The sequence below is a fragment of the Gymnoscopelus microlampas genome (assembly GCF_963454915.1).
Source record: "Gymnoscopelus microlampas genome assembly, chromosome: 14".
In the NCBI taxonomy this organism is placed as follows: Eukaryota; Metazoa; Chordata; class Actinopteri; order Myctophiformes; family Myctophidae; genus Gymnoscopelus; species Gymnoscopelus microlampas.
The window spans coordinates 2,918,201-2,969,960 of NC_139951.1; the positions used below are offsets into that span (position 1 = coordinate 2,918,201).

Sequence of the window (51,760 nt, forward strand, 5' to 3'; positions counted from 1 at the left end):
TCCACCACTGACACACACACACACACACACACACACACACACACACACACACACACACACACACACACACACACACACACACTGTAGCCTAAAGGACACGTGCGCGTGTACAAGTGTGAAGATTCCAGCGGTCCGGACTCGACGGCACCTGCCGTACTAAGGCCACACAGCTTATCGGCTTAAACGACACAACAGCCAACATGATTACTATGTCCTTATCACATCATATCAACACCAGATTAAATGATTAATATGTTCTTATCACAGCGTATTAACACCAGATTATACTCTTAAGCCAGCGTTCTCAAAGTGGATTCCAGGGACTCTCAGGGTTCCTTTAGCGGCATCTATAAATGGACCAGTGGTGTACATTTACTCAAGTAATGTACTTAAGTACAATATTGAGGTGCTTTTACTTTACTTTTACTTTACTGGAGTATTTCCAATTGTCTATACTTTTACTTCTACTCCACTACATCTCAGAGGAAAATATTGTACTTTTACTCCACTACAATTATTTGAAAACTTTAGTTACTAGTTACTTTGCAGATATACATTATTACATTGTAAAACATACATGAACCACTTTAGCCCTATTTTATACCTATCTATCTACAATATATTTTTTGAAAGCGAACATTTTTAAATCAAATTGAACCGCTGATATAGAAACATACGTTTTTTCAAAAAAAAAAATAGGATTTAGAAGATATTTATAAAATCCCCCAGAAGCAAATATTTGAGTTAAAATGTTCAAGATTTTTCAAAAACAGCAGATCTACGAGTGCTGCGCTATGAGCTTTATATATCTGCAATTTTTTGATTAGCCTAAGAAATCTGAAATGACAGAGATGCTTTCCTGGTCTTAATGGGTTAATACAATGTGCCCTGGTGGCAGCCCAAGGCCCTCGGAAAGCTCTTCAAACTCCTATATCGTCGCTGTCGAGTGGAAACCTGTCCAAAACTGTTAATTTTCAGGAAAAAAAAAAGAACACTGTATTCCAATGGATTCAATGTACAGTTAAGATTTAGTCACAGGCTCTTGTAAATACTGTACTTTTCATTGGTTCAATATTTATAAAAAACACTTTCACTTTCAAAACAAAAATAGAAAAAAAAACAGATCTCCAAGCTCTCAACATGTTGTGATTCTGTAGATTGGCTTTGTTTTTGCAACTTTTGCATGACGCATACGGTTTTTTTTTTTTTAAATAAAAATGTCAACTTCATGCTGATTTTACTATTTGAAGATCCGGATCTGCGGATCCAGTCCGGAGTTTCTTCTTAATACAAATAGCATAATCAAGGGTAATTTAACTGTGGAGATACAAGGTGTCTGCCAGATAGCGAACTTATGCTGTGTGAGTCAAGCCATGACGCATGGCTCATATATCATCTCCAGCAGTATCTAGTACACAGTAGCCACTTCAGCCCTATCTACAAGCTCACAACGCATCACTTTGGGACACGTTCTGAGCTTGTAGAGCTGCTGTTTTTCAAAGCATTTTTATACATTTGGATACTTGTGAAATGGGACATTCTGCACAATGAGTACTTTTACTTTCAGTACTTAATTTTACGTGAATGCTTGTGTACTTTTGCCCAAGTACATTTTTAAGGCCAGACTTTTCTACATTATTTCACAATGTATTTCTACATTGTGGTATTGGTGCTTTTACTTAAAGGTAGGGTAAGTGATTTACTTTGGTTAAAAATAAGTGTTAAATAGTTCTATATTCAGATAGTACTCATTGCTATAGAGTGTTTGTTCAGTAAAAGGAGTCTCCATGTCTCTCCAGCTCTTTATTAAACAGAAAATGCATTTTCAGTACTCTCTCCTGATTGGCTTAAATGTTGTCAACTACCAGAGAAATGTACTATCTGTTTACTAAAGAGCTGGAGAGACCCCTGTGACCGAACAAACGCTCTGTATCAGAATATAGTACTTTAACCTTTTTAACAAAAAAAACCCCCAAAATATCACGTACCCTACCTTTAAGTATACAAAATGTGAGTACTTCTTCCACCACTGGCTCACACAGTAACTGAGGCTTAACCTTTACCCGAGAAAACAGGGCGTGGCATTCCAACCCGACAGGGGCTCCCATGAAGGGCCTGTTCTTGTCCGACTGAGGGTCAAAGGTCAGAAAAAGGATTGTTTTGTTTACTCTGTTAACCACTTCGTGAAGTGGACCCTATACACTGCGTTGTACGTCACAGACAAAAACACGCTTGACGATTTATGCTGGGGTTCACATGTTAAACCAATCGTTTTTTGTTAAAAGGATAAAGGACGATTTCCCACATTTTCAACCTATCTACTTATATAATCGAGGATTGACTTCCGCCCCGCCGCTGACGCCATACCCACAGCTCTGTTGTCGAGTAAACACAACACCGACACACCACATCTCGCCACCACAGTAGCCACGGCGTGCGCGCTGAATTTACGGGTGGCGTAGGCCACCTATCATTGCTCACTACATATTTTCCACCTCGCAACATAATTAATTCTACTCACCACATTACGACCCCAACGGAAGGGGAAACAGTTCCGCACCGTTTACCGTGCGCACCACCGACACCGAACGCCGACGGGTTTAGCCGAAACAACACGAAGCGGCCGCCATTGAAACTCCGCATCTCTGCATCGCCAGCAGAACAACACAAGCGCGTCCTTCGCTTCATCCCCCCCCCCTCTAGCTTACCTTTTTGATGACCCAGGCCGTTGCTTTCACTTCAGTCATGTCTGTATCACAATATGTCCGTCATTCACGTGCCATGTACATCCCAAACACAAAACAAAACATGCAGCCGACTTTCTCATGTCCCCACAACAACGACACAGTCAACACACGCTGGCTATCTGCGTTGCCACGTTGCCCGAAGACAAGCACAAAACACAAGAAAATATCAGTGTTGCCACATTTGCGCCAGAAACAAGCAACCACCTTCATGAAAAAAAAATAACAGGCGAAGGGGTCCGCCATGTTCCACGGGGGTCCGTGGGGGAACCAACACTCCCAGGGGGTCCGCGGACCCCCAGAAAAAAAAATTATATATATATATATATATATTAGGGTTGTCCGATATTGGCTTTTTTACCGATAACCGATATACCGATATTGTCCAACTCTTAATTACCGATACCGATATCAACCGATACCGATATATGCGGGGATTATTGTGATTAGGGTAAGCTCAAATTTCATATCACACACGCCATATACAGTAAGAACTCCTGTAACTTATTTATAAAGCAAAAAAATATATATATATTATTATTATTTATTTATTTTTCAAAAACCGATACCGATATTTTCCCGATATCAATTTTTATGCTAATATCGGCCGATAATATCGGACATCCCTAATATATATATATATATTTATATATATATATATATATATATATATTTCTTTTTTACTTTTCTTTTGGACATTTTTATCCCACGATTTTGGTACCCCGTGCGCGGCTAGTTGGGCGGCCGCCCATAGGGCGGCCGGACCTCTAGTCTTCATATAATTGGTCCTCACTAATGCTCATGATAAAAGGGTACCATTTCTATCTACTCACTCTGTGTCTCAGAGGAGGGCTGTGGACAGTTCAGAAACCCGTCTACCAGTGACATCATCGATGGGGAATCCAAGCTAATGGAAACGGCAGGCTTTCTAATCCATTGTTCTCGCGTTAATACGAATCTAAATAATAAAATTGAAATCTTGTTGGAAGAAAAACTATCCTGGCTAACGATGATGTCATGGGTGAAGTCGTCCTTTAAAGCACTATATTCTGATAGTAATCATTGTTATAGTGTTTGTTCAGTAACAGGCCTTCCCATCTCTCCAGCTCTTTAATAAACAGAAAATACATTTTCAGGTGTGTGGAACTCTCTCCTGATTTTCAGCCAATCAGGAGAGAGTACCTACAGTATTTATCAGCTTCAATTGTATAGTGTCGCAACAGTTCCAATTGTATCTGCTCATTTCTTAGTGCCGTCACTTCCAATTTAACTTGTTTAAATCTGCAAGTTCTCTCTCCTTATTGGATAAAATGGGTATCCCTGCCTGAAAATGCGTTTTAAGTTTATTAAAGAGCTGGAGAGACATGGAGACTGAGTCCTCTTACTGAACGAACACGCTAGCAATGAGTACTATCAGAATACAGAGCTATTCAACACTTATTTTAATGAAAAGAAAATCACTTAACCTACTTTTAAACCAAACTTTATGAATTTTCTTTCTTTTTTTTGCCACGTGCCCAAAATAGTGAAAGTGAAAAGGGTGCCATTTCTTCTTAGGCCTTTCACGGCAATCGGACACTGCGTTCATGATTTGAGGCATTTTGTTCAAAACGAACCAATCCTGCAAATTTTGGAATCCAACCCTAGCCAATGAGGATGGAATATAGAAAATCGGACATATCCGTGTTGATCACATGACTATAGAGATACTGTGTACCGATTTGCATGACGTTTGGATAAAATCTGTAGGAGTGATCGGCCTCCTGGTGGCGCTATAACAGGCCCATGTGAGAAATTTAGGGCAGAGGTTCTGAATTGGCATTGTATCGAGGGAGTGTGTGTGCACAGTTTCGCAGCGACCGGGCCAACGGTGCCGGAGATAAGCTGTTCTAGCTGACGGACGGACGGACGGACGGACGGACGGACGGACGGACGGACAGACAGACAGGGTGCAAAACATAAGGAGATAAGAGTATTCTGCCCGACAGCAACAATATGTTTTTGTTGTCTTCTAATGTGAAGCGTCTTCTTCTAGTTTACTCTCTATAGATATATCTTGGTCACTTCTTCTCATGTTGTTTGCTACTTGTGTTATTCTCTTGACCACAAACGTCAGAATGTTTAGATAGCAAAATGTTTTGACAGAAGCTAGATTCATTGTTTACCTTGTATCCTCGTTTCTTTGATGCTCTCCATTTTTCTCTCTGCACTCTATTTATGTCAGTAGTTCTCAAAGTTTTTCATGTCAAGGACCCCCGAATTGATATGTATCTGGCTGCGGACCCTCATCTGAATATGATTTGTGTTTAAAAAAAAAAGAAATTCCAAATTTTCCACTTTCAACATTTTTCAAAAATGCTCAAAAATAGCTGGTGTTCAAGCTCGAGCTTGTGGATCTGCTATTTTTGAATAGCCAATGTATAAATGGATAAAGTGGTTCAAATGATTGTGATGCTGTATGTACGTGCTGTATGTACGTCTGCTAAATGGCTAAGATCGAATGGCCAACATCGAGTTGGCCTCGTATGAAAATATGCTGTTCGAATCACACTGACTTGACTGCCTGTGGGTACGTGAAAATGTAATGTATGGATGGAATGTCTCTTGTTCAGAGGGACTTCCCGTGCCAACCGATTGAGCCTTACGGTAAGTTGAAGAATGAAATACCTTCGCCACCTCAATCAGATGTTTACTAATTCCCGCAACACCTCTTGTGTTCTTTCCAACATCAGAATTCCCCTGGCTCCTGTGGGCTGGCAAAATATTCTCCTCAAACCTCAAACCCTAAAGTGGTGAATAATTAAATATACTGCAGTAAATATTAAACTGGAAAACGAATTAATGTAAGGTTGGGCGAATGATATATAGAAAAAGAAAAAAAAACGTCTTCATGATACAAACTAATGCTTATTTTACCTGACCTTGACATTTTTAGACAGTTGCGCAAACCTATTTTTTTGTCTGCTGTTATATAAACTAGCATAGATATTTCTTCAAAGGAAATCTGTTGTTGGTGAAAATATTATTATAAGGGGGAAAAAAGTATACTTGTAGACTAGTTTGTGTTGTATATTTATACTAGTCCATACCCAGCAATGCGCACACTCAAAATATTTGCAGACTTTGGGTTATGCGCTGTGTGTACATGCATTGCATTTGTATTGCTGAACATCCCTAAACAAAGTAGTAGTAGTAGCAACTATTAGCACCATTCAGGACAGGTGAATTAATTTTATTTTTTGTGAGACAGGTCGACCCTCAGCGAATGCTTCGCGGACCCCTTGGGGGTACGCTCTGCTGCACTGCCCGGGGATATGCGCAGTCAAAGTATTTGCAGACTTTTAGTTATGTATGGGCATAACTAAAAGTAAAAAATCAGATGTAAAAAATCTTTATTTATTTCTATAAATGTTTTCCTTGATCACAGATGTTAAGAATGTAGTTTAGATGCCACGTTATTTTTAGAGAGGCCAGGATCATGGCTTACCTGGTAACCTATACTGTAGTTTGAATGCACTGATTGTTATTTAGATAGCATTTTGTTTAGACAGAGGCTATATTATGTTCATGGTTTACCTGCTATCCTAGTTTCTTGGATAAGATGCCTATTATATTATAGACCCCTGGGGGACTCAGCGGTAAACCGGAGCAGTGTGAGCTTGTAGATCTGCTATTTCCTTTTACCAATATTTATCCCAGAATAGGGACACGAGGGTGCATAAGAGGGTTCTTAAGTGTGCTGTTGTTGTCTTTTTTTCTATGCACGTTAATGTGCCTGATTGTCTGTGTGTGTATGTGCATTGTGTAGTGCATGCACGTCTAGCCTTTTTTTTCTATTTCCCGCTATTGCTTTGCATGTTTTCCCTTGTCCTCTTGTGAATGCACATTGAGCTCTATTTGGACAACAAAGGTTGCCGTGTCCATGTTGTTTACAGCATTGGTTCTCAAAGTGGGGTCCGGGGACCCCCAGGGGTTCTTGAGGGAGTTCCAGGGGGTCCCCAGCTAAATGATTGATTAGGCACCAAATAGACCCTTATGGGTCTGTAACTCTGAGAGTGTACAAATGGAACCAAATGGACCCGTTAGGGTCCATTTGGTTCTCAGAGTTAAATTGACATAGATTTTACAATATAAATTACGGTCCAAGTGATAGAAATGCCATTCAATGGGGGTCCGTAGCCTAATGCATGTCAAACTGGGGGGGTCCTTAAATTACAATGATTGAGAATCACTGCTAGAGCCGTAAAAAATCTTCTCTTATGGGGGTGCCTGGCTTATCTTTTCAAATGGGGGTCCGCGGGCTAATAAGTGTCAATTTGGGGGTCCTTGACATGAAACAGTTTGAGAACCACTGGTTTACAGTACATGCATGTCTAGCCTTTTTTTTCTTTTAATCTATTTCGCACTACTGTTTTGCATGTTGTCCCTTGTGCTCCTGTGAATGCACATTGAGCTCTATTTGGACAACAAAGGTTTCCGTGTCCATGTTGTTTACAGTACATGCATGATGATCTCATTCTGATTGAAGTTTGGCTCTGCCTCCTGCAAGCCCATACTGTAAATGACGGTAAATGACAGCACCGGGCAGGTTGCAGAGCGAGTTGGACTCATCGCAAACCCGCACGGTTTGCAATGAACCGTCAGCCTCCACATTCCTGGGATCTTCCCTGATGTCATCCAAAAAGTGGAAACTTTTGAAACCCCGGTAAAAGGAAGGAATGTCCTGCCAGGAATCCTGTACTGTATCTGGCCCACGGATCAACCACCACCGACTGTAAAAAAAAAGTGCCAAATGAGAACCAGAAACTCTTGCTTTGTGGAAAGACGACCTCTGTAGCAACACCGTCACAGTAGTCACAGTGTCGTCTGACGAGCCAAGAGTTGACACAGGAGTGTTGACACGCGCAGGATCTGAGCACAGGCGCAAACAACAGGTAAGCGTGCTTCTTTCTCTTGCAAGTATAGAGATACTCTCATGTGTATCGTCGCTGCCCGTCAGAAACCTATTATCTCCATGTTTAAACTTTTTTTGTTTTTTCCGCATCAAAAGTAGCAGATGCACAATTTTGAAACTTGTAGATCTGCGACTTTTGCTGGTTTTGACGATATGTGCTGTGTATTAGGATTATTTGCATCCTTTTCAAGCTTGTGTTTACGCTGTAAATCTTTGCCGTGGCTGACCTTCATCTGTTTCTCGATTGTTTTGATGTTGATTGGCGTTTTGATTGGCAAGAATGCATATTATGACATATTTGACGATATCTGTGAAAGGATAAAAACACAAAAAAAGCTTGAGAGCTTATTTGCATTGCAGTCCTGACCGCTTAAGCTCAATTTCAGACTTTCGTACAATGGTGTCACATAGCCTATATTCACAATGTGTCGCGGTGTAAGCTTTAGAAAGCTTCTAGAAACTTTTTTGACAATGACATGCCCAGTGACGCCAGGTTGCAAGTAGTTAAAAGTGCCTCACTGATCGACCCTGAATCATGCCTGAACATGTCTTTCAGTCATAGAGTGAGTGCACGAAATAGATAAAAAAACATACTCAGAATGTGCTAAACGGTAACCCAGTTCACAACAAAGTGTGACAAAGGGGTTTGCAAAAGAGCAAACCTGGCTTTTGTGACAACACTCGCTTGCACAGATTGCCTGCCATGAATAACATGCGCTACAAGTAACGCAGGAGCAGCAAGATTTAGTGCAAAACATGGTTGCGCTTAGTGGGTCAGTTTGTCAAGAAAATATCATGGCAATACTCATTAGTCCATTAAGACCGGGAACGCATCTGTGTCATTTTACGATTTCTTTAGGCTATTCAAAAATAATAGATATACAAGCTCATGTGCTTGTAGATCTGAAGAAAAAAAAAGAGTGGAAAATGTGTGCAAATCCTTGAATATATATATATATGTTTTAAAGTGAACATTTTTTACTCCGATCTGTGCTTCTGGGGGTCCCTGGAACAACATATTTTGAGATGGGGGTCCGTGGCCAAATGCATATATCGTTTTGGGGGTCCTTGACATGGAAAAGTTGGAGCACCACTGATAGCAGGATTTAGAAAACATCCCCATCTCAAAATATGTTGTTCCAGGGACCCCCCCAGAAGCAAAGATTTGAGTTACAAATGTTCGCTTTAAAAATATATATATTCAAAGATTTGCACACATTTTCACGATTTTTCAAAAATAGCAGATCTACAAGCTCATAGTGCGGCACCGAGTGCCGCGCTATGAGCTTGTATATCTGCTATTTTTTTATAGCCCAAAGACATGACAGAGCTGCGTTCCCGGTTTGAATGGGTTAATTTAAGAACACAAAGGTAATCTACAGACAGCGGAGCTCCGGCCATGTTTATGATTGTGGAACTCACTCAGTGTTTATTTTGCTCGGTGTTACTCAAATGAACCCTAGCCCTAACTGAAGTCATGTACATTAAATACAGAGCAATTCAAACAACATAAACTCTGGAACTTTTAAATGAGGTAAACGCTGAGGCAGCATTTCACTGATTCTCACAGGAGATGTTTGTGAAGAATGTAAACAACGCAAGTTCGGCATTTACAGATTTATGGCTTGTCAAAATGTCTGGAGTGAAGAGTGACCAGGACGAGTGTGTGTATGGCACATTGCAACAACAAGGCAATTTGACATGAAACAGCTTTACATAAAATATTAAGCATTAAGACACGTGTGCAAAATCAACACATTATAAAAGGGCATTTCAATACAACATGAAAATAACATTATATATTGTCTATTCTACATTAGAATTGTATTATTTAAAACATTTAGTGAAAATAGCCGAGCTATAAGCTCAGTTGCGAGCTTGTAGATCTGGTATTTTCATTACTTTTGCGCGACACTTTTGTATGATGGAGAAGGGCGTTAATTTATGGAAAAACATAAACATGTGTAACTTGGAGGAACAAGGTTTCTGTCAGAACGCAACAATATTACTTATTTATTTGTTCTGCTTTATTTTTGACAGTGAGAAACGGTGAAGGGAGGGGGAGGGTGCCATGCAACGAATAGCCTCAGGTCAGCTGTGGAAGGAGTATAGCCTTATTTATGTGCTATGTGCTCTAACCCAGTGGTTCTCAAACTTTTTCATGTCAAGGACCCCCAAAATGATATGAATTTGGCCGCGGACCCCCATCTCAAATATTTTTGTTCCAGGGACCCCCAGAGGCAAATATTTGAGTTAAAAATGTTGTCTTAAAAAATATATATATCCCAAGGTTTGCACAAAATGTTCAGGATATGAGCTTGTAGATCTGCTATTTTTGAATAGCCAAAGTATATAAGGTTAAAATGATTGTGACGCTATATTAACACATTTTGCTGGGGACCCCCTGGAACCCCCCCCCAAGTACCCCTGGGGGTCCCCGGACCCCACTTTGAGAACCAATGCTTTAACTAGGGGAATTTTTGCCAAATTTAAGGAGTCACCGACCAAACGATATTAACCCGTTGCACTGCGAAACAAAACAACTCAGCTGTTGTTGACGATTCAGCAGGTTATTGATGGCCTCACAATATTTTAACACAAATCTTCGCTTCTGGGGGTCCCTGGCACAAAACATTTTCAGATGGGGGTCCGCAGCCAAATGCATATCATTTTGAGGGTCCTTGGCAGAAAAAAAGTTTGAGAAATACTGATTTAGAAGGCATTTGTTACACCGTCCTCAGATCTTAATGGGTTAAATGCCGTATGCAAAATAAGACAATTAGATAATAGATGAAGAAGGTGACAAGGCAGGCTCCAACATTCTCTAGCAGGGTCTCTGTCTTGAGTATTCTGACTGGTCCTTCAGGTAATTCATGTGAATAGCTCTTTCAGGATGCTGAAGAGGCAAACAAACAAACAAACAAACCAAAAATACATAATTACATGCAATAGGCTCTATTCACAGCAGCCATATTATGAAGACATTCACAGATGTTACCAATGATACTAATGAAGGCTCTGTTCCATTCTGGTCAAACAGAGTCAGGGTGCTGATATTGTGCATGTTGGCTCACTGGAAACACTCTGTTACACCAGTGGGTCTACAGTTGGGGTCCAGGGACCCTCATGGGCTTCCAAATGGCCCCTTACAGGTGTGTAACGGGTGCATTTGGTTCCATTTGTACACTCTCAGGGTTATGGGGGTCGTGGAAACCACTGTGCTAGACTAAATGGAACAGAGTCTTCATTAGTATCATTGGCAACACCTGTGAATGTCTTCCTAATATGGCTGCTGTGAATAGAGCCTATTACAGAAGTTCCAATTCTCACATAATATAGAAAGAGATTGTGTTAAGAGTTAGTTAAAGCATGTAACTCTTCTCTTCTAACCCGGATTTGAACTTGGTTTGCTTAAGTGCTGACATTTTTACCATTGACTAATAGAGCCCGCCTGCTTGCTCAGGGGATACATTGAATCTTGACCATCAGGTCCCATTTTCTGATTCTGTCAGATCCTGTGTCTGGGTGAGACATGACCTTTGGCACGATCTATATGTCTCAATAGAAGGGAGACAAAATACAACCTCCCCAGTTATTTAAGTTATATTGTATTAACATACTCTACCATACAGATTGTATAAGTTATATTGTATTAACATACTCTACCATACAGATTGTATAAGTTATGTTGTATTAACATACTCTACCATACAGATTGGACAAAATTATTTTTTATTCATTAAAAATAATACCGTAGTGAGGCTTTAAGACAAAAGGTTTTGCTCGCAGAGAAACTCATTCTTGCTGCGTGAAACAAGGCCTTTTCCTAACTCTAGTTAAGTAGATAGAGAATAACCTCCTAATGCGTAAATGGTGCATTTTCATAACATGTCTAACATACATAACAAACATATATGTCCAAAGCACTTTACAATGTGCATTACATTTACAGTCACACACCGATGGCAGAGCCCTGCAACCATAAAGGCACTAACCTGCACTGATTAGCAGCAGTTGGGGCTTGTGTCTTGTGGTTAGAGTGTCCGCCCTGAGACTGTGAGGTCAGGGTTCGATTCCCCGGCCAGGTCACACGAAAGACTATACAAATGGGACTAGTGGTGGGAAGTAACTAAGTACATTTACTTAAGTACAATTTTGAGGTATTTGTACTTTACTTGAGTATATCCAGTTTCCGATACTTTTACTTCTACTCCACGTCATCTCGTGTCCAAATATTGTACTTTTACTCCACTACAATTATTTGAAAACTTTAGTTACTAGTTACTTTGCAGATACAAATGATCACATTATAAAATATACATGAACCACTTTAGCCCGCCCCTATTTTATACCTAGGCTATTTGAAAATAGTTTGCTGTTTGAAAATAGCCGATCTACAAGCTCACAAGCTTGTAGAGCTTGTAGATCTGCTATTTTCAAACATTTCAGTACTTTTACTTTTGGTACTTTAAGTACATTTTGATACCAATACTTTTGTACTTTTACTCGAGTACATTTTTACTTGTAACGGAGTACTCCTACATTGCAGTATTGATGCTTTTACTTGAGTAAAACATTTGAGTACTTTTTTCCACCACTGAATGGGACCCAGTGCCCCCCTGGTTGGTAATCCGTGTCAAGGCTTGGATTGGGGGTCCCTGCAACATACTAGCGTCATGTCCAGGGGGTGTACTTGTATATCATGGCTGGGGGGGATGTACTCACACGTCATGGCGGCCTCACAATACAGAAATAGGAGACCCGGGGATAATTAAGAACCAAATGCAGTTAATGCACCCTTACAGATCTCTAACCCGGAGAGTGTACAAAATGTATGGACTTGTAATGTTCCATTTGGTTCCATTTGTACACTCTCAGAGTTATGGGGGTCTGTGAGGCCTAATGCATCCCAAACTGGGGGGTCCTTGAAATGAAAGAATCGTCTGTCGTTGCTGGAGCCACGTCCGTTGTAACTCCACTCAGCTGATTCCAGAACAGTTTCATGTCACTGATCACAGCGAATACAGCTTCACATAATGATTCCCTTATCGAGGCGACCTTTAGACCAGTGGTTCTCGGGGGGGGTTCCAAGGGGTCTCGAGTAAAAGTAGCTAACATAGCATCAGGATCATTTAAACCACTCTATCCATGTATATGTTGGCTATTCAAAAACAGCAAATCTACAAGCTGCGAAAATGTATGGACATTTTTGAATAATCTTTTTTTTTTTACATTAATCCCCTCTTCTGGAGGTCCTCGGCTCAAAATATGTTCAGATGGGGGTCCGCAGCCAAGTATGTATCAACTTGGGGGGGGGTCCTTGACATGAAAAGGTTTGAGAACCCCCAAAATGATGATGATTTGGCCGCTGACCCCCATCTCATAAAAAAAAATAGGAAATTGTGTATTTTTTTGGAAATCTTTTGCAATCTAACCCTAACCCTAACTAATTTAGCTGGGGACCCCCTGGTATCCCCCCCCAAGGACCCCTGGGGATCCCCAGACCACCCTTTGAGACTTTAGACCACAGGTTCTCAAAGTGGGACCATTTGTTTCCATTTCTTTCTTCGTTCTGCATCTTCCTCAGTCACTAACCTGCATGTCTTCTCTCACGGTATCCATACACCTCCTCTCTGGCACCTCCTCTTCTCCTCTTGCCTGCAGACAGCTTCATCTTCAGCATCCTTCTCTCCGTGTACCCCTCATCCCTCCCCCTGCACATCCTTAACCCATTAAAGGTAGGGTAAATGATATTTTGGGGTATTTATTTATTTTGTGTTAAAAAGGTTAAAGTAGGGGGCACGGTGGTGCAGTCGGTAGCGCTGTCGCCTCACAGCTAGAAGGTCCTGGGTTTGATTCCCGCAGGGGACGCTGTGGGCACTGGGGGGCGTGTTCTCTCCTCCGCGTCATCAGCGCCCATACCCGGTGGGGTTGGCGAAAGGGCCTTTCTGTGTGGAGTTTGCATGTTCTCCCCGTGTCTCCTACGGTAGGTACCCTCACAAAAACATGCAGTAATCCTGGTCACTATACTGCCTCCCCCTGGCCAGCCTGGGCGCCTGATGGAGGGAAAGGGAACTGGTTGGAATAACGTGTTCCTTCCACGCGCTACATCCAACCAGGGAAACTCCCCCCTGTCAGGTGACAAGAAGGTCAGTTGGCTCTCATGCATTGAAGGAGGCATACGCTCGGCCCTGGCCTCCCTAGGTTGGCAGAGGGAAGGTAGTGCCCAGGATTACATAGACAATTGGCACTGGGTGTTAAAAATAGGGTTACAAAATCGTGGGATAAAAATGTTGTTAAAAAAAAAGCTTAAAGTACTATATTGTGATAGTAATCATTGCTACAGAGCGTTTGTTCGGTCACAGGGGTCTCTCCAGCTCTTTAGTAAACAGAATATAGGTGACAAAATGTAAGCCAATCAGAAGAGAGCACTGGAAATGCATTTTCTGTTTAATAAAGAGCTGGAGAGACATGGGAGACTCCTTTTACTGAACAAACACTCTATAGCAATGAGTATAGAGCTATTTAACACGTATTTTAACCAAAGTAAATAACTTACCCTATACCTTTAAGACCGGGAAAACATCTGTGTCATTTTAGATTTCTTTAGCTATTCAAAATATAGCAGATCTACAAGCTCAAAGCTCAGAGTGCCGCGCCACAAGCTTGTAGATCTGCAATGTTTTTAAAAATCGTGAAAAATCTTTGAATTTATATATTTTTAAAGCGAACATTTTTAACTTAAATCTTTGCTTCTGGGGATTCTACCAATGTCTTCTAAATCCTAACAGTTTTTTGAAAAAACATATGTTGTTTTTTTCATGTCAAGGACCCCCAAAAATTATATGTATTTGGCCGCGGACCCCCGTCTCAAAATATGTTGTTCCAGGGAGAGACCCCCAGAAGCACAGATTGGAGTGAAAAATGTTCGCTTTAAAACAAATACAATGATTTGTCCACGATTTTTCAAAAATAGTAGATCTACAAGCTCATAGCACGGCACACAGTGCCGTGCTATGAGCTTGTAGATCTGCTATTTTTGAATAGCCAAAGAAATCTTAAAATGACACAGATGCGTTCCCGGTCTTAATGGGTTAACCATCTCAACATTGCCTCTGCTGTTTTATCCCCAAACCTGATACTCTAGGCCTGTCCGATCAGGGACCCCCCGATCAGGGACCCCCCAGAAGAGAAGATTTATGTTAAAAAATACAAAATGATTATATTTATATTCTATTATATTTTTCAAAAAAATTCAAATATTTTCAAGATGTTTTTTTTTTTTTAATTTTACCGTCGCTATTTAAAAATTGCAGATGTACCATCTCGCAGCACGGCATGAAGTGACGTGCTGTGAGCTTGTATATCTGCTATTTTTTAATAGCCACAGTAACAAATTATGCTGGGGACCCCCTAGGACCCCTCCATGTTCATAAATGTATGTGAGTGTTCAGCCACACCATACAGCAGAATGCATTTATAAGTTAAACGACCGTAAACGCACCAAACGAGGAATTAGTATATATCCGCTTCAGCTTTGCCAAAACAAGCACTATAAAAGAAAGAACAAGCGCAAATTAAAAAAAAAAAACATGCTCGATGTCGCGGTGCAGAAATGTGTTTCAAGTACGGGACTTCATCTTTAGGCGGCGTGTTCGCTCCTAAAACAAATAAATAAATAGACTCGGGGACAAAGGGAAGAATGTGCCACGTCAAAAAATCCCTCCTGTTTGCTTTTCAAACGGTTTGCCACGCGAGGCATCAAACCAGTTCTCCAGCACGTTTGACCCTTAAATAAGACTCCGTCCCCCACTGTCTGAGGAGAGACTTTGAAAAGAAGAGCAGAGATAAAGATCTGTCTTTTCCTAAGTTAGAAAAAGATCAAATTTAAATTATAACGTAAAGCGGTGCTTCTCAAACTTTCTCAAGTCAAGGACCCCCAAATTGATATATATTGGGCCACGGACCCCCATCTGAAAATGTTTTGTGCCAGGGACCCCAAGAAGAGAAGATGTATGTACGTAAAAAATATATAAAATAATAACCAACATATAAGTGTTAAAAGTGATCGTGATGCTATGTTAACTACTTTTTCTGGGGACCCCCTGGAACCCCCCCCAAGGACCCCTGGGGGTCCCCGGACCCCACTTTGAGAACCAATGACGTACAGGGCAGCTCTGCTCAAATGTTCCTTACATGGAACCCTTTCATTACTTCTATTTCCTTCAACCCACACCCTCCCTCACCTCTTCTTTCTACTGTTTCTTTTTTCTCTTTCTTAACTAGATCTTAGTTATCTTTATTCATTCACTTTTGTGTTAGTTAATTGCTTTCCTAATGGGGTTTATTTAAATCTTTTATACGATGCATATTTGGGAAAACCATTTCCATGTTTAATACACTTGAAATAACACACATAGCCTACGATAACTGCCAATTATATGGTATTTTCTTCTTTGTTTTAGTTTTTTTTACATACAGAGATAAATAGGAAACTGTAAAAATCTTTTTTTTTTAAATGATACAATTGTACACTTGTGCCTCTGTACTGTAATTTCCCCCCAAGCTAAATGTTAATAAAAAACAAATGACTGTAGAAGCTAATAGAATAAATGTTTGCTATCTTTTCTTGTAGGGGTGTCAACAATCAACATGCTCAGGGGCAGCCATAGCCAAAAGATTCCAGGTAAATATGCCGCCAGACTCCGTCAGATGTCAACTCCGTCAGATATGCCATCTTGACATCTAACAACAAAAACTGTGGGAGGTTGGCCCATTACATAGTTTAATAGTTTAATATAGTAGTTATAATAGTTTAATCACCACGTTGATCTTTTAAAATATATTTTCCCGGCATAATTGAAGAATATATACAAAAATAGAAATAAATAAAGGATTTGTCCCGATTCTCAAGAATGGGTGATATATTCAATGATTTGCACAAATTGTCCACGATTTTTCAAAAATAGAAGATCTACAAGCTCATGAGCTTGTAGAGCTTGTTGTTACTTTTCAGGATTCAAATTCAAAAACGGCAAAAGTAGCAGATCGACAAGCTCAAAAGTGCCGCATTTTGAGCTTGTAGATCTGCTACTTGTGATGCTTTTGTGTGACGCTGTAGTATGATCAAGTAGGGTGTTAATTTACGAATAAACACAAAAAGTCACTCTGACACTGCTGCCTGATTTATCGTACGACACAGCCAATCTACAAGCTCACAACACGTGGCAAGCTTGTAGATTGGCTGTTCTCGGCAATGTCTGAATACACAAACCCAATATGATCACGGATCTCACTGCCATATGAACTAAGATAATGTACGATTAACATAAACAGTCAGCATTGAACTTTTGCTGCACTGTATGAACTGGTTCTTTGTTTTAAAGGGATAGTTCACCCAATTCTATCGATTAGTCACCCCATGGAGACTTGAATTCATGGATATTTTTTCTGTTTTTGTCGCATTCCTAAGCCAATAATTTGATGACCAGCGGTCACAAAGGAGACTCTTTGTGTCTCCTACCGGAACCGCTGCCGCACAAAAACTAAAAAATATCCATGAATTCAAGTATCGACTTGAATCAGGCCCTCATTGGAAACAAGACCGCAAGGACTTTCATGAACGGACCTGTTAAAAGGAATTATCCTTATCCTTAATCGAATGGATTAAACTAAAGAAATAATGGAAGGTCACACCATGAGAGTGTATAGTATTAATAATGATGTATTATGTGTGTTCTGTTTCTTGTTAAAGGTGAAAAAACGTTGTTCTACCCAGTGGAGGCGCTAACAGAGGTGAAGGCTGGCTACCTGTACAAGTCTCCGCCCGCCAAATGGCCCAACACAGAGGTGGGTTCCAGTGGTGTAAAGTAACTAAGTACATTTACTCAAGTACTGTGCATTGTGAGCTTGCAGATATGCTATTTTCAAACATTGTAATACTTTTACTTTTGGTACTTGAACTATATTTTGATGTCAATTCTTTTGTACTTTTACTCAAGTAACATTTTGACCACAGGCCTTTTACTTGTAACGGAGTATTTTTATATTGTGGTAATACTTATAAGGGCAAGACCACTTTGGTAGAGGTTTGGGTTGTGTAGTGGGGTTTCCTTGACATGAAAATATTTGAAAACAACTTAGGAAGCAAGCCCAAATAAGCAACTACAAGCCCTAAAGAACGCAACCCGCAACTACCAATATGTACAAGCAACTTTATAGAAAAACAAGCCCAAAGTCGCTTATAATAAGCAGACGTGGCAATACTGGTCGAGGAGAACACCAGGGCGTCCAAACAGATCCTTATTTGTCTGTAACTCCAAGAGCATTATACACTTAACACATTGAGGGCCAGGTACTATGCTTCCAAAGTTCCAAAGTGCCAGCGTTTTTCATGTTACCTTGCCATGATGTATCTCCAAAGGTGGACAAGAAATCAAAAATAACTGCTCCATTGATTAGAAATTGATAATTCACTAAACAACCCAAACCTCTACTAAAGTGGTCTTGCCCTTTAAGTAAAATATCTGAGTACTTCTACATTATATAGAATAATGGTTGTCATCATAGCATGACAACAAACTATGGCGCTTTGTAGATTTTGGAAAACGTTAAGACGTTTTTCCATTTCAAGGACCCCCAGTATGACATGCATTTAGGCCATGGACCCCCCATCTGATAAACGATTTTCATCTCTTGGACCCCAACTGGAAAAACATAACTATCAATTATTTAGCCTCAAGGACTGAAAGCCAGTGTTTTAAGAATAACACACTCAATGTCACTGTTGTTGTCGGGCAGAAAAACCTTGTATGTTTCTTTTTCGTAAATGAATGCCTTCAGCATACTACAGTGTCTCACACAAAATAGTGAAAATAGCTGATCTACAAGCCCACAACGATTCGAGGCACTGTGGGCTTGTTGATCGTCTACACTTTCACTATTTTAATTTCAAAACCGAACGGTTTCGGAGTTATGAGGTTTCCCTCTCCCCAACAGCGACAATAATGAAGTACATGTCGGTGTTAGTGCTTTGTTCCGTCTCTCCTCCGGCAGAAATCGTGGAAGCGGCGTTTCTTTGTGCTGTACAAGATCAGCGAACAGGAACACCAGCTCAAGTACTTCAAGAACGCAGAGGACCGGGACAGACATCTGGGAGAGATCGACCTATCACAGTATGTCAATCAACTTTATTGTCACTACAGTGGTGTAAAGTAACTAAGTACATTTACTCAAGTGCTGTACTTAAGTAAAAATGTTTAGGTACTTTTTACTTTACTGGAGTATTTCCAATTGTCTGTACTTTTACTTCTACTCCACTACATCTCAGAGGCAAATATTGTACTTTTACTCCACTACAATTATTTGAAAACTTTAGTCACTTGTTACTTTGCAGATATAAATATATTACATTATAAAACATACATTAAACACTTTAGCCCTATTTTATACCTAGGCTATTTTCAAACATTTTAATACTTTTACTTTTGGTACTTTTAAGTACATTTTGATACCAATACTTTTGTACTTTTAGTAAAGTAAGTTTTGAATTCCGGACTTTTACTTTCAACGGAGTATTTCTACATTGCAGTATCGATACTTTTACTTAAGTAAAACATTTGAGTACTTTTTTCACCACTGTTGTCACATTTACAGGTTCGCAGGCGTGAAGTGGATGATTTTTTTTTGCGCAAGCTCCAACAGTCATAGTTTTCAGGAAGGGGAGGGGGGAGAGCAAGGAGAAAACATAGGGAAGAAACACACCAAAAGTCGAAGATATTTACATGTAATTAAAAAAAACTAAAAGTATAAAAAAGTCGCAGCTGTGTACGTGAGGTCAGACACAAAGGTGCAAAAAGCATCAACTCGTCGGTCCGCGTATAGACCCCTTATAGACCTCCAAACATCACACTGGCTCCAAGTGAAACCCATTCTGTCAGTTCTCGCTAGGACGCGCCTCACTAGCCAACACACACGAGGGGGTCACCCCAAAACAACAGGTTGTGAATTGATTGCATGAAACAATCACCTGTGCGTCCAGTCTCAATGTTGGTAAACAAATAATTGGTCATAGGAAGGTAGTCTGCATAAGGTTCAATCTACAGGTAAAATCCACATGGTACTGTAGGTCCACGTATAGGAAAGTAGTCTGCATAGGAGAACACATCCACACAAGGAAAAACAGTCCACTGCCAGAATGACACAGACAGTCTGTAATTACACCGCCTGATGTGCCCGAGTTGTCATCTGTTTGTTGTTTCTGTTCACAAAAATATATATTTTAAAGTATCTTCAAATTATGATTTTTGCTGTTAATCTGCAAGCTATACAGTAGATATGCTTCTAATTATTTGGTTTTCGAGTAGGAGTTATTTGCGTTGCATGCGAAGGTGAAACGGCACTATAGGGGGAGGCGGGACATCATTTAGCTTAAGCACTTGCGATGTAAAGGTAGGCCTACATACTGTACATACTGTTAGGCAGAAGCATGTTTTGTGAGCAAACAAGGCTGCTGTAAATGTTGTCATGTAAATGCTACTTTAAATGCTACCAATAAGTGGGCCATAGTTGACTGCAGTGTTTACAAGCAGTATTGCCAGATTTTGCGGGATAAATAAGCAACCAGGTCTATGAAAACATGCCCCAAAGAAACGACTACAGGTTACATGATCACATGCATATATATCTACTAGAGTTTCGGGGGGCACGGCACGAGCAGCAACACTGCCCCCATGGAAAGATGCCACGTTTGTCCCTTCAGGATGAGGCCTGTGCAATAGGGCAAGTGAATCAGAGTGACAGCATTATTTGGTGTCAGCCCTGGTACCATTTGCAAACTTAAGACCAAGTTCTGTGAGACTGGTGAAGTCAACAAGGAAGACAACAACCCAAGACCCCTTGCTTACTGTAACTGAGGAACCATAGATTTACAGGCCAGATTTGCACAACGGAACCAAAGACAGACGTCAAAGTTGCAGGACCCATGCTCAGGTGCCAGTCACACATGTGACTGGCACACACCTGCCTGCAAATGGTACCAGGGCTGACATCAAATAATGCGTAATCTGCGTAACAGAACATCAGCTTCACTTGCCCTATTGCACGGGCCTTATCCTGAAGGGACAAACGTGGCATCTTTCCATGGGGCAGTGTTGCTGCTTGGAGCATACACACTCCAACTCAACAAAGTTGCAGAACCCATGTTCAGGTGCCAGTCACTCACCTGTGAGGCAGTCACACACCTGTGACTACTGGCACACACCTCTCAGCAGGTGTGTGCTGGCAGGTTGCTCAAAACAAGAGCGATTACCAACAGAAGCATATTGGGTGATTTTGGCACATTTTTTGGAGGCGCTACCCACACGTTTAGCTGTGTTGCTCATTCCACGAATGCCCGATCCTTACAAGCTGTACCTCCTTGTAAAGGTGACTAATCAACGATAAAAATGATATAAAACACAATACCAATTGGTATTATTAAAGGGGAGATATAATTGTCCGAAGTTAAGTTTCCAAACTTTTTTTGAGCTGTTTACATCGGCTATTTGAAAATAGCCGATCTACTAGCTCACAACACATTGCAGGCTTTTAGATTTTAGGCTTTTAGGCTGCTTTCAAACAAATCTTGGAGAAAATAATACATATTTTTCTGAAAATTTTAACGACGCAAATCTAGTACGGGGGTCCCTCTCTGGGCACAAAATATTTCCAGATGGGGGTTTGTGGACAAATACATATTCATTTAGGGGTCCTAGACGTGAAACTTTTTGAGAACCACTGGTTTGAACAACATTTAGGACGCAAGCCCAAACATGGCGAGCAGACCATATACTGCATTATTTCACGCCGGTGTGATGTGGTCTGACATCCCATCACAATGTCGCGCTACATGAGGTCACACAAATATGATCACATTCTAAACAATTTGTCCTGTGTGTTTTCACACTTTGTATTGACATGCAGTCTCCTGTATTGAAATAACTATGTGAATGCAGGTCATGCGTGTGCACACACACGCATGCACACAGCCGCACACACACTCGCACACAGGCGCACGCGCGTTGGTATTACATTCTTGTGAGGACATCAACATTTTAGGATCGCGATTTTAGGAAGGCAATTTTGTAACTTCCCTCTGCCATTTTTGACCCTGACCCTAGTTGCACTTCGGTGTCACACGCCGAAAATAGAGTTGTAGAACTTGTAGATCTGCTATTTTTGGTATGCGACTCCGGCATTAAACTCTGCATAAATCAGCAGTAATTCCGACTCCTAAACCTAACCTCTCAATGTCTAATCCTAAACCTAACCCCAACCTGAATATTTTCCTAACTGTAAAAAATGTTTTTGTTTTTAACCATAACCAACCATTTATCTTGTGAGGACCAGGAATATGTCGTCACAATGTCTAGACAATGTCAATGACATTTGGTCCTCACAAGTACAGTAATACAAGTGCACACACTCGCAAGCATGCACACACACACACACACACACACACACACACACACACACACACACACACACACACACACACACGCACACACACACACGCACGCACGCACACACGCATGCGCGCGCACAGTGAATGAAGGCATCATAATTAGTCGTAGATTTACGATCTACGATCCTGTCTGGTCTGTCAGGATGTTGCACAACTATCACTAAGTGAACTGTGTCCTAAAGAAGTGTGTGTGTGTGTGTGTGTGTGTGTGTGTGTGTGTGTGTGTGTGTGTGTGTGTGTGTGTGTGTGTGTGCGTGTGCGTGTGCGTGTGTCAGGATCATGCGCTTGTACATCAGCCCACAGAACCATCCCAAGTGGAACTGGGTGCTGAAGAACTTCAAGTGTTCTCCTGCCTGTGTCCTCTTCATCAAGACCGCAGAGAGAGACTACTTCCTCATCGGAGAGAACAGGTCAGGAACATTAATGGACATACATATTTTACTGCTATTATTATTACTAGTCCATACCCGTGGGGGGACATGCGCACCTGATCTGGCAACCCGGGAGCCAGCGAACACAAAAACGCTAATAAACAGCTGACATTTGGTGAAAACGAAAAAAGGGGTTCACTGTTCCGTGCACATGGTAATGGTGAATGGCTGTGTGCAAATTCAGATCAATTGCTCCAGCCACTGAGGAGAACCGGGCAGAACAGTTTTGGTCTCACCACGCACTACAAACAAACAGACAGAGGTTTCTCAAATTATAGGAGGATTATCATTATTACCTATGCTGCTACGTTGTCTGAAGGAAGCCGAACAAGAATACATTTTATTATGGAGTGGAGGAGAAAGTACTCAAATGTTTTACTTAAGTAAAAGTACCAATACTGCAATATAGTCCAGAATTCAAAATGTACTTGAGTAAAAGTATAAAAGTATTGGCATCAAAATGTACTTAAAGTACCAAAAGTAAAAGTACTAAAATGTTTGAAAATAGCTGATCTACAAGCTCACAACGCGCTGTGATGCGATGCGTTGTGAGCTTGTAGATCGGCTATTTTCAAATAGCCTAGGTATAAAATAGGGCTAAAGTTTATGTTTTATAACGTAATCATTTATATCTGAAAAGTAACTAGCAACTAAAGTTTTCAAATAATTGTAGTGGAGTAAAAGTACAATATTTGCCTCTGAGATGTAGTGGGAGTAGAAGTAAAAGTATTGGAAATTGGAAATACTCAAGTGAAGTACAAATACCTCAACATTTTATTTAAGTACAGTACTTGAGTAAATGTACTTAGTTACTTTCCACCACTGTGATGTAATAATAAAACACAACCTTGAACCACATGAACCCTAGCGTCCCTACCCTGGGTACGTCATAGTAGGCGAACAAAATAGCAGAGTTTGTATTCACCTGTTTCCTATAGGCTGTGTGTTTTCCACTTCCTGTCGATTTCATTGGATATCATTGGTCATCTGACCAGTTTCATTGGATTTCATTGGATGAAATCGACAGGAAGTGGAAAACACACAGCCTAGGAAACAGGTGAATACAGGCTATTTTTTGTTATTTGGCGTATATATATATCGAAGTATAGGTTTGAACCACTTGAACGCACTGGTTTTCTTTTTTTATTCATGTCAAGGACCCCCAAATTAACATATTGTAATGTATTTGGCTGTGGACCCCATCTGAAAATATTTTGTGCCAGGGATCACCATACAAGATTTGTGTTGTTATATTCCCCATTTTTCCAAATATTTTCAATCTTTTTTTTTTTAAATAGCCGATCTACAAGCTCACAACGCGTCACGCTTGTACATTGTCTATTTTCAAGTTAAAGTTATAAAACTTATTTTGATGCTATATTAGCTACTTTTGAGGACCCCCCTGAGACCCCCTCAAGGACCCCAGTGTCCCTATTCCGGGACGAATATTCAGCGATAAAATAGCAGATCTACAAGCTCACAGTGAGCTTGGGACTGTGTGGTCTGCAGGCTAGCTGAGGAGAGAGAGAGAGAGAGAGAGAGAGAGAGAGAGAGAGAGCGAGAGAGAGAGAGAGAGAGAGAGAGAGAGAGAGAGAGAGAGAGAGAGAGAGAGAGAGAGAGAGAGAGAGAGAGAGCCAGGCAGTGAGACCCTCCCTTCCACAGAGAGAGAGACAGACAGGCAGTGAGACCCTCCCTTCCACAGGGAAGTAAAAAGAAGAACCTGACCAGACAGGACAGACATGAGTAAATACCTGTGTCCTATTGTTGAGTGGATGAAAGAGCGGGCGGTGGATCTGAATAAGAAAGATAAAGACACCAAACACCCTGTCTGTTCACACCAAGGCCCAGGGCCGCGGGGTATTATTGAAGCTACCGTATTGCAAGACTTCCGCATTGAACCCTTTCAATCCGGGAAAGGATCTGTGTCACTTCTTTGGCATTTGAAAAATAGCAGATATACAAGCTCATAGTGCGGTCGTGCAAATGTGTGCAACTCTTTGAATATATATTACACAAATGTCCTAACAGTTTTTTGAAAAAAAATTAAGTTGCTATATCAGTGGTGCTCCAACTTTTCCCATGTGATTTTCTTTTCCCCAAAATGATCTGTATTTGGACCCCCTTATCAAAATATGTTGTTCCAGGGACCCCCCCAGAAGCACAGATTGGTGTTAAAAAGGTTCCCTTTAAAACATATCTTACTATCTTACTATCTTACTACTGTATAATTGACAAAAGCTCAGAAAGTTTGTCCGGGGTCGCAAGCACAGGATCACTCCACATGCCTCCAAGACCAATCTTGGATCGGGCCTAGTATATATACATTCAAAGATTTGCACAAATGGTCCAAGATTTTTTTTTTAATATATATATCTGCTACTTTTTGAATAGCCAAAGACGCGTTCCCGGTCTTAAAGGGTTAAAACGCTACTGCGCCCGCGGGAAGGCGTTTTAAGTTAGGGGTGCTGTAGTAGGAAGTACATTTTTGCTTCTTATTTTTTTTGCGGGGGGGGGGGGGGGGGGGGGGGGGTCACTGCACAAGCTTCTTTAAAAAAACAAAAAACTCTTCATTTGGCATGAAGCCAAGCGTGTTATGATAATAAAACACCACAACAAAGCCATCTGACTAAGGGGTCACGTTTGTAACGTTTACTCAAGGAGCATACCTCTAATTTAGGCTGCATGAACACATATTCACCCCACAGGTACCATAACCAGTGGTGGAAAAAGTAAAAAAAAAAATCACTTAAGTATAAGTATCAGTACTGCAATGTAGAAGTACTCTATTACAAGTAAAAGTCCGTAATTCAAAATGTACTTGAGTAAAAGTACAAAAGTATTAGTAACAAAATGTACTTAAAGGAGGAGTTCACCCAAAAAAGTACTTATTTTCTATCAATTGCACACCCCATGAAGCCTTGAATTCATGGATTTATTTTTGTTTTCGTGGCATTCCTAAGCCAATAATTTGATGACCGGGTGTGTATCCAGTAGGAGACACAAATAATCTACTTTGTTTCTCCTACCGGATACATTAGCCGGTAGGAGACAGGAATCAAATTATTGGCTTAGGAATGCCACAAAAACAACAATAATTCCATGGATTCAAGGCTTCATGGGGTGTGCAATTGATAGAAAATAAGCACTTTTTTGGGTGAACTCCTCCTTTAAAGTACCAACAAATATATAAAAATGTATAAACATCTTTTGAAAATAGCAGATATACAAGCTCACAATGATGCGACGCATTGTGAGCTTGTAGATCGGCTAATGGCCGAAATGTACAGTATATAGGGCTGAAGTGGTTAAGTTGTATGTTTTGTAATCAAAATCTACAAAGTAACTAGTAACTAAAGTTTTCAAATAATTGTGTAGAGGAGTAAAAGTACAATAGATTAGAGTACAATAGATATACATTTCGGCCATTTGAAAATATACAATCTAAAAGCTCACAATGCGTCGCGATGCATTGCTTTTACTTTTACTCAAGTAACATTTTGAACACAGGCCTTTCACTTGTAACAGAGTATTTCTACATTGCAGTATTGATACTTTTACTTAACATGCTGACCAAAAAAAATGCTGCATTTTCAGTGGAAAATACAGCATTCATTTCGAGTATGAATGACAAGTAATGGGCTGACTCACAGGGGCATCTGAGGTCAGCTCCATAAGCTTTATAAATAAACTGACACGACTTGATAGACTGTTAATGGATGATATTAATAGTTCCATCAGTCTGCACCTCACCAACACACCCGCGGTTAAGCCACAGACCTGTGACTACTATCCCCAGACCTGTTCAAACGCAAACAAACGTCATTAGACCATGACATTTGTTACCATTTGTTTTATGCCTCCGTTTCCCAAACAGTGGGTCGGGACCCATTTTTGGCCTGCAAACCCATGCGTTTTTTATGGGTAAATAGCCCATTATTTATTATTATTATTAGTATCATTTCAAAATATATATAGGCCTATATGAAGCAGTGAAAGAAAGCTCACAATGTGTCGCATAGCTATGTGTTGTAGATTGGCTATTTTTGCTAGTTTGGATCCAGGGAAGACATGCAATTTCTCTTTTGGGTCTCAACAATCAAAAACGTTTGGGAACCCCTGTTTTATAGCTTGCGTATTGGGGGAAAAAAAGAGGGGGCCCAAGTATACTATAGACCCCCTGGGGGACTCCGGTAATGGACTCTAACGGGTCCATTTGGTTCCATTTGTACACTCTCAGAGTTAAATCAACATTGAGTTTACAATATAAATTGGGGTCCAAGAGATAGAAATGTCATTAAATGGGGGTCCGTAGCCTAATACATGTCAAACTGGGGGTCCTTGAAGTTAAAATGGTTGAGAATCACTGCTAGAGCTGTAAAAAAAAATCTTCTCTCATGGGGGTCCCTGGCATATCTTTTCTAATGGGGGTCCCCGGGCTAATAAGTGTCCATTTGGGGGTCCTTGACATGAAAAAGTTTGAGAACCACACTGGACTAGTGGACAGAGTGACATATAAATAAACAAAGCCTCATTATTATTCTTTGCATCGCTTCATGGCTCAAATAATGAACCGGAAATAAAACTGGACCAGCTATGTCCCCACATGGGCCAGGTCTGAAAAGATGGACTATTGTATCTAAACCACCCTGGGTCCAAGTTAGACGACTAAAAGCACTAAGGAGGATCCTGTTCAATGGTAAAAACAAACAAAAAAAACGATTATAGAGAGAGGGACTCTGTGTCCAGATGGGTTATAGGTCAAAAGGGTGAACCTAGACTAGACTATGAGCGTCGACCCTGTTTTTAGAAATCTACTAAACTAATAAATGCATTGCTGAATTGCTATGATTATTCAGTTCTTGGCCAAAGGATCAAATGAACATGCCCTCTGTGTTGGCCATGGCCAGAGTCATCAGCAGTGACACTTACTAGCTCATAAAACATGACAAGATGACACTGCACACACTCTCCTCAGGCTATTTTGGGGAAGAAAAAAAAATGATGATGTTGTCCGCTTGTTCAACTTCAATACGCTCTATTCACAGCAGCCATATTATGAAGACATTCACAGGTGTTACCAATGATACTAATGAAGGCTCTGTTCCATTCTGGTCAAACAGAGTCAGGGTGCTGATATTGTGCATGTTGGCCCACTGGAAACACTCTGTTACACCAGTGGGTCTACAGTTGGGACCCTCATGGGCTTCCAAATGGCCCCTTACAGGTGTGTAACTCTGAGAGTGTACAAATGGAACCAAATGGACCCGTAAGGGTCCATTTGGTTCCATTTGTTCACTCGCTTAGGAATGCAACAAAACTAAAAAATCCCCATGAATTCAAGTCTCCATGGGGTGTGTAATCGATATTGGGGGTGAACTATCCCTTTAACAAAAATGTGTATAGCATCACAATCATTTTAACCACTTTATCCATGTTTTATACGTTGGCTATTCAATAATAGCAGATATACAAGCTCACAGAGAGTAAGAAAATGTTTGAGAACCACTGCTCTAGCATGTAGCCTAATGATGGTATTTTTGTAACTATATATTCTATGTTTATGTGCTTCCAGCTCGGAGGTAGATGAGTGGTTCTCCGTGCTGTTTGACGCTCTGAAATATCGGCCGCATCGAGTGTTCGACACAGAGGTAGAGTAACTCACCTCACCTCTGACAGCCACACACACACGCACGCACGCACGCACGCACGCACACACACACACACACACACACACACACACACACACACACACACACTGACTGGGCTGAAGTGGTTAATGTATGTTTCATAATGTAATGTATTTATATCTGAAAAGTAACTAGTAACTAAAGTGTTCAAATAATTGTAGTGGAGTAAAAGTAATTGTTTTGCCTCTGAGATGTAGTGGAGTAGAAGTAAAAGTATTGGAAATTGGAAATACTCAAGTAAAGTACAAATACCTCAACATCTTACTTAAGTACAGTACTTAGTTACTTTCCACCACTGCTCGCACACACACACTCGCGCGCGCACACACACACACACACACACACACACACACACACACACACACACACACACACACACACACACACACACACACACACACACACACACACACACACACACACACACACACACACACACTGTGAATCCTGAAAAGTAACAGTTTTGGACATTATGAGGTTTCCACCAGACAGATACTTTATGCTGTCATACTGGTGCGCTCATGCAGTGGTGGAAAAGTAACTAAGTACGTGTACTCAAGTACTGTACACAAATTGGAGTACAATTATCTTTACTTGAGTAGATTTTCCACTTTCAATATACTATCCAGAACCTCTCGGAGGCAAATATTGTACTTTTTTTTACTGCACTATAATTGTTTGACAGCTTTAGTTATTAGTTGCAGATTTAGAATTCAAATTACAAAATGTACATTAACCACTTTATCCCTGTACTTTGGCTAGCTGATCTTATCATATTAAGTTATTTAAAAAAAAAGATTTGCCGTTTTCTTTTTTTATAGTACTTTTAGTTTTGGTACCTTAGATAAATGACTTATTTTCTATCAATTACACACCCCATGAAGCCTTGAATTCATGGAGGTTTTTTTTTGCATTCCTTTGTCAATCATTTGATGACCGGCGGAAAGATGCTAATGTATCCGGTAGGAGACACAAAGTTGACACTGCCACTCATCAAATGATTGGCTCAGCAATGCGACAAAAACAAAAAAATCTCCATGAATTCAACGCTCCATGAAGTGTGTAATCGATAGAAAAAAAGTCATTTTGTGGCTGAACTATCCCTTTAAGTATATGTTGACGCCAATGCTTTAGTACTTTCACTGAAGTAAGAAAGTTGAATACAGTACTTTTACGCAATATTCCATCATTGTGGTTATCTGAGTACTTATTTTTTACCACCAGTGTCCTCAGTTCACCTGTGAGTCACCTGCAGTAACACACAAAGGCTTGATATATAATGTTGTTGAGTTGCTTTCATGTAGATATGAATGTAGTGTCATGACTTCATTTAAACCCCCCCTCTCTCTCTCTCTCTCTCTCTCTCTCGCCACAGGACTCCAGTGACGCGTGTTTGCCGGCCGCTGAGGTAAACATATCTCTGTTCAGCTAACCTTCCTCCCAACCTGTCTGACCAGCCCCACAGCCAGTCCCACAGCCAGTCCCACAGCCAGCCACTGCTAGCTGCTTTCATCCATGGAAATACACTGAGAACACACCGCTTCTCAACCTCTGGTCCAGGGACCCCCGAGGGGTCCCAAAATGGTGCCCTTACGGGTCTGTAACTCTGACAGTGTGCAAATGGAACCAAATGGACCCTTACATGTCTGTAACTCTGAGAGTGTACACATGGAACCAAACGCACTTTACGGGTCTGTAACTCTGAGAGTGTACACATGAAACCAAATGGACCCTTACGGGTCTGTAACTCTGAGAGTGTACACATGGAACCAAATGGACCCTTACGGGTCTGTAACTCTGAGAGTGTACAAATGGAACCAAATGGACCCTTACGGGTCTGTAACTCTGAGAGTGTACAAATGGAACCAAATGGACCCTTACATGTCTGTAACTCTGAGAGTGTACAAATGGAACCAAACGGACCCATACAGGTCTGTAACTCTGAGGGTGTACACATGAAACCAGATTGACCCTTACAGGTCTGTAACTCTGATTCCAATGTCCAATGAACAATGAGGATTTCACAGTGTGGATTGTGGATTGTCCCAAACATTGTAAAAGTAATTTCCATTTGATTACACTCGCAGATGTTACAGACCTGGAAGGGGGGGGGGGGGGGGCATTTGGACCCCTGCTGTCCATGCCAATTAAGGACCCTCAAATAGCCATAGCCTTCGGCTAACGTATAAATGGATCAAGTGGTTAATATGATTGTGATGCTGTATTAACTATAGCTGAGGTCTCTCGGTTCGCCTCCCTCCCGGTCCGCCCAGTCTATCTGTGTGTCGAAGTGCCCCTGAGCCAGACACTTAACCCCTAACTGCTCCCCGGGGCGTTGTATTAACCCTTGGTTTCCACTACTCCTAAAGGTTAGGTCAAACGCAGAGGTCATGTATGTGCAAATGCACAGTGGAAAAAAATCCCCCAAAGAGGTGAGGACTAAATGATCATTTACTAATCTTATTATGAATTTAATTTGAATTGAAATTCTATTTTATTTTATATAAATTCCCACCACACACACACACACACACACACACAAACAAACAAACAAACATGATAGCGTGTAAATAGCGTACCACAACACTGTGTACCTGTCAAGATAAGACATGTCCTCCTTAAGCCTGATTTATAGCGGTCTTGCGCGTATCTCACAATTAGCCAATCTACGGTTTCACAATTGTAGATCGTCAATTTTTGGTGTGCGACACTGGTGCGCATCTACAGCAATTATAGCTCGGGTCGGGACTTAGAAATGAGGGGCTCATTTTGACCTTGTCCTTGAATGTAAACTTGTGCTTTGACCTTTTTGACCCCATAAGTTAATCATCTCTACGTTGCAGCATACCAATCAGTCATTATCGATCATAGACATGATTCTACCTTAATCCATTGCATTACTGAGAGGACTACTTTTAGTTACTTTAGATTTGCTTAGCATTACATAGTCGCATTATATTATAATAATCGTAGTAAAGTAAAGTAGTGCTGGTATTTACAGGCACTATCAACCACTTTCTAATAAATGCATTCATTAATGTTGACCCTCTTGCTGGCTGAGCCACCAAGGAACCCCAAGTTTGAATCAAGATTCCAGAGTTGTTATTGGTCACATGCTCACAGTGAAATGTTGGGGTGAGAAGACCGCTCCACACTGTGCTAACAAATGTCCACTATATGCACGTATAGCGGCGGAGCAGCGCTGACTCGGGAGGTAGAGCAGCCGCTTGGGGATCCGAGGGATCCCAGTTCGATTCCCAGGCTAGCACTGTCCTTGAGCAAGACACTGAACCCCTAACTGCTCCTAATGAGCAGGTTGGTGCCTTGCATGCATGGTTTCCTCCGCCGTCGGTGTGTGTGTGTGTGTGTGTGTGTGTGTGTGTGTGTGTGTGTGTGTGTGTGTGTGTGTGTGTGTGTGTGTGTGTGTGAAATGGGTGTAATGAACATCGTGAAGAGCTTTGGATAAAGGCGACATAGAAATCAATGTGTTTATCGGAGGGGGTTTCGGGGCCCACCAGTGGTTGGGTATTGCGTGGGTGAAAGCCTTTCTCTCTCCCTCTCTCTCTCCCTCTCTCCCTCTCTCTCTCCACCCTCTCCCTCTCTCTCACTGAGAGTGAAGTCAGCCCGACTTCACTCACAACAGAAACCGTTGCCTATAAAAAGGGGATATGTCCATATTCGGGAATCCACGATTTGCGCGGACGTCGGGGATCTCCGCATCCAGAGCATAATATTCTGGGAAAACAGACAAACCCATGTTGCAGCCCCCACCCCTCCCACCCCCACCATAAAAAAACAAGCATGTTATATTGTGTGGTGACAGTTCTGAGCATGATCTACAGTACAGTATGTATACTGTATCTAACTGAGTGGGTTGTGATTTCAATGTGTTCGTTCATTAATGAGTTTCCTTTGTGTGTTTTTTGTGTGTTTCCTCCCCCCCCAGGCTGATGTAATGAAGCAGCGCTCCATGTCGGACCCTCCTCCCAGCACACGCTGCAGGTCCATGTCGGAACCCGGACAGGTGCGAAAGGCTCATTGGCTCTTTGTTGAGCTGGTCTTATCATTTAGAATGCAGTCGGACATTGGCTCTCAAACGTTTTCTAGTCAAGGACCCCCAAATGTATGTGCATTTGGTCGCGGACCCCCGTCTGAAAATGTTTTGTACCAAAAAATATGTTCAAAAAGCTTGCAGTGGGCACAAAGTGACGCTCTGTGAGCTTGCACATCTGCAATTTTTTAATAGCCAATGTATAAGTGATTAAAATTGTGATGCTGTATTAACACATTTTGCTAAGGAACCCCTGGTATTAACAGTATAACCACTTTTCTCATATACATACTGCAGCTGTTTGAAAATAGCCTATCTACAAGCTCACAGCATGTCACATTGTGAGCTTGTAGATTGAGATCGGACGCACTTTTCCGTTGCACAAACATACAAACGATTCCCGACTTTGTTTGCCTGAGTGATGAAGGATTTTAATGCGGGTCTTATACTGCAGGGGTCTTCAACAGGGGGTCCGGGACCCCTAGGGGGTCCTCAGAGTTACTACAGGGGGTCCGCCAAATCTTTGTGTGATGTGATTATTTTTTTCTTTTAAAATTTTTATCCCACGATTTTGTAACCCTATTTTTTTTTTACCTTAACCACTTGGATCCTAGCATCCCTTTTCTGAGGAGAACTTTAGCCAAAAAATAGCAGATCTACAAGCTCACAACGCCTTGTAGATCGGCTATTTTTTGGCAAAGAGGTGTTTGGTGTAGAGGGAAAACGGAGCAGACCAAGTAAACAAAAACAGTTAAATCTGAAAACACAATTTGTATACAATATAGAGGGGGTCCCTGCTTCATCTCTCTGTCAGCTAGGGGGTCCTTGGCCTGAAAACGTTGAAGACCCCTGTTATACAGTGTTGTACATTCATATTATAAACCAATGGTTCTCAAACTGTTTTGTGTCAAGGACCCCCACATTGATATGTATTTGGCTGCAGACCCCCAACTGAAAAGGCTTTGTGCCAGGGACCCCCAGAAGAGAAGATTTATGTTAAAAAAAAATATCAAAATGATAAAAGAAATAGCATTTTTGTGAAGAATGTATAGCAAAAACAACACATTTTGAATAGATTTTTGAACACATAAATGGATATAATGGTTAAAATGATAGTGATAACTACTTTAGCTGGGGACCCCCTGGAACCCCCTGGGACCCCCATAAAAAAAAAATCAATGTTCAAAAATAGCAGATGTACAAGCTCGAGCTTGTAGATCTGCTATTTGTTTTATAGCCAACGTATAAAACTTGTAGATGAAGTGGTTACAATTGTGATGCTGTATTAACTTTTTTTTTTCTAGGGGACCCCAAGGACCCCTGGGGGTCCCTGGACCACACTTAAGGAGTTGAAATGAGATGTTCATTTGTCAAATATATTGTGTTTTTGTTGGCAGGGATCAGAACTCCCCAGAAGACCCTCCTCAGAGCCTGTGGATCTCTACGACTACCCCAGATCCTACCTCAAAGGCCTCAAGTTAGGCCTATGGGTAAGGAACAGTAAAGAAACATGCATACATAAAAGCAGTGGTGTAAAGTAACTAGGTACATTTACTCAAGTACTGTACTTTGAGGTTGTTTTTTTTTACTTTACTGGAGTATTTAAAAATGTCAATACTTTTGCTTCTACTTCATCTCAAGGGCAAATATTGTTTTACTCCACTACAATTATTTGAAAACTTTAGTTACTAGTTACTTTTAGATTATTATTATTATTAGATTTAGATTATTATTACAAAACATACATTAACCACTTTAGCCTTATATATACATTTCGGCCATTTGAATTTGAAAATAGCCGATCTACAAGCTCACAATGCGTCGCATCGCGGCGCTTTGTGAGCTTGTAGATCTGCTATTTTCAAAAGATTTGTATACATTGTATACATTTGAAAACTTGTGAAACGGGACATTCTGCATAATGCGTACTTTCTACTTTTGGTACTTTAAGTACATTTTGATGCCAATACTTTTGTACTTTTATTTTAAAAAATAGCAAAAGTAGCAGACCTACAAGCTCAAAGTGAGCTCGTAGATCTGCTACTTTTGTGTGAGGTATGATCAGGTATTTATGAAAAAACACAACAAGTTCAAATATGGAGATAAGAGGTTTCTCCCCGACGATATTAAAACTCTATAATTGATTGATTGAGTGTTGCTGTGTCCTGCAGAAAAGGGATCCGTTTGATGACGAAACTCCGGGCACCAGTGAAGAGAACGACTACATGAAGATGGAGGCAGTGTGAGTGTCTCTTCCTCTCACACAGTGTGTGTAGATTGGATCATATATCAAATGACATAAATATGAATACATAAACATAACGTTTCAAAGAGATGTTTTTTTATCCGTTCCTTCCCTCTCCCGATGGAGAGAGGTACAACGATAACGGTTATGGTGTTTTATAGGTGTCCATGCACAATAATGACCTGTCCTATTAGTAGACTACTAAGTATTTTTCAAAAATAGCCAAAGAAATCTTAAAATGAAATGACGCAGATGCTTCCCGGGTCTTAATGGATTCAAGTCATGAGCATAAAGTGGGCTAGCTCCCTGTACTGTGGGCTACGCTAACTGTACTTAACGGAAAAGAACAGTAACAGCTGGTGCCTAAGTCACGTTTTGGCACCAAACTCCAACCAACACTCTTGTCATGTGTGACCCGCAGACACACTCTGTGGTGCCGTGACCTTCACGGTGAATTACAGCCTGCATGGCTTTGACATGTCCAACCATGTTTGCTCGGCCTTTTACATGCGTGTATTCATGTGTTTGCTGTCTCCTCTGTGTGTCCGTAATAGATATGAAGACATAAAGGAGGGGGACAGAGACACTCAGATGTTGTGAGTATATTTTATTTTATTAGATTTGTATTCTGTCAAATGTGTACAAGTATAATCAAACCCAGGAAAATGCATTAAAGCATAATTTAATCACTTGTTTCCAATGTGGTTCTGCAGCATAACTAAAAATACATTTTAGTTTATTTATTAGTTTATTTGCAGCTGACAGTTACCTGCTTTTAATAATAGGAAAGTAAATCAATGTAATTAAAAAAAAACGGCAACGAGCCACCTTCATTTGGTGTTTCAAAGTTCTATTAATCACTGTCACATGTGGAAACAAAAGTAGGCCTTGTTTGTCTGACCCTTCGTGTGTGTGTGTGTGTGTGTGTGTGTGTGTGTGTGTGTGTGTGTGTGTGTGTGTGTGTGTGTGTGTGTGTGTGTGTGTGTGTGTGTGTGTGTGTGTGTGTGTGTGTGTGTGTGTGTGTGTGTGTGTATAGGGACATTGAAGTCAAAGATTTTACGGAGGGAGGAAGCCTGGTCAAGTCTATAACCAAAGTCTACGACAGGCTCAAAACCCAGATGTCAACTGAGACGTTAAACACTGGAGAAAGGTACAATAATCATGAACTGTTGGTCACGTGCCTTTGTACACACACACACACACACACACACACACACACACACACACACACACACACACACACACACACACACACACACACACACACACACACACACTCACACACACACACACACACACACACGTTTTTTGGTTAAAAAGGTTAAAGTACTTTATTCTGATAGTAATCATTGCTACAGAGTGTTTGTTCGGTCACAGGGGGGTCTCTCCAGCTCTTTAGTAAACAGAATATAGTATATTTTCAGGTAGGTGACACATTTTAAGCCAATCAGGAGAGGGCACTGAAAATGCATTTTCTGTTTAATAAAGAGCTGGAGAGACATGGGAGACTCCTTTTACTGAACAAACACTCTATAGCAAAGAGTACTATCACAATATAGAGCTATTTAACACTTATTTTAACCAAAGTAAATCACTTACCCTACCCTTTTGAGTATCTGTTACTTTATTGTTCTTTTACTAAATGATTTATGTTTTGGAAGCTTATGACTTTCACTCAACTATTATATAAGACAAATATGTACTTTTGACTCCACTACATTTCTAGGAAGGGAGCAATTGCGTTATGTATTAACCACTTTAAACTGTCTTTCAAAAATAGTGAAAATAGCAGATGTATAAGCTCACAACAAGTTACATTGTGATGTGTGTTGTGAACTGGGGAGCTCACAAAAGCCTGAGTCGCCGGTAAAATTATAAAAGCATGTATTTTTTGAATACTTCAATATCACCTTATTAAACTAATGGCCTAAGTCATTTTTTCAAGGTTTTCAGGAAAAATAAAAAACTGATCCAGAACAAAACTATATGATATTTCTTAATCATTTCACCCAAAATGTTTATAACAAATTATGACTATTTAAATAGAAATAACACTGTCTGTCAGTTATGTAACATAAGAGATTGAAATAGGTTTAAATAGGATTAAATCTGACTTAGGCCAAAATAAAAAGCAAAACAAATTACAAAATGGCCTAAATCAGTAAATAATTTGGCTTAAGTCACAAAAACATGTGACTTAGGCCAAACAAAAGGCCTATTTTGTCCTAAGTCACACTAGGGAGTTAGGCCATTATACTAAAAGGGGCGTGTTTTATACTAAAAGGGGCATGAACAGCATGATCCTTTTCAATTAGGAGTTGGGCGATTTTACCAGAGGTGGCCAGTGTCATGAGGAGCTGATTTAGGCAAAAATATAATTTCCTCAAAAAATGACTTAGGCCATTAGTTTAATAAGGTGACGATATTAGTTTTAAAGCAAGTAAATACTCCACTACTTTAAGTCAAGTTCAAATTTGACCGAGCAACTTTTACTTGTAGTTGAGTATCATTTGACCATGAGTATCTATATTTTGACTCGAGCACTGGGGTTGAGTACTTGTCCAAACAATGTTAAAGGTAGGGTATGTGATATTTTTTGGATAGAACAAAGCAGTTTTTTGTTAAAAGGTTAAAGCTCCATTGTGATTGGCATTGCTTCAGAGTGTTTGTTCACTAACAGGAGTCTCCCTGTCTCTCCAGCTCTATAGTAAACAGCAAATGCATTTTCAGGTAGGTGACACACTTTCAGCCAATCAGTACCCATTTATCAACTTCATTTGTATAGTGTTCCAGTTCCAATTTTGTTCTGCTCATTTATTTGTGTCATCACTTCCAATTTCACTTGTTTAATCTGTATCCTGACTGAGTTCTCGATCCTGATTGGATTAAATTGGTATCCCGACCTCAAAATGCATTTTCTGTTCAATAAAGAGCTGGAGAGACATGGAGACTCCTCCCACTGAACAAACACTCTATAGCAATGAGCACTATCAGAATATAGAGCTATTTAACACTTATGTTAGCCAAAGAAAATCACTTACCCTACCTTTAATGTCTCTTAATAGTGCATGGCTTTAGCCTTGCATGCGTTGGCACGTGTGACTATATTTTAGCCTGCTTGTTGAGCCAGTGCCTCTTCGCTTGAGCGACACTAGTCTGTGTCCTAGATACCAAAATAGCTGCAGTCACCTAAACCAACAACCACAGTATATACTGTTGCTTCCTCTGGCTCAAATACCTGGACTGACGACAATTACTGAGCTGGTTTCTGCAGAGCCTGTCAACAGACAACAGGCTGCTTATACGACCGGTTTGGCGTTCCGCCGCTGTTGTTTGCACTTTTACCTCGCATATCCGTTTCAGGTCATTTTGTTACACTTAAAGGAGTTGTTCACCCAAAAAATGACTTATTTTCTATCAATTACACACCCCAAGAAGCATTGAATTCATGGAGATTTGTTTTGTTTTTGTCGCATTGCTGAGCCAATAATTTGATGACCGGGTGTATTTCCGGTAGGCTCAGGAATGCGACAAAAACTAAAAAAAGAATCCATTAATTGAAGGCTTCGTGGGGTGTGTAATTGATTTTTTGGGGGTGAACTACTCCTTTAAACACGATTCCCCGCAGGGCCATATGGTCACGGTGCAGACTGATTTGAACCCAAATGCAAAACCACGGCAAACAGAGCAGATTTCAAAGCATTTAACTCTTTCAGTGCCATACTTATTTGTGGCTGCGTGCAGCCACCGCCAGCGATCTTTCGATTTTCTTACCTTTTCAAGTAGTCACAGAATATGTATCTCCAGTATGATTGATCCCCTGATGGTAGAATAGATAATCACGGGAGGTTACACTGTGCTTCCGCGAAAAATAAAAAAAAATGTCATTGTGACCTACCGTTCGCTTGTTGGCCGTTGAAAATAGCATCTCTCGTCAAACATACATAAAATAAATAAAGTACATTTTGTTCCTTATATAATCATAGATACAGTAGATACTGTAGATACAGTAGCTACTGTAGATAGATAGACACTTGGGTTACAGTGTCCTCACTTCATTCATTCATTTGAAAACTTGAAAAGGGGCATTCCGCATAATGAGTACTTTTACTTTTGATACTTTTTGATACTACATATTGTATGAAATTGTGTTTCAGATTATTTATTTTTGTTTACTTGGTCTGCTCTTTTTTCCCTCTACACCTATATCTCTTTGCCAAAAATAGCCGTTGTGAGCTTGTAGATCTGCTATTTTTGGCTAAAGTTCACCTCAGAAAAGGGATGCTAGGGTTCAAGTGGTTAAGGTAAAAAAAATAATAATAATAATCATATCACACAAAGATTTGGCGGACCCCCTGTAGTAACTCTGAGGACCCCCTAGGGGTCCCGGACCCCCTGTTGAAGACACCTGCCTTACAGTATACGATATATACAATATCACTGTAGCGAAGGATCAGCCGGCTCATATTTCTGCAGACCGTTGCAGGAGTCAAGACAATGGAAAGCCAGAGCAGGGCCTAATAACAGGTTCCATGTTATCAGCCGTTAATTTGTCAGACTCCAGTGTTTATAATGAAGCTTGGCACACATCTCATGGCACGTGTCACCTCAACACAGTCCTGCCAACAAGATAGCGCCCAGGGCATTCGTTGTGGGAAAAATAAAGAGCCTTTATTTGCAGCAGGTGTAAAGTAACTAAGTACATTTATTCCAGTACTGTCACTTAAGTGCAGTTTTGAGGTACGCTTACTTTACTGGAGTAAATTTCCAGTTTTCACCACTACTTCTACTCCACTGCATCGCAGAGGCAAATATTGTACTTTTACTCCACTACGATTATATGGAAACTTTTGTTACTAGTTACTTTGCAGATATAAATTATTATATTATAAAACATGCATTTACCACTTCAGCCCTACTTTATGCATAGGCTATTTGAAAATAGCCGATCTACAAGCTCACAACGTGTCGCAATGCGACGCGTTGTGAGCTTGTAAATCTGCTATTTTCAAACATTTTAGTGCTTTTACTTTTGTTACTTTAAGTATATTTTGATGCCAATACTTTTGTACTTTTTCACAAGTACATTTTGAATTCCGGACTTCTACTTGTAACAGAGTATTTCTATATTGCAGTATTGATACTTTTACTTAAGTAAAACATACTTTTTCCACCACTGGCGTGCGCAGAACGGGTTTGATTGACAGCTTCCTCACAAACTCCATGTTGTGTTTAGTTGAGCTAAAGTTCACCTTGTTATCCTGCTGCTCCATTATGTATTTAAGGCATCCTAAAACTGTCAGCTTAAAGCTCCACCCAGACTCAAGCTTGTCAAAACAGGGTTACAAAGTTCCACCTTAAGGACAACAATAAGAATAACAACAACTATTCCAGGGGGTCCCCGGCAAAAGTAGTTAGCATATAGCATCACAATCATTTCAACCACTTTATCCATTTATACATTGGCTATTCAAAAACAGCAGATGTGCAAGCTCACAGCTACAGCCTCAGAGCTCACAGAGGGCTTATACATATCTCACAGAGAAATCTGCTATTTTTCAAATTTTAAAAAAATATATCGAAAATGTTAGAAAATGTTGAATCATTTTTATTTTTTACATAAATCTTCTCTTCTGGAGGGGGGGTCCCCTGGCACAAAACTTTTTCCGATGGGGGGTCCGCAGATACGTATCAATTTGGGGAGGTCCTTGGCGTGAACATTTTATTTATTTATAAGGCCTTGTGTGGAAAGCTTCCTTTGTACCTATACTCACTTCTGAAACCTCAGGTTACAGGTTATTCAACACGTTCACAAACAGCAAACACACATTAGATATACCAGTCCGCGTAAGAGCAGTGAACAAGGAAAAACTGCTTTCATGTATTATGCTCCACACAAATGGAACAAACTTCAGGATTCTCTGAAACTTGTGTGTATTGTATTGTATATGCTGTCATCAGGGCGTCCTCGAAAAAGAGAGCTTGCTCTCAACGGGCTTCCCTGAATAAATAAAGGAAAAAGAAAGAAAAAGTTTGAGAAGCACTGGTTTAACCCATTAGTACCAGGAATGCATCGCTGTCATTTTAGATTTTCATTGAAAAATCATGAAAATGTGTGCAAATCCTTGAATATATATATATATATATATATATATATATTATTATTATTATTTTTTTTTTAAGCGAGCCTTTGTAACTCAAATCTTTGCTTCTGGAGGTCCCTGGAACAAAATATGTTACAAATGTTCACTTTGAAAAATATATTTTCAAAGATTTTCAAAAATAGCAGATCTACAAGCTCGTGCCGCGCTACGAGCTTGTAGATCGCCTATAAAATATAAAATGACACAGATCCCATTAAGACCGGTTCCCCGGTGTTAATGGGTTAACGAACGTCAATCGATCATTTTTGTGGTCGTTTTTTTCTTCCAGGGATGAGCTCATCGAAGAGTTCCTGACAGACAGCAGTTGTCCCAGGGAGAACGGAGCCGTCTCCCCTGCAGAGAGAAGTAAACACGTCGCCAACACCTTGGAAAAACACTGCTCCATGGACAGGTGAGCATCACCAGCAGGTTGGATGTTTTTCTAGAGCATTCCATTGTGGGGATTTCAAGGAACGTGTTTTTTTTTAAGTCAAGTACAAAATGGAATGTGAGAAAATATTATCTCTAAAGTAACGAGAGGGACCTTGTCATCTCAAGTGGATGATGGGGGTGCGGCGGACAGTAACGGAGTACATTTACTTGAGTAGCCTACTACTGTACTTAAGCTCACATTTTGAGTATCGGTACCATACTGTACTTGAGTACAGTATGGTACCGACTTGAGATTTCCAAAAAAATGCACACATTTTCATGAGTTGAAAACACATTTTTCAAAAATAACTTCATGAATAAAATTCCCTAAATTAGAAAACAGTAGTGAAAATAACAGATCTGCAAACTGCACTAGACCTCCTCCTTTTTGCCTCTGCCCCAAATCTCTTTACCAAAACATATCCGTTCTACAAGCTCACAACACGTTGTACCACACAACGCAGTGCGAGGCATTGGGAGCTTGTAGATCGGCTATTTTCCCAGAATAAGGTCGCCATGTGGTTATGAACTGCAACATCCAATTTGAGTTGTTTTTTTTCCTTTCCATTCCAAGCATTGTCAACATGGCCCCAGAAGAGAAAGACATTGATGTCAACCGGGCCGATTTGAAGAAACACCTAACGCTGACAGAGATGGATGGTAAACCATGGTATGTACAGAACATAAAGTCTCTAATAGGCTGGGAGCGCTGACACCTCTCCAGGAATAGAGGCCTTTCACAGAATTCTCAGAATGCCCATTCATGTTGGAATACACAACGGTTGCAAATTAGGTGCAAAACCATACTTGCTATGTGTTGATACGTGACATACTGCACATACAGTATCGACATAATGGTAATAATTACATTTCAATTGTATAAAAGTGTCAAATTACAACAAGTTGTCTCAAGACACTTTACATGTAGAGCAGAGACCCGACAGTCCCACCCTGAGCAAGCAATTTTGTGACAGTGGCAATGTCAGGCAGACCCTAGGCTCTAGAGTGGGGGGCTTCTGCCTCGACCGTAGAGTTCTGGCTACGCCACTGAGTACTTGCGGAGGGCGGCTGTGGCTCAGGAGGTAGAGCAGGTCATCCAATTATCCGTGGGTCGGCGGTTCGAATCCCGGTTCGAATCCCGCTCGTTGCGATGCGACGCGTTGTGAGCTTGTAGATCTGCTATTTTCAAATAGCCTATGTATAAAATAGGGCTAAAGTGATCAATGTACTGTATGTTTTATAATAATAATACTTTTATAATATAATAATAATAATTTATATCTGAAAAGTAACTAGTAACTAAGTTTTTAAATAATTGTAGTGGAGTAAAAGTGCAATTTTTGCCTCTGAATGTAGTGGAGTAGAAGTAAAAGTATTGGAAATTGGAAATGCTGAAGTAAAGTACAAATACCTCAACATCTTATTAAGTGCAGTACTTAAGTAAATGTACTTAGTTACTTTCCACCACTGGTTTGTGTTGATCTATGCATTGTGTGTGTGGCAGTGTGTTCATCTATGCATTGTGTGTGTGGCAGTGTGTTCATCTATGCATTGTGTGTGTGGCAGTGTGTTCATCTCTGCATTGTGTGTGTGGCAGTGTGTTCATCTATGCATTGTGTGTGTGGCAGTGTGTTCATCTATGCATTGTGTGTGTGGCAGTGTGTTCATCTACAGTATGCATTGTGTGTGTTGCAGTGTGTCTGGGTGGACGGGCCAGCCTCAGACCATGTGTCTGTTCCACAAGGGAGACCAGATCCTGGCCATTAACGATCTACACACCTGCAGCGTGGGCGACTTCCACAACTACCTGAGTAAACTACTAAAGAACGACGTACGTTCAAAAAAGAAAGCCATGCATGCACCTGCACACGTTACAATCCTAATTTACAATAGGCTCTATGCACAGCAGCCATATTATCACCTCCTTCCCTGGTGTTACCAATGATACTGAAGGGTCTGTTCCATTTCGTGTAGCACAGTGGTTTCCACGACCCCCATAACTCTGAGAGTGTACAAATGGAACCAAATGAACCCATAAGGGTCCATTTGGTTCCATTTGTACAGGGGCCATTTGGAAGCCCATGAGGGTCCCTGGACCCCAAATGTAGACCCACTGGTGTAACAGAGTGTTTCCAGTGAACCAACAACCAACACAACCAACACAATATCAGCACCCTGACCAGACGCGTCGCTAGGTCTCTACTAGGTCGGGGGCTTAGCCCCGCAGGCAACGGGCACATGCACGCGCGCGCAGCGCGTGTGCATGTGCCCCTCCTCCCGCGCGCGCGGTTTTAGGGTTAGGGGTAGGGTTAGGTTAGGGTGATAGATATATAATTCAAAAAAAAAATTTTTTTTTTTATTTTTTCATTTTTTTTTATTGGTGGCTTTGGACAAAACATTGGTGGCTATAGCCACCGAAGCCCACCCCTAACGACGCCACTGACCCTGACTCTGTTTGACCAGAATGGAACAGAGCCTTCATTAGTATCATTGGTAACACCTGTGAATGTCTTCATAATATGGCTGCTGTGAATAGAGCCTATTTAGGCATTTATCTGATGCTTTCATCTAGAGCAACTTAAAAAGTGCGAAAACTAATGTCTAGATGTCATGAACACTAGTCGACAAAAGACCAATCTGGGAACCTATCCGTTTAACCCATTAAGACCGGGAACGCATCTGTGTCACTTTAGATTTATTTGGCTATTCAAAAGATATATGAGCTTGTAGATCTGCTGTTTATGGAAAAATCATGAAAATGTGAGAAAATTTGAATATATATATATATACATTTTTTGCAAAAATGTTAACGATTAAAAAAACTGATTTGCAAGCTCAGCCCGGCACTCGGTGCCGTGCAATGATCTTGTATATCTGCTAATTTTTTTGTCGGTTTGGCCCCTCCCCTGTCTCAGTCCACTTCCTCCCGGGTGCTTCTGGGTTTATTCCTACTAACAACATTACGTTTAAGGCAATGGTGCTGCTGGCAGATTCTGCTGAAGCAGAATTTACAAAAGACAGAGTAAATAGCCACATATTAAGTAAAGTGCAAAGAGAAAACAAAATGTGGCCTGGTTCCAGACCATAGACCGCGCCTCTCTTGGTCTGGTGTTGTAAATGTGAACCTATGATTTATGAGAGTCGGAGGTGGGGGTGGGGATCCCTTGTGATTGGTTTAGGGAAATTCTAATCCCCTCCCCCTTGTAATCGCCTACACTGGAGCCATTGTCAGACTGAAGCTCCACGCAGCTTCAGTCTGATAATCAGGTCAAACCAAATGTGCATCAAAGAAACTAAGGGTAATATTGGTCTGACTGTTAAAAACATGTCTGTGTTTTCAGGTGAAGATCACGATCTTGCGTTTGCCGGGATGCCAGCCTTTGCACTCAGTCAACTGTCTATGCAGTGATCGGTGAAGCCGTCCTGATTGGTCCATTGTCCCGTTGGAAACGGTCCAGCTGGATCCTGCTTGAAAGAGGGTGTCATCAGCGGCCTGCTTGGACCGTGGTTTGCATCGATCCAGCCTGTCTCATCAGCAGCAACACTTCTCTAGTTCAACCAGATTTGAAAGTTGTGAAATGTAGCTTTCTTTTTCAAGAACGCACTGTAACGTACCAATACTTAAATGTTCATGGGTGTTCAAAGCACATTGTTTCCGTTGAGTGAAGTGTTTCGCAACAACGACTCGATGTAACAATGATAATGCAGTTTCCAGTATGAATGGTTCCATCTGTGAGTAATGTCTTTCGGTAAGCGCTTTATCTTTTAACATTCCAAAACAAATAGCTGTGGGCAGCACAAGGTAACATAGTAAATGAAAAGGCTGATTCATCGTAATGGACATGCAGCAATACTTCCTCATAATTGCTGTAGCCAGTGATGCAATAGCAGACACGTTCGGAACGGATGGTAAGACGATATGTCGTGTGTACCTTTTCTTTCTTTTTTTTAAAACCTTTATATATCCAGGGTTGGTTCGCTGAGCATGAACGCTCTCTTTTTCAGAAACACCCTGACACAGTTGCACACATTCACTGCCGAGCACAGCCCAGTACAACCAGTGTAATACTGTTGTACTGGGAGCTGACCAGTACAACCACAGTCTGATACTGTTGTACTGGGAGCTGACCAGTACAACCACAGTCTGATTCTGTTGTACTGGGAGCTGACCAGTACAACCACAGTCTGATACTGTTGTACTGGGAGCTGTCCAGTACAACCACAGTCTGATACTGTTGTACTGGGAGCTGTCCAGTACAACCACAGTCTGATACTGTTGGTTACTGAGCAGCTCCCCTGGAGCATTTAGGGGTTAAATGTTTGCTCAAGGACACTTCAGCGTTTTTTTACTCTTGTGTACTTGTAAGATGTAACAAAAAGATCCTTAATCTTTATTCTCTAACTTTTGGGCTACTGCTGCCCCCTGCTGTAAGCAAACAGTACAGATATAAGCTTTGTTACTAGAGAATACACTAGATTTGAGATCCTGGCAGTGGAGGTTCTTGGTTTGATCCCCGACTCCTCCTGGCTGTGTGTGTCGAAGTGTCCTTGAGCAAGACACTCTGCTCCTGATTGAGCAGGCTGGTGCCTTGCATGGTTTCCGCCGCCGTCAGTGTGGGTGAACGTAAAGCGCTATTTATATAAAAGTGTCTTTTACCACCCTCTCTCAGCTTAGAATTAATTCAAATGAATAAAGATGTTCATTCATAAAGTAGATTAAAATGAGCCAGGTTCATGTGTAAGTGCAGAATTATAACTTAGGCTACTACTTTACTACTTATTACTAGTAGTACCTTACCTGTATTATAACGTTTTATTTGTATCTTTTCTTACCCACTTGTATTATATTTTGTACTATAGATGTTGAACATTGTACTTTTAGCACGGTCTGGTGGAGGCTGCTGCTGCACCAACATTTTACTGCTCATACATGTATGAATATGTGACAAATAAAGTCTTTGACATTGAAATTTCAAATGCTGAATTATTGGTTCCCTAACAACAGGCTGTTGCTGTCGTGCAGAAACATCTTATATCCATATTTTCACTTTTTAGCCTATGTTTTCTTTTTCTTTTGTAAATTAACGCCCTGTTTCATCATACTACGACTGCACACAAAAGTAGCGTTTTGAGCTTGTAGATCTGCTATGTTTGCCATTTCTGAAAACGGTAATGGACATATGAGGTTTCCAACCGACAGCAACGATATTTTGGTCAGAGCAAAATAATACTCAACACTAAAGAACGGTTGTGGTTTCAGACTGGATGACCAAAGTCCTTTAAAGGGCAAGACCACTTTGGTAGAGGTTTGGGTTGTGTAGTTACCTTGCCATGATGTAACTCTAAAGGTGGACAAGAAATCACAAAGAATTGTTCCATTGTTTAGAAATTGATATTTCAAAATATGCTCCTCATTGACTTACATTGTACGGTAAAACAGCTCTCAAAGTCACTCTTTTAGCACATAAACGAACACAAGCAAAGTTGATTCAGACAATATAGAACATCACAAAACCCAGTACTGTTTGTTTTTTTGATAAAATGTTAACTTCCTGTTGATTTTGCCATGTTTTATTAAGAAGAAAACCCGGACTGGATCTGCGGATCCGGATCCGGATCTTCAAATAGTAAAATCAACAGGAAGTTGACATTTTTATTAAAAAAACAAACAGTCAATCAATGATAACTGTCTGTCAGAATAGAGCTTAATTTTAATACAAGCAAATCACCCACTGCATCTTTAAACCTCTAAAGATGGAGAGTCCAGTTGATCAACTCAAAGGTATATGGAAGTTCATGGAAGCAGTGGTTCCCAAACTTTTTAACTCGAGACCCAAAAAAGAAATGTGATGTCTCCCTGGGACCCAAACTAGTGAAAATAGCAGATCTAAAGATCAGCTATTTTTGTGACTTCTTAAAAGTAATTATGAAATTTAAAAAAAAAAAAAAAAAAATGAAATTTGATTATTTTTTTTATTTGATCTTTTGAAGTAAGAATAAGAATAATATTAATGTATGAAAAGAAATCTTTAAAAATACTTGTCACCTCTGTTTGTACTGTAGGCTGAGGGGCCCTCATATCTGAGCGTTAACATAATATATATGTTATTTCATGTAAATATATGTGGCTTCATCCACTTGGACCGGCATGGAATCATAATGTAGTTCAGTGGCGCCCCCTTGTGAACAGAAATACAATTGTTCTTAAACAGAGTTCTAAAAATGTTAAAGGAGCATTTCACCCCTGGAAGAACTTACAGTAACTCAATGTTAATAATATTTGTAGTAGATAACAGTAGCAAATTTTTCACCGTATGGCCAGAACAATATAGAAGTCTGTGCTTCCTTGTGGGGAGGGGAGGCCGCGTGGGGGTGTGGTCTACATTGTAACTTTCCCCTCCCAGTTCTCACTACAACAACATCAACACATGTTGATGTTATCATCAACCAGTGTTGCCATGTCTGCTTATTATAAGCGACTCTGGGACTTTGTAAATATTGGTAGTTGCGGGTGGACCCTCATCTGAAATTATAATTTCTGCCAAGGACCCCTGTACCAGATTTGTGTTGTTAAAATGTTTCAAAAATATTCCATACATTTAGCGTTTTTTTTCCTCAAGATTTCTTAGAAAATAGCTGATCTACACCTCACAATGCGTCACATCGCTACGCGTTGTGAGCTTGTAGATCGTCAATTTTCAAATAGCCCATGTCTAGGAAAGTGCTCTTGGCCTAGGTATTATCTTTTGGGCTTGAGAAATAAGCAACCTGGTTGCTTATTTCTCTCACAAGAACTGGCAACACTGAATAGATTTGAATGTTCCGTTCTGTGAAACTATTCAATCTTTGCTGCTGTTCTGTATTCTGTATTGATTGCATCTTTTAGCAAACTAAATATCATGTGTAAATTAGCAGAGTAGCGCAAATGTGTGTGTGTTCAACATTCCTTCCCAGTTCCCACCATGAAGACAGTCAGGTGCTGGTGACGTCCATCTATAGTCGGGACATCCATGGCGATGAGGCATAGTCAACAATATAATAATAAAACAAAACGTTTCATACTCATGTCATGTGTGATTCCTTATTTCTGAGAACATAATGTTTCACTCTCATTTCCAGTTATATTCTTTGGACTAAACTTATAGAACACATGATGGCCATTACTTTAGAGTATGACATGCTAATGTTCAAATACTCTTGTCATACACAGCCTAATCCCTTTTTTTTTTCTATTTTTCAAATGAGACTGTTTCATGCTTTCAATTGGTGTATATGGATAACATTAGGTTTTACTATAGCCTATTGTATCTAAGACCAGTACAGTTGAATCCAATGTGCTGGGGTCCCCAGAAAAATAATGATTACATGTAGAAGTAAATACTAACAGAATGTACAAGAGTTTTTCACTATTATATCTGTAATGCTTACAGTCATGTAATTATGTACCATTCTGCCAAATGAAAGACCATCTCCTATCCTATATCATGAAACAGTTCAAAAGAACCCTTGTAGAATTGGGTGTTCATACATTTTGTCATTATAAATGCTTACACAATGTAGAATATACCATCATCAATGAGTAGAGCGAGCAGTGTGTAAATGTGACCGTTTTATTTAGAAAAATAATATATATGGCTGTAGTCCCAGGTCTTCATCAGCAGTTCCTTCATTTTTGCAGGCTGACGACAACTTTCTGTCCTGTCATTGGAAAGAACACATTAGATTAGACTTGTAGTTTACACTAGAAGTTCGGGCCGCTACGCGGCCCGAACGTCTAGCGCGACGCGTCGTTCACTTTGCAGTGCCACCTTACAGGCACCTCACAGTGTGAGAGAGAGTTTTGTGCTCTCCTAAATCCACGGCAGGCTTTGAAAGTACCCACTTCAGAAAGAGGTGACGTGCATCACCTCTCCAATGACCAAAACCCACTATGGAAGCCGTCGAACTGGTGCGATCTGACGGCATCCTAGAATTTATAGGTACGTGATGTCAGATTACGTCACACTGGCGTGATGTCAGATTACGTCACACTGGCCACATACAACGTTCGTACATACTGACAACCGACATGGCGCAGGATTCAAACTGTATATATATAGATGGATATCATCCGACGTGGTACCTAATTTATTCTTAGTTGCATGCGCACCGAAAATAGCAGACCTACAAGCTCACAAAGTGTCGAGTCCGCGACGTGTTGTGAGCTTGTAGATCTGCTATTTTCGGGACCCGACGACATCATGAAACTCAGTAGCCCTGAAACATGATAGTCATGGCGGAGCTTCAACCTGGTGTTTGCACTTTCTACATGTACAGACCGTACATCTACATAAACGTTCAGATTTCAAATATAAAGTGCTTACCTCATGCCACGGATGTTACAATTTGAATCGGGTGGGTCTAAGTACCAGTATCTTCCGTATTGTTTAATAAAAAGCATTTTAATCCAATCGGTGGCCATTTTCTCCTTATGCTTTCAATTACGCGACCCTATCGGTTGTGATGTGTATTGCACTCTGATACATTATACATCAATGAGAAAATGGCCACCGTTTGGATTTAAATGTTTTTTTTTATTGAACAATACGGAAGATACGTGTACTTAGACCCACCCGATTGCTTGCTGCTCCTCGTCCGCCACAGCAGCTACTGCTGCCCGCCCCGTCCCTGCGCTGCAGTTGTTCTTCGGTGTACTCGGGTTCAATAAGTAACCCTGCTGTATTTCTGACTCAGAGAAAACGTAAAAATAGTCATCTTCGACATAACGTAAAAATAGTCATCTTCCTCCATGGATTGGTCGGACTTTGATATGTTTGCAGACGCCATGATTGTGCATGTGAGGTAGCTAATGGGAGTGGCCGAGTGGGGAAAGAAGGGTGTACGAAATGTTAGGGAGACACCCTCAGAGGCCGGTCCTTTGAGCTATGGGGGTTGGTTTGGATTTGAACTACACCTGTAGTCACTTGCAGTCATGTAGTGCGGACATAAGGTGAGAACTGTCATTTGACGGTTTCGTTTGCGTCTCACGGATAAAAAAATCTAAAAACACAGATACAACACAAAAAACACACCAGGATCATGTTTATGGGTCCTAGACTTCATAAAAATAGGATTTTTATCAAAATCGGCAAAGTGTCCCTTTAAATGAAGTCTGCATGAAGTGGGGCTTGAGCTGGCGATCTTGAGGTTGTAAGGCAGACGCTTTAGCGAGAAGCCATTGGACCAACAGACCTATGCTAGTGAAAAAGGAGATAAGGCAGATGATACCGTTTCACGCAAATAGCAAAATAATCCTGGGTTTAAGTGATTTTCAAACTGCTCAAAATTGCGGACAATCTAAGGGCGGAGCTTACTGGTCAAAGTGATAGATGTGTTCCTCATGAGTCACAGGCACACGCGTAAGCAAGTTTCACGACTTTCGGCCAAACGAGGCATGACTCATGCCTGTTTAAAGTTTGCATGTTCAAAAAATTGCTATAGCGCCCCCCTTTGGCCAATTGGAGTAAGATTGGTTTCAGTGATATTTGCAATGACCCTCTACATTACTGCAAAGTTTCAAACAAATGTGAGTCTGCATGTGTGTGATAGGCGCAGATGAATACTTGTCATAAAACTGCAATAGTTAAAACCTACAGTATCTCCTCCTAGGATTTTTTAGCAATCTGCACAAAACATTTTACACATGAACGTATGACCTTTGCCGACAAAACATTAGCGGTGGATTTTCCATAAGTGAAAAATTTAAGCTTTTAACACATCGGGTGCCAAACAGGGTCTGAACCGTGTGTTTACATAGTGGCGGTTCGGTGCCGAACACGGTCTGAACCGTGATTTCAGTCTTTTTGTTTTTTTCGTTTTTCTCCGCGCGGGCGGGGCTAGAGTAGCTCTGGGAGCTCCGATTGTAATCCTGCGAAGGAAGTGCCAGATCGCTCACCGGAAACAAAAAAATAATTCCCATCCGGTTCCTGTCTATTTCCTACTTTGAAACGCCTATATCTCCGAATCTGTTTCCTGTGGGGAAAACCGGTCATGCGCGATCCCCCCCCCCCCCCGTTGTAACTCGCAATTGAAATGTTATGGTTCCAGGCTGTAGCCAGAGTCATCGCTCAACATGAATGGATGCTTTTTTTTCGTGTGGATTTGCTCGTCGCGGAGCCTACAGATTTAAACAGTAAAGCGCAGTCAATGGGGAGAATGCTGGCACCCAACGTAAGTTGTTATGAAAAAACGCTGGCACCCGATGTGTTAAGAGCCAATGAATGTTTTTCATATAATTCAAAATGGTGGAAGATCTAAAGGTCAGAGGTCAAAAGTCAGACCACAAAAGTTGTCGGGCATGAAGAGACGCATGTGTGTATCGAAGTTTCATGGCTGTAGGTCAAACAGGGCGTGAGTTGTACCTGTTCAAAGTTGGCACTTTCAATTGAGTGCTATAGCGCCACCCTTTGACGAATGAGTGTGAGAATTATTTCTTGAAAGTTTTTCATTACCCTCTACCATATGTCTGAGTTTTGTAAAAAGCGTATGCACGGTTAAGCCAGAACTGGCAAAAACAAGTGTTTTTCAAACT

At 40.7% G+C, this 51,760-nt stretch overlaps 1 protein-coding gene across 5 annotated transcripts; it reads left to right on the forward strand.

The window, feature by feature from the left end:
* The first annotated feature begins 7,346 nt into the window (after window positions 1-7,346).
* Window positions 7,347-45,421, forward strand: LOC311060656 (pleckstrin homology domain-containing family S member 1-like). Of its 5 annotated transcripts, XM_084078911.1 has the most exons (19): window positions 7,347-7,684; window positions 9,739-9,788; window positions 13,363-13,436; window positions 16,334-16,384; window positions 17,453-17,547; window positions 18,754-18,872; window positions 22,477-22,611; window positions 28,205-28,280; window positions 29,695-29,727; window positions 31,509-31,634; window positions 32,266-32,343; window positions 33,768-33,860; window positions 34,542-34,612; window positions 35,170-35,211; window positions 35,652-35,765; window positions 41,048-41,170; window positions 41,765-41,860; window positions 42,886-43,021; window positions 44,532-45,421. In XM_084078911.1, the coding sequence occupies exons 4-19, from the start codon at window positions 16,351-16,353 to the stop codon at window positions 44,604-44,606; spliced, it is 1,446 nt and encodes a 481-aa protein (XP_083935037.1). In that variant the 5' UTR covers window positions 7,347-7,684; window positions 9,739-9,788; window positions 13,363-13,436; window positions 16,334-16,350; the 3' UTR covers window positions 44,607-45,421. The 5 variants fall into 5 exon arrangements, with proteins under 5 accessions (XP_083935037.1, XP_083935035.1, XP_083935038.1 ...); XM_084078909.1 differs by lacking the exon at window positions 9,739-9,788 and having other exon boundaries at window positions 7,347-7,678; XM_084078912.1 differs by lacking the exon at window positions 9,739-9,788 and having other exon boundaries at window positions 7,347-7,678; window positions 13,367-13,436.
* Window positions 45,422-51,760: the final 6,339 nt, after the last annotated feature.

What these genes read in the sequence shown, in the direction of transcription:
- LOC311060656 (XM_084078911.1), top strand. Translation starts at nt 16,351, where the DNA reads ATGCTCAGGGGCAGCCATAGCCAAAAGATTCCAG. An exon ending in TTCCTCATCGGAGAGAACAG is followed by an intron (nt 22,612 to 28,204) that starts GTCAGGAACATT and finishes ATGTGCTTCCAG; the next exon opens with CTCGGAGGTAGATGAGTGGT. An exon ending in AAACACTGCTCCATGGACAG is followed by an intron (nt 41,171 to 41,764) that starts GTGAGCATCACC and finishes TTCCATTCCAAG; the next exon opens with CATTGTCAACATGGCCCCAG.